This window comes from Hordeum vulgare, chromosome 7H (genome assembly GCF_904849725.1).
Source record: "Hordeum vulgare subsp. vulgare chromosome 7H, MorexV3_pseudomolecules_assembly, whole genome shotgun sequence".
Taxonomy (NCBI): Eukaryota; Viridiplantae; Streptophyta; class Magnoliopsida; order Poales; family Poaceae; genus Hordeum; species Hordeum vulgare.
This window is the reverse complement of record NC_058524.1, coordinates 496444671-496516759: the sequence shown is the minus strand read 5'-3', so window position 1 is coordinate 496516759 and position 72089 is coordinate 496444671. Positions and strand designations below refer to the sequence as shown.

Genomic DNA, 72089 nt, shown 5'->3' with positions numbered 1-72089 from the left:
TAAATTATTTTCATTGGAGTTACGGATTAATTTCTATGAATTTTTGAAGTTTTAAACATTTCTGGAATTAATTTTATACTGGAAAATACTTTTACTGCATCAGCATGACATCAGCAGGTCCATCTGGCCATTGAAAGTCAAACCTGACGTCCCACTGGTCAGTCTCTCTGGTCAGTTTTTAGATTAGGATTAATCTTATTTAGTTAATTAAACTCACTGGACCCACATGTCAGTGTCTTATTAATTTAACTCATTTATTTTTATTATCTCTAATCTTGCCAGAGGCTGGCCCCACCAGTCAGTGGCTTAGGCCAGCCGAGATCCACCGGCGGCGAGGTCGTCCTCGCCGGCGGGGAGCCTCCGGCGAGCACCAGAACGTCGGGGGGGCTCGGAAATGACGCACAGAGGGCCAAACGCACGGCTGAGACCATGGGAGGAACGGCCACTCGATGGCGCGCACGATGGGACAAGCCCCAGGGGCTGGGGTGGCCGGGATCAACGCCGGTGACGAGCTTGGCGGCGACCAAGTTCGGCCATCGTCGAAGCCATCGAATACAGGGGCAAAACGCGTGGGGTTGGGCACTGAACGCATCTACATGATGTCCTGAGGCTGTTGGTGGCCTCAGACTGACCAACCCGTCACCGGAGGGCTGCTGGCGACGAGCTGCAGCGGCGGTCCTCGTCGGGCTCCGATGGAACTAAGCCTAGAGGAGGGGATCGACGGGAAGAGCTTAGGGGAAATGACCGCATGCTCACGGGGAGTGCAGTGGTGGCGTTAGTTTGCTCGTGGACGGGCTGAGGGCGACGAATTGAGCAGAGCTCGCCGGCGGCCGAAGGTTGAAGACGACGGTGTCGTGGGCGTTGCAGGGCTCGGGGTGGCTTCGGCTTCTGCAGGGAGGACCAGATCGACGAGGCGGAGCTAACGGCGTGCTCAGCAAGAGGATCCTATGGCTAGGGGCACGGGCAGCTCGAGCTTTGCTCGGGCTCCAATGGCGGCAGAAGGAGGGAGGAGAGATCTGAGAGGAGGGGGGGATCTGGCGCTGGGAATGGATAGGGTCGGCCACGGGGAGCTTATCCCCGTGCTTGCTAGCGCGAAACTGCGGCCAGGCAGCCAGGGAGCTGCGTGGAGGCGCGCGGCAACGTGGCGGCCACCTCCTGCTCCTACTGGCGAGGAGGAAGACGACAGGGGCAGCTGGGCCGGGCCGGCTTGGCGACAGGTAACTTCTTTCCCATTTTCTTTCTGTTTTCTTTCTGTTTTAATTTCTGACATTGATTTACTATTTATTTCAATTCCCAAATAAATTGTAAAAACTATGTTAAGCACCCTAGAATATTTGTTGGAATATTTCCAACCATTCATAAAGTTTTCAACATTTTGAAAGTTTAAAGTTTCTGATTTCAAATTTAAAACTTGAAGCCAGTAGCTTTTTGCACTTATTTAAAATGCTTATAGTGTCAAGAAAAATGTTTTCTTCATTGCTCATTTACTTTCATGATTTATCAGAAAGTTTGAACATTTCTTGAGGCCATTTTTGATTCATTGATTTTAACTAGTTTGAGATTTCCTTTATTTAAAGTAGTGGCTAGGGTTTTGAGTTTTTCCTTTACCACTTTCTTGTTCTTGTTGGAAATTCTTAGATGCAATGCAAAGAAGACATGAGCACAAGACTAACTTGCTTAAGGTGTTAGGGATGTGACAACTCACCCCCACTCAAAGGAATCTCGTCCCGAGATTTAGAAGTCGTCGGGAATAACGCAGGATACTCAAGTCGGAGACGATCCTCTCTTTCCCAAGTTGCCTCCTTTTCAGAATGATTTGACCATTGAACTTTAAGAAACTTGAGGTTTCGACGTCGAGTGGTACGCTCAGCTTGATCAAGAATATGCACGGGGTATTCTCGGTATGAAAGGTTATCTTGGAGATCAAGCGTTTCGTGGTCCACTTCACAGATAGGATCCGAAAAGCAAAGCCTGAGTTGCGAGATGTGGAAGACATCATGAACCTTGGAAAGATGCGGAGGAAGTTCCAACTGGTAGGCAACTTCTCCTCATTTGGCAAGAATGCGAAAAGGACCAATGTAACGAGGAGCCAACTTGCCCTTGATACCGAATCGATGGGTACCCTTCAAAGGTGTAACCCGAAGGTAAGCCTTCTCGTCAACTTCAAAGGTCACAGCCTTATGATGACGATCATATTGGCTCTTTTGACAAGACTGGGCTGTTTTCAACTTTTCACGAATGATGCGAACCTGCTCTTCTGCATCCTGGATCATATCCGGGCCAAAGAGTTGCATCTCTCCAATTTCTGACCAATTAAGAGGTGTTCGACATCTTCGTCCATAGAGAACTTCAAAAGGGGATTTTCCCAAGCTTGATTGATAACTATTGTTATAAGCGAATTCGGCGAATGGAAGGCACTTCTCCCAATTCATACCGAATGAAATAACAAAAGCTCGGAGCATATCTTCTAAGATTTGATTCACTCTTTCTACTTGACCACTTGATTGGGGATGGAAAGCAGTGCTAAAAGATAAGTGAGTCCCCATGGCATTCTGAAAACCTTCCGAGAAGCGAGAAGTAAAGATACTCCCATGGTCCGAGTTAATCTCCAGGGTAACACCATGAAGAGACACTATTCGGGAGATATATAACTCTGCTAGCTGGCTAGCTGTTATACTCTCATGAACGGGAAGAAAATAAGCCACTTTGGGAAGACGGTCAATGACCACAAAGATAGCATTATTTCCTTTCTTGGTCTTGGGAAATCCGGTAATGAAATCCATGCTAACTTTATCCCATTTCCATTCAGGAATAGCTAGAGGTTGAAGGGTGCCAGCAGGCCTTTGATGTTCTGCCTTAACTCGACGACAAATGTCGCAGTTAGCGACGAACTCAACAATTTATCTCTTCATCCTAGTCCACCAGAACCTCTGGCGTAGGTCCTGATACATCTTAGTACTACCGGGATGAATGGTGAGAGGAGAATCATGAGCCTCCTTAAGGATTAACTGCCTTAGATGTGGGTTCTTAGGAACCACTAGACGATTCTGGAAGAACACAACACCTTGATCCTTCATGGAAAATTCTTTAGCGTTTCCGCTAAAAATATTCTCCTTGATCCGTGATATACCCTTGTCACGCTTTTGGCCAGCTATAATTTGATCCTGAAGAGTAGGCTTCGCCACCAGGGTAGAAAGGAATCCTTGAGGAACAATATGAAGATTCAACTTCCGGAAGTCCTCATGGAGATGTGGTTGACCTTGTTGTAGCATCAAATTGTTACAATAAGATTTACGACTTAGTGCATCGGCCATAACATTGGCCTTCCCCGGGGTGTAAGTTATCCCTAAGTCGTAATCCGAGATCAACTCAACCCACCGTCTTTGCCTGAGATTCAAATCCGGTTGGGTGAAGATGTATTTCAGACTTTGGTGATCAGTGAATATTTCGCAACGATTACCCAGAAGGTAATGTCGCCAGGTTTTTAGTGCATGGACCACAACTGCAAGCTCAAGGTCATGTGTGGGATAATTATCCTCATGTGGACGCAACTGTCGAGATGCGTATGCGATCACATGACGATCTTGCATGAGAATGCAACCTAATCCTTGTCGCGAGGCGTCGCAATAGATAACAAAGTCCTTAGAAAAATCTGGTGGTAGCAACACAGGTGCGGAAGTCAGGCGTCTTTTCAGTTCCTGAAAACTATGCTCACACTGTGGTGTCCACTCGAACTTTTTATCCTTCTTGAGGAGTTCAGTTAGAGGCTTTGCAACCTTGGAGAAATTCTCGACAAAGCGGCGACAATAGCTCGCTAGACCAAGAAAACTCCTAACTTGCTTAACCGATTCAGGTTGAGTCCAATCAAGGACAGCTTGAACTCTCTCGGGATTGACAGCAATACCCTTACCAGAGATTACGTGACCTAAATAGGTCAGTTCTGGTAACCAAAATTCACATTTTGAAAACTTGGCATAAAGGCGATGCTCTCGAAGTTTCATCAATACCAGCCTTAGATGCTCGGCATGTTCTTGTTCGTTCTTCGAGTAGATGAGAATATCATCGAGATATACCACGACGAATTTATCCAAATACTCCATGAAGATTGAATTCATCAGACGAGAGAAGGTGGCTGGGGCATTGGTTAAACCGAAGGACATGACGGTGTACTCGTATTGGCCATAACGAGTAACAAAAGCCGGTTTTTGGAATGTCCCCGTTCTTAATCTTGATTTGATGGTATCCCAACCTCAAATCCATTTTGGAGAAGACTGAGGATCCAGCGAGCTGATCGTACAGATCGTTGATCCTGGGGAGCGGATAATTGTTCTTTATGGTGACCAGATTAACTGGTCGGTAATCTACAACCATCCGATCCGTTCCGTCTTTCTTCTTGACGAAGAGGACGGGGCAAGCCCAAGGAGAAGAGCTAGGACGAATGAAACCTTTGTTCAAGGCCTCATCTAGTTGCTTCTTAAGTTCGGCTAGCTCCAGGGGTGCCATCTTATATGGTCTTCTGGCTATTGGGACAGTTCCCGGAACAAGATCTATCACAAACTCTACATCTCTGTCAGGTGGAATTCCTGGCAGTTCCTCTGGAAAAACATCCGGGAAGTCACGGACTACCGGAATGTCTTCAAGTTCTGGAAGAGGGTTGGCATTTGAGGAATAGAGTTGGCATTTTGTAACTCGAGTAGAGACATTTACTATCTCACCCGAAGGATGGGTAAGCTGGACATTTCTAGAATGAATATCAATCTTGGCATAGTGAGCTGACATCCAGTCCATGCCCAAGATGATATTAATATCCGAAGATTTCAATGCTATCAATGAGGCTAGAAAAACTAGCATGTCTACTAGAATTTCATTGTCATAGGTTATCCTAGAGGTTTGCCATTTACTACCAGGAGTTTGGACAACCAATGGAATTGGCATATCACAAAAAGACATGTTATGCAACTGTGCATAACTTTCTGAAATGAAGGAATGAGAAGACCGAGTGTCAAAGAGAACGGACGTTGGGTGATGATTAACAAGAAGCGTACCCAGCATGACGTCGGGATCCTCTGCAGCTTCTTCTGCTGACACATAGTTCACACGGCCACGTGCAGGAGTTGGCTTCACATAGTAAGCTTTGCCCGACTTGGCTTGCCCGACGGACTTTCCGGGTTGCTTGGCACCCACATTCTGAGGACACTCACGGGAATAGTGCCCGGGTTCTCCACACTTGTAGCATATCACCTGGTTGGCACGTGGTGCAGCATTGCTAGCTGGACCACCATAAGCTTTTGCTGGAAGGTTGGCCTGATTCGTCTGAGGCGCCACGTAGGATGGCCTCGGAGTGTATCTTGGCGGCACAGAACTGTTCGGAACCCATAGTCTGCGTTTGGGAAACGCGGAACCAGAAGAAGAGCCAAAGTCACGGGAGTGCTTCCTTGTGGCTTCGAAATCAGTATGACCAGTCTCGGCACTGATCGCCTTGTTGACCAGGGCTTGAAAGCTTGCACACTCATGGAGGCACAGATCACGATGGAGCTCAGGGCTCAGACCCTTACGGAATCTTGCTTGCTTCTTGGCGTCAGTAGACACCTCCTCTGTTGCATAGCGGGCGAGGTGACCGAACTCGCGGCTATAGGCATCCACAGACAACTTGCCCTGAGTGAAGGCACAGAACTCCTCTCTCTTTCTGTCCATCAGGCCCTCTGGAATATGGTGCAGACGAAAAGCTGCACTGAAGTCTGCCCATGTGGCTACTGGTTCAGCAGGACGCATAGCTTCAAAGTTCTCCCACCATAGATTGGCGGGTCCTTCCAGAAAATATGCCGCAAAGGTCACCTTCTCGGCCTCAGAGACATTCGCAGAGCGAATCTTGCGTGAGATGCTGCACAGCCAGTCATCAGCGTCGAGGGGATCGACGGAATGATGAGACTTTGGAGGATTAAACTTCACAAAGTCGTTGAGGGACACTGCAGCATTCCTAGGCTGACGAGCCGTATTCTGCTCAATACGCTCTAACAGTCGGTTGGTCTCCCTTTTATTTCTCTCTGCCTCAAGCATCACTTCCGCCAGAGAGGGCGGGTGAGGCAGTTCTTCCTACGACGCTTGACTACCCTCGCCTTGCTCATGACCAGGGGCACGGTTCAACCTGGTGAACACCATCCTGACAAACAAACTCACAGCTTAGACCAATATCATATCAATACTAGCTATGGATTAAGAATGTACTGAACACACGGAATGCAGAAATGAATATCCGAACAGCATGGTAACAAGAAACTGCTATATATACACCATGGTTCATACACACCCTTACATAGTTCAGTACAACCTTAACCGAAGGGCAAACTACTGAAATTATGAAACTACTCATCAGAGGCTTACAAGCTTCCTATACATTATTTATCTAGGCCTCCGGAATTCATTTCACATTACAGGCATACTTCACAAGTCACGCAGGACTGTGAACGTACGACTGCTACCATACTATCCTTCCGCTCACAGCTCAGGCATCCGCATAGAACATCTCATAGAGATTACCTCCATGACCTGGAAGCTCAACCTGCGGATCAGGAAACACTCTAGCCTGAGATCCCTAGGATCCATAAGGACACGGATGTGGCCTTGGTCCCCTGACTGGTGGTAAGAGGGGTCCCCGAAGAGGTGTGACTCCTCCTATAGCTGGCCAGTCAACGTGGGCCGGAAGATGGGTCCTAACAGGGTTCAGCATCTCCATATCTCCGTACCCTGTCTGGACTACCGGTGCCAGCTGCGTCAAAGCCATCCACAAACGGGCACGGGTAGCATAAAGCTCCATGCGGAGAGCACGAGCATCCCTGTCTCTGTTCTCTAGAATCTCAACAGTGGACTGCAGTAGTCGATCCTCCATAGAAGAATCAAAGTAGACTCCACTGAGGTATCCCTCTTCACCAGGCTGAGAGGCCGGAACATAGCAGAACTCTGAATTCTGCAGCAGTGCATGTCTCGCTCTCATAATGGTCAGCATTGAATAGGCAGCATCTTGTACTGCCATGTCAACAGTGACTTCCAACCCATAGGACCAATGGATTGGCTCCTCAGCTCCAGGGTAGTCTGGAAATACCCTAACAGTGCAGATGTACTGGCTCTGGTTGAAGTCTCGGTACTGTTCATCCACTGTGTACTCGGGGTACCAGCGGTAACCGCACACCGACATCACCCTGACCAGCATGGCCGTATGACCCGGCACATCAATGCACCTGGTCAGACGTACCACCTGACGAGAAGGACGGCCAGGCATCTGTAAATAGAGAGTAATGCAAAAGCATTAGAGCTCCGAATGAAAAGTTGGGCAGCATAACAGCTGTAAATGCTCAAAAACAAATTTTGAGACAACCCAAAAATGGAATAGCGTAACCACTCAACTATCAAGTTCCACTCCCTGATCATCAAACTTACTTCCTTTTTCCTAGGAATGAAAGAAACCCAATATCTCTTGACCCATAGTCCTATAATCTACCGATCAGAAACACGAGCCTAGAAAAAGATGAGTAACCTAGTCCTTAATTCCCGCAGAAATGACGAGGATGACCAGAATAGAATAACTTGAGAAGAGAACAAGAGTCTTACGTTCCCTCCCACAAACAATTCCCTTATATATAACTAAAGCAATTTTAGACTCAACTTCGACCATTTTGGCTTAGTAATCCTACAGTCAGTCAGGCTCTGATACCAACGCTGTCGGGACCCTGATCCTAAGCCATAGGAATCCAGCCTGTAACACATCGCATCCCTTTACGGTCTCACGCAAGGTTAACTCCACGGCTGCAGCCTTACCTTAGCCGGGACCGTTTACGTCTTTTGACTCACGTATGCAATAGTGTCGCTAGTATTCCAATGTCAAAGAACCCGGATCGACATGTCTAGTCATAAATCAAAGTGGCAGTAGCGCACAAGGACAGACATACATGACCCAACAAAGCAGGTGTCGGTCACCAGCGAGTGTAGACGAGTCGTAGCAAGCTACAAGGACTCCATTACATCGCGTGACATTTCCCCAAAGGGGACAGACACAGCAGCTAAGAAGGACACATGCCGGTCAACCAATGTGTCCGGAGCAGTAGCGAACTACCAAGGCTCATTGGATCACAAAGGGGCATTTCCTTGTAAGGAGTGCTACTAAAGTCCACGACTAGGTAATCGAACCCCATACATATCAAGTACGACACACGTACGCATGGCATACCGATATGTATAGATACATCGATGGCATCACAACATAACCATAAACATACAAGCTTTATTTAAGAGGCTCGGAAGAGCCACACACATAATATTACACATTAAGGGTCTCACGACCCATAATAGCAGTCATTCAGTTACAAGCCAGCGGAAGAGTTTAAACTGTCTGAGTACAGACAGGGCAATTAGAAGGCACATGGCCTGACTATACTACAGACCCAACCTAGGGCCAGATCGTAGCTGGGACACCAGCTACTCGTCGTCGTCGATGTCTACGAAGAACCCTCCATTAGGGTCATTAGCAACCTCTGCAATATTTATTAAGAAAACATGAGTACGAAGGTACTCAGCAAGACTTTAGGATATCTAACTACTCATGCGAAGTATCAATAACGTATTGTGGGGTTTCATGTGGAAAGCCAGCATTTGACTCGTGGCTAGACAACTTGCATTTTTAATAATTTTGACAACTTGATTTCTCGCACACGAGTCCACTAACACCACAACAATACACTATCGTGGAATCATTCCGTCTCCATATGGAATTCCCGTCCACGACACTCATGCTTATCTTGACAATTTTAGGAGTAGTCATTGAAGTTATCTATGAACAACATATGTCTCCAAGTAGTCCATATCCACGGACACGGCTATTCGAATAGATCATAACCCTGTAGGGGTGTACTTCGTCACACACGCTCTCGCCACTTATCGCCATGTGAACGTCATGCACCTCGGCAACCTTCAAGCGGAAGCCCAGCGAGGGAGTCGGCCACGACCGTTAACCACACTAGTACCTAGTCCAGGTTTATCGCCTATCTGAGAGTAACCCGTACGGAAGTCCGGCCGGGGTTTCCGCCACGGCCTCAAACGATGTGCGCAGGGTTCCCAAGCCCACCATCAGGGTGCCACTTGGTACACCGTGCCACTACCTACCGCATCACGGCCCACCTCTCAGGTCAGCACCATGCACGGCCTCCAGCATGACTATAAACACCAGAAACTACTTGCAACTCCTGGACCGAGTACTAAGCGATTAATAGGCCGAGCGGGGTCATATTTCAGGGCCCAGCATGTGGTAGTATCTAGTCTTGGATTACATACACGGAACTCAGTTCCTAAGGACGGTTCCAATGAAACAACCCGCCATGTACTCCTACACAGCCTTTCACCGGTACCTTTACCAAATCAAGTTCAACACACAACCTTTGCTTACCGATCACATTCGCACAATTCTGTTCATCTCCCAGATGACAGACCATACACAACTCTAAGCATAGCATGCATAGCAGGATAAGACACATCATGGCTCAAGCAACTACCAGGTATGCTAGGTTGCAAGGTTCGGCTATTTACTGTGACAAGAATAGGTCATGCAAAGGAAGTGGGTTCAACTAACGTGGCAAAAGCAGTTGAAGCATTTGATCCTAATGCAATAAACAAGTGCAGGAGCAAGAACATGGGATTTATCGGGATGATAAAAATGGTTGCTTGCCTTGTTGCTCAGAGGAGGGACATTATCCGTCAGACGGATATTCGGTGGAATCCGAGGGTGCGGAGCCTACCGAAATGAATGGCAACAATCAATAACAATCATATGCAAACAAGATGATGCATGAGCATGGCATGAGAATGCAAGGTGATAAACTAATATAATCAACATGTATTAGGTTTGAAATTGATTTGAATCACATTCAAATATCAATTCAAACGAGGTATTCTCGGATACCGATTTAATTGATTCGACCTGATGCTCAGATCAACTTGATGTTAACATGCATGAGATGTCATGTTAAGGTGTTGATTTGTAATTAGGACAGTGTGTGATCATGTCATTCATAATGAAATTTGAATATTTTCCAAATTCCATTTATAAAGTAATTATAAGAATTGACTTATTCATTAATCTACATGTTGGGGTTCTATAACTTTTTAAAACATGATTGAAAATAGCATATTCAGATTCCTTGAATTTTTCTGATACTTTTTCATATATAAATTATTTTCATTGGAGTTACAGATTAATTTCTATGAATTTTTGAAGTTTTACACATTTCTGGAATTATTTTTATACTGGAAAATACTTTTACTGCATCAGCATGACATCAGCAGGTCCATCTAGCCGTTGAAAGTCAAACCTGACCAGTGGGACCCACTAGTCAGTCTCTCTGGTCAGTTTTTAGATTAGGATTAATCTTATTTAGTTAATTAAACTCACTGGACCCACATGTCAATGTCTTATTAATTTAACTCATTTATTTTTATTATCTCTAATCTTGCCAGAGGCTGGCCCCACCAGTCAGTGGCTCAGGCCAGCCGAGATCCACCGGCGGCGAGGTCATCCTCGCCGGCGGGGAGCCTCCGGCGAGCACCAGAACGTCGGGGGGGGCTCGGAAATGACGCACAGAGGGCCAAACGCACGGCTGAGACCATGGGAGGAACGACCACTCGATGGCGCGCACGATGGGACAAGCCCGAGGGGCTGGGGTGGCCGGGATCAACGCCGGTGACGAGCTTGGCGGCGACCAAGTTCGGCCATCGTCGAAGCCATCGAATACAGGGGCAAAACGCGCGGGGCTGGGCACTGAACGCATCTACATGATGTCCTGAGGCTGTTGGTGGCCTCAGACTGACCAACCCGTCACCGGAGGGCTGCCGGCGACGAGCTGCAGCGGCGGTCCTCGTCGGGCTCCGATGGAACTAAGCCTAGAGGAGGGGATCGACGGGGAGAGCTTAGGGGAAATGACCGCATGCTCACGGGGAGTGCAGTGGTGGCGTTAGTTTGCTCGGGGACGGGCTGAGGGCGACGAATCGAGCAGAGCTCGCCGGCGGCCGAAGGTTGAAGACGACGGTGCCGTGGGCGTTGTAGGGCTCGGGGTGGCTTCGGCTTCTGCAAGGAGGACCAGATCGACGAGGCGGAGCTAACGGCGTGCTCAGCAAGAGGATCCTATGGCTAGGGGCACGGGCAGCTCGAGCTTTGCTCGGGCTCCAATGGCGGCAGAAGGAGGGAGGAGAGATCCGAGAGGAGGGGGGGATCTGGCGCTGGGAATGGATAGGGTCGGCCACGGGGAGCTTATCCCCGTGCTTGCCAGCACGAAAAGGCGGCCAGGCAGCCACGGAGCTGCGTGGAGGCGCGCGGCGACGCGGCGGCCACCTCCTGCTCCTACTGGCGAGGAGGAAGACGACACGGGCAGCTGGCCGGGCCGGCTAGGCGATAGGTAACTTCTTTCCCATTTTCTTTCTGTTTTATTTCTGTTTTAATTTCTGACATTGATTTACTATTTATTTCAGTTCCCAAATAAATTGTAAAAACTATGTTAAGCACCCTAGAATATTTGTTGGAATATTTCCAACCATTCATAAAGTTTTCAACATTTTTGAAAGTTTAAAGTTTCTGATTTCAAATTTAAAACTTGAAGCCAGTAGCTTTTTGCACTTATTTAAAATTCTTATAGTGTCAAGAAAAATGTTTTCTTCATTGCTCATTTACTTTCATGATTTATCAGAAAGTTTGAACTTTTCTTGAGGCCATTTTGGATTCATTGATTTTAACTAGTTTGAGATTTCCTTTATTTAAAGTAGTGGCTAGGGTTTTGAGTTTTTCCTTTACCACTTTCTTGTCCTTGTTGGAAATTCTTAGATGCAATGCAAAGAAGACATGAGCACAAGACTAACTTGCTTAAGGTGTCAGGGATGTGACATATGAGTTGTCGAATTGTAATTTGTTTACCCACCGTGTGCAATTTCCATTAGAGATGCCATTAGAGAAGCGATGGTCCCCGGGTCTATTCACAACATATTGCTAAAACCTCCAATACCTTGCTGCCATTTAGTTAATTTTATATTATTTTTCATTTTACAATTATCTACACACCTCATTCGCTTGCAAATAACGAGACCAAGGGGATTGACAACCCTCTTGCCCGCGTTAGGTGCAAGATGTTTGTTCTTTTGTGTGCAGCCACTGAAGACGTTTGTGGGTATTCCTATTGGTTCTATAAACCTTGGATTCATAACTGAGGCAAATACTTACCCCCTTTGTGCTGCGAAAACCCGTTCCTCTTCATGGAAACCCAACGCAGATCACGAGTATTAGGAATGATTTATCCCCCGTTGTCGGGGAATATCATCACTAACTATCAAGTAACACCACACAAAAATTCATTCACTTGTTCCTATATTTATTTTCTGTTATATTTAGTTTGTCTCCTATAAAAAATAAAAATAGAAAAATATTTATCTTTGCTTGATTATCTTGTCACTAGATTGCATCTTCGCTCTATAGTTTGCTTGTTACACTTGTTACTTTGCTCTCGTAGTCACAATGTCTCAAGATACTACTAAGTTGCATGACTTTTCAAATATTAATACTAATTCTTTTATTAGTACTCATATACCACCCTCTAGTAGTGCGGATGCTTTTGATATTAATGCTTCATTGCTAAATCCTGTCATGAAAGATCAAATTTCGGGAAGTCCTAATGAGGATCCCGCTTCACATCTGAATACTTCTGGGGAACTTTGTGATATGCAAAATAAAAATGGCCTGGAGAATGATATTGGGAAATTAATTTTTTTTCCTTTTTTGCTTAGAGATAAATCAAAAGCTTGGTTGTCACCTTTGGCATGTAATAGTATTGGAATATGGGATAAGTGTTATCATTGCCAGGTATTGTACTCGTGCTAAGATCATCTCCCTAAGGAATCAAATAATAAATTTTAAACAACAAGAACATGAACATGTTGCACAAGCTTGGGAGAGAATGAAGTTAATGATAAGAAATTTTCCTACTCATGGTTTAAACTTATGGATGATTATTCAAAATTTCTATGCGGGACTAAACTTTTCATCTAGAAATCTTCTAGATTCTTCCGCAGGTGGTACCTTCATGGAGGTGACCCTAGGAGAGGCTACCAAACTTCTGGACAACATCATGGTAAACTATTCTCAATTGCATACCAAACGAGCTCCAACACGTAAGAAGATAAATTATGTTGAGGAAATTACTACCTTGAGTGAAGAAGTGGATGCTCTTATGAACTTGGTTGCCAATAAAAATGTTGATGTTGATCCCAATGATATGCCTTTGTCTACCTTGACTGAACAAAATAATTATGTTATTGATGTTAACTTTGTCTCTCGAAATAATTTTAACAACAATGCTTATAGAGGTAATTTCTATCCTAGGTCGTATCCCGATAATTCTTCCAACAACTATGTAAATTCTGATGGTAATTCCTATGTAAATTCTTCTACAAATTCTAATAGGATACCCTCTGATCTTGAGAACACAATTAAGGAATTCACTAATTCCCAAAAGGTTTTCAACACTATGGTATAGGAAAAATTGCATATTGTCGATTCTTTGGCTAAAAATGTGGATAGAATTGCTCTTGCTGTAGAAGCTCTTAAAAGTAAACTTTTGCCTCCTAAGCATGATTTTGATGAGACTATTAAGTCTATATCCATGAGAGTAAGGAGAGGACCGCTAAATTGAAAGCTAAGCGAGAATTCCTAGAAAAGGCTCTTCCCCTTGGTTTTTACTGTAATCATGATGAAGACCTTAAAATGATTAGTACTTCACCTATGGAATATTTGCTTACTTCTCTGAATTCTAATGATAAAGGGACTAGAGATGAGTCAACTTCAATTAAGGAGCATCCTGTTTGCTTGGATGGTGATGATCCTAATGATAAAATTGAAAAAAGTTGGTTTCGAGAGGTCAAAACTTTAACTAGTGATGTGCCCACTATCTTGGGTTGCAAGGACTTTAATTACGATAATTTGTCTTTAGTAGAATGTATTTCCATTCTGCAATCCATTATTAGCTCACCCAATGCTTGTGAATAAAATAAACCTTTTACTCAACATATAGTAGAAGCTATGGTAAAAGCTTATGATGAGGAACTTGAGCTTGAAGTTTCCATTCTTAGAAAGTTGTATGATGAGAAGGGAACCTACTATCAAAATTAATGTAAATAAATATGAATGCAGTGCTTTGGCAACCTTGGTGCTAGTGTTTCAACTATACCTAGCTAAAGCTTTATGTGATGTGCCCGGTCTCACTAATATTGAAGAATGTTCCCTTAACTTGCATCTTGCGGATTCTACCATTAAGAAACCCTTAGGTAGAATTAATGATGTTATTATCATTGCAAAAAAATGTGATTGTATATTTTATTGTGCTTGATATTGATTCCAATCCTACTTGCCTCATTATACTTGGAAGACCTTTCTTACTAACCATAGGTGCAATCATTGATATGAAAGAGGGCAACATAAGGTTCCAATCCCCATTAAAGAAAGGGATGGAAAACTTCCCTAGAAAGAGAATCAAACCATCCTATTAATCTATCATTAGGGACACTTATGGATTAAATGTCAAAGATGACAACACGTGAAATTATGTCATATGCCTACCTAGGGGAGTAAAACAATAGCTCTTCTTGGGAGGCAACCCAATAGTTATCTTAAATATTTCCTTCAATTTATGTTAGTGTGTGATAACATGATTATTTTTGCTGTAATGGTCATGTTTTTATGTTTTAGTTAGTGTTTGTGCCAAGTAAAGCCTTTGGGATGATTTGCATGACGAATAGAATTGATACAGTGCAAAATCAAAAACTTTAACGGTCAATGCAGAATTTCTATGATTTTACTGATTCGTATTTTTAAGGTGAAGTTTTTTACACAGTATAGAAATACAAATTTACCAGGTATTACTAAGTTTTCACAATTTTTGGAGTTACATAAGTAAGGAAATTAAATATATTAATACAAATTGTTCTATTTTAAACAGATTCTCTTTCTTGCATGCATAATTTGCTTGTCTTGATTATGCTATGGATTATATCGGGGGGTATAAGCCATGCAGAAGTTATAATACAGTACCTTATGATAAAATAAAAGAATAATAAATTTATTACAATACATAAAAGTGTTTATTGTATTGCCTATACTAATAGATCTCACGAAGTTTTGTTGAGTTTTGTGTGATTGAAGTTTTCAAGTTTTGAGTATTACCTCGATCAACAAAGGAATGAGAAGTGGCAAGAGCCTAAGATTTGGGATTCCAAAGACACCCCAAAGTAATATTATAGGAAGACTCAAGCATTTAAGCTTGGGGATGCCCCGGGAAGGCATCCCCTCTTTCGTCTCAATACATCGGTATGTTACTTGGAGATACATTTTTATTCATCACATGATATGGGTTTTGCTTGGACCGTCGTTTTCTTTTGTTTACTTTGATTTTAAATTTGCCACAATAATTGTTTGCTGGACACCTCTATTTGAGAGAGAGACACCATCATCATGATTTGTTAGAATACTCTATGTGATTCACTTATATCTTTTGAGCTTAGCAGTTGCTCTAGTATTTCACTTATATCTTTTTTAGCACGGTGGCATATAGATTTTATAGAAATAATATGCTCTCATTTTTCACTTATATTTGTTTGGGACTTAGTAAATTGTGACAGTAATTTGCATGGGTCATAAGACCATATCAAAAATAGTAAGTGTTCAATAAGTGATAATTAAAACCATCATGTAGCACATATGCAGAAATTATGGTTTAATGATATTGATGTGGCGATATGAAAAGGTGTGAGTACATAATAATTAATTCAGAGAGGTGTTGATATTAAGAGATGTTAAAACTTCTTAAACATCTTAAAAAATAAAAGGTCATGGTAATGATGTGTGAGCATTTCTATTCCTTGTTGAAAACCTAGTGTTGTTTTGAGTTCGAGTCGCGCGATGATTAATTCCTACAAACCCTCTCCCTCGGGGTCTGCGTGTAGTACTTTGACTCGTGATAAGACTAATAAAATTTTCAATAAGTATATGAGTTCTTTATGACTAATGTGACACCATGGACATAAGCAACCTCACCTCCTCATATTTGTTAGCCTCTCTAGTGCCACGCATAGCCCATTCTCACCTCGAGGATTGGTGCAACTTTCGCCGATGCATCCAAACCCCGTGACATGATATGCTCTGTTTCACATAAGACTTATTATATCCTCCTCAAAATATCTACCATACCTACCTATTATGGCATTTCCATAGCCATTCCAAGATATATTTCCATGCAAATTCCATCGTCACTTCACATGACTAGTTCGTTCATCATCATATTGCTTTGCATGATCATATAGAGCTAGCATAGTATTTGTCGCAAAGCCACCATTCATAATAGCATTTGTGGCAAACCCACCAAATTCCATATGCTGAATACACATGTCATGCTAGATCATTGCACATCCTGGTACACTACCACAGACATTCATATTGGAGTCATGTTGCTTCATTCATCATATCGAGTTATCCATGAGTTGTAAGTAAATGAAAGTGTGACGATCATCATTATTAGAGCATTATCCTGGTGAGGAAATAAACACGGGAGAGGCCAAATTAGCCCACCATAAAAGAATGAGATAAAGAGAGAGAGAGGGGACTTTCCTACTATCCTTTACCACACTTGTGCCTCAAAGTGGCGCCATGTTCACCGTGTAGAGAGTCTCATGTTATATCATTCATATGCTAGTGGGAATAAAAAAACACTAGAACAAATATGTCAACTAACGACCTTCTGTCAGTGACACTCGCAGAATTGGTCGTAAATCTATGACCATTTGAGACCAATTGGTTGTAAGCTGTCCGGAGGGGTCCTAACCCCAAAAACTAACGACCTTTTTCATCAGAAAGGTCATAACTTCCTTACTGGAAAAGGTCGTAAAGCAGATAGCCCTATTTTGGTGCCTAATTTGTAGCTAATTACGACCAATATAGATGGTCATAGTTAGGACTAGGTGCCACATCATCAGTTTTTCCTAGATGTCATGTTCATGTGTTATTTTTTGCCTAGTTTGTGAAGCAACCTACTATTCTGTCATTCCAAAAATTCTCAAAAAATTCTCATAAATACTTTGGATCATATATTCCTCAAATATGTGAAAACCCTTCCTTCCATAGTTATAAAATAATTCAGCAATATTCATTTTCCCATTTTGTTCAGAATTGCAATTTGTGAAGGAAGTGTTATTTCTATTTATTTGATGACCCTCAAATTTTTTGGGCACTCTTTCCTATCCAAATCATTGCCTCATGAAAAATTTCGTAACCATTTGCCTAGTAAATATTTCTCAGCAAATTTCCAAAGTTTGTCTTCAGCTAACAGCTTTGTAAAGGAAGTACTAGATAGGAATATCCTCATGAGTTGAGTTTTTTCCACATCTTCTATGTGCCCAAAACATAGCTCTCCACAAAATTTTAGCCCCATCTAACAATCCATGTGAGCTCATCATCAAATCTTTGTTTCTGGTAATATTTTTAGTTTGTGAAGGAAGTGTCACTTTGGCATGTCCAAATGGTATAAATTTTTACAGTGCCTTCATATGCCCTAATTAACATCATACACCAAATTTCATTTCAATCCATTGATTCATTTGATCCCAGCTTCAACATCCATATTTCTGCACAGTGTGGTACTTTGCAAAGCAAGTGTCACCTAGGTTCATCCATTTGAGCAACAATTTTGGCAAGAGAGTCTCCTTAGTAGATGATCATCCTCAGCCAAAATTTAGGCCAATTGTCTATGTGCATTACCCGCACCGCTAATCAAACACTTGGTTGCTAATTCATGTTTGAGCTTAGTTCGGTCTCCTCGTGAGATTCTTATATTGTATACTTCTTCCTGACACCTACCGAGGGAGTGTCTAACCCACCAGACATGCCTATTCCACCCAGAATGCGTGGCAATGCAACGGTAACGCGGTGACCATGCGGCTCGCATGCAAGTTCACGCGCTCTCGAGTTGGGGCCTCGACCACCATCCAAACCTCGGCGTCAAGCCACCACACCATGTAATGCTTATTAAATAGATACTTATGTATCTATAAATGATTTTCGGGAAAAATAAAGAGCAAATTATAATGCAGCTGCAGTTCAAATTTGACCCACTTCCTCCTGAATTGGCGACAATTTGTCTTTTTCACTAGAGATGGATTAAAACTTTTAACACCCAACCATTTTGTCAATTGTACATTAAATATGGCCTAGTATTTTAGAAAAATGATTTGGTACAATTTTAAAACAAATATATGATAGGTCCTTCACAAAAAACTCATTTCGGGCACTTGAAAAATGGAAAATGAATTTTAAATACAAGGAAAATGAAAACTTCCTTAATAAACATTGTTTGCCATTCCAATATGCACCCTTGTGCATAATATTAGATCGTTTCAACAAACTATGCCATGAATGTGGCCACAAGATTGATCATTTGGCTTGAAAACCATGAATCTTCAAACACGATAGCCCATTTCTAAGAACATTTTTTTAAAATAATCACCATATTACAAGTTTATTATTTTTCCTGGTAACTTGGTCAAATATTATGACACAACGCGAAGGTTTTGCATTTTTTTGATTTTTTTTAATTTGTTATGCCCGTTTCAAAATGCGGTCAAAATGACCGGCATGACCGTTCATAGCTAGGGGTTGAATCTTGCCAAACTTTTGTTGGATCTCTGATTAAATAGATACTTCTTTACCTAAAAATGATTTTAGGAAAAAATCATGAGAAAACTATGAAGCACCTCTAGTTCAAATTTGACCCGCTTCCGGATGAATCGGCGGCAATTTGTCTTTTTCACTAGAGGTGGATAAAAACTTTTAACACCCAATAATTTTGTCAATTGTACATTAAATACCGCCTAGTATTTTATAAAAATTATTTGGTACAATTTTAAAACAAATATATGGTAGATCCTTCACAAAAAAAACTCATTTCGGGCACTTGAAAAATGGAAAATGAATTTTAAATACAAGGAAAATGAAAACTTCCTTAATAAACATTGTTTGCCATTCCAATATGCACCCTTGTGCATAATATTAGATCATTTCAACAAACTATGCCATGAATGTGGCCATAAGATTAATCATTTGGCTTGAAAGCCATGAATCTTCACACAGGATAGCCCATTTCTAAGAACACTTTTTTAAAATAATCACCGTATTACAAGTTTATTATTTTTCCTGATAACTTGGTCACATATTATGACACAACGCGAAGGTTTTGCATTTTTTCATTTTTGTTGATTTTTTCATGGCCATTTCAAAATGCAGTCAAAACGGTCGGTATGACCGTTCCTACCTAGTGGTTGAATCTTGGAAATATTTTGGTGTTTCTCTGATTAAATAGATACTTTTGTACCCATAAATGATTTTTGGGAAAAATAAAGAGCAAACTATGAGGGAGCTGCAGTTCAAATTTGACCCGCTTCGAGCTGAATCGGCAGAAATTTATCTTTTTCACGAGAAGCGTATAAAAGCTTTTAACACCCAACTATTTTGTCAATTGTACATTGAATCTGGTATAGTATTTTAGAAAATTGATTTGATCCAATTTTGCAACAAATGTATGGCAGGTCCTTCACAAAAAAACTCATTTTGGGCACTCGAGAAATGGAAAATGATTTTTTAGTCAACTTTGACCAATTTTTTAGTTAGCTACGACCAATTAGATGGTCATGAGATCGTACGCGTGTACTGAATTTTGATTGGTCCGTGGGCGTTTCACGCGGATCGTGGATGGAACACCGTCGGATGCTCGGAGATCCAACGACAGTCCTCACCCCAATCCCACGCGAAACCCTAGTTGTCCTGGATATTTTCCATCCACCCCCCCCCTGCCTCCTTTCTTTCTCCCCTCGCTCTCTTATCCTTCCTTTCTGCCTCTCCCTTCCTCCTGAGTCAGTGGCGACTTGGACCTCGCTGGCCACCGATGCAAGCCATTCCCCTGGTGGCGGCGCGGACGACGACGGAGGAGGTGGTGTACGAGGTGGTGCTGCGGTAGGTGGCGCTAGTGGAGGACCTACAGCAGGCGGCTGCCGAGAAGAAGAATAAGAAGAAGGGGAAAGGGGATGACCGCCGCCACGAAGCGGGTGCTGCTCGCCTGCAACGGTGGCACCGACGCCGTCTCGCGGGGGGTCGCTGTAGGCCTCGCCAAGCACGGCTGCAGGTACTCCCTCTCACCTCGCCGCCGCCCCCCTTCTTCTTCCTGCTGTTCGGTTCTGAATCTACGCGCACAGGCTGGTCCTGGTGGGCAACGAGGGCGCCCTGGCCGCGACGGAGGAGGAGGCGTGGCGCTGCGCGCCTGGAGGGATGGCGACCGTTGCCATGGTCGGGCTGGACCTTGCAGCCTGTGATGAGGCGGTCGTCGGTGCCGCGATGGCCGCGGCCTGGCATTACTTCGGGGACGGCGGGCTCGACGCCCTCGTCAACTACTCGTCCTACGAGGGTATGCACATACACACATACTACTACTGACAGACACCGTGTTACACATGCCCAATGTTATTTCTGACAGAATCACAAATGCACAAGCCCGACCCATCATCATCCTAATCGATTCTTCAGAACTTCAGATCTTCTCTCCATCTTTCAGTCAGCTTACCATTGACGTCAGCTGTGCTTCTCTGGCAAGGGCTCCAGAAAAGTGTTGATCCTACAATCTCTAGTGTTAGCTAGACGAATGCTTATAACAACTATCCTTCTCCTGCAACGGCACCAGAAGAATGCTGATTGCACTCCCCGGCAATGAAACTGGAAGAATGTTGTTGATGCCCACCAGCGCGTGGGTTCGCAGCAGATTTCTAGGGTAGAGTACTCGACCCAATTTGTAGGTACGCCAGTCAGGAGGTGAGAGTATACTCTCAAGTATTAGCAGCTGAATTTGTCAGATTCAACCACACCTGAAAGATTAGTATCTGCAAGCACAATAGTAACATCAAAGTATTAACAGCGAAGTAGAGGGTATCGGCAGTGTAACAAGCAATAGCAGTGGCGAGGAACAGCAGTAGCAAGTAGCTGTTGGAATTATGCCCTAGAGGCAATAATAAATATAGTTATTATTATAATTCCTGTATCAAGATAATCGTTTATTATCCATGCTATAATTGTATTGAATGAAGACTTATATACATGTGTGGATACATAGACAAAACTCTGTCCCGAGCAAGCTTCTAGTTGGCTAGCCAGTTGATCAAAGATAGTCAGTGTCTTCTGATTATGAACAAGGTGTTGTTGCTTGATAACTGGATCACGTCATTAGGAGAATCACGTGATGGACTAGACCCAAACTAATAGACGTAGCATGTTGATCGTGTCATTTTGTTGCTACTGTTTTCTACGTGTCAAGTATTTGTTCCTATGACCATGAGATCATATAACTCACTGACACCGGAGGAATACTTTGTGTGTATCAAACGTCGCAACGTAACAGGGTGACTATAAAGATGATCTACAGGTATCTCCGAAGGTGTTTGTTGAGTTAGTATGGATCGAGACTGGGATTTGTCACTCCGTGTGACGGAGAGGTATCTCGGGGCCCACTCGGTAATACAACATCACACACAAGCCTTGCAAGCAATGTGACTTAGTGTAAGTTGCGGGATCTTGTATTACAGAACGAGTAAAGAGACTTGCCGGTAAACGAGATTGAAATAGGTATGCGGATAAAGACGATCGAATCTCGGGCAAGTAACATACTGAAGGACAAAGGGAATGACATACGGGATTATATGAATCCTTGGCACTAAGGTTCAAACGATAAGATCTTCGTAGAATATATAGGATCCAATATGGGCATCCAGGTCCCACTATTAGATATTGACCGAGGAGTCTCTCGGGTCATGTCTACATAGTTCTCGAACCCGCAGGGTCTGCACACTTAAGGTTCGACTTTGTTTTATGCGTATTTGAGTTATATGGTTGGTTACCGAATGCTGTTCAGAGTCCCGGATGAGATCAACGACGTCACGAGGGTTTCCGGAATGCTCCGGAAACGAAGATTGATATATAGGATGACCTCATTTGATTACCGGAAGGTTTTTGGAGTTACCGGGAATGTACCGGGAATGACGAATGGGTTCCGGGTGTTCACCGGGGGGGCAACCCACCCCGGGGAAGCCCATAGGCCTTGGGGGTGGCGCACCAGCCCTTAGTGGGCTTTTGGGACAGCCCAAGAAGGCCCTATGCGCCATGGGAAGAAAATCAAAGAGAAAAGAAAAAAAAGAGGAGGTGGGAAAAGGGGGAATGACTCCTCCTTCCAAACCTAGTTGGACTCGGTTTGGAAGGGGAGGGTTGCCCCCCTTGGCTCGGCCGACCCCCTTGGGAGTCCTTGGACCCCAAGGAAAGGCTCCCCCTCCTCCCCCTATATATATGGAGGTTTTAGGGCTGATTTGAGACAACTTTGCTACGGCAGCCCGACCACATATCTCCACGGTTTTACCTCTAGATCGCGTTTCTGCGGAGCTCGGGCGGAGCCCTGCTAAGATAAGATCATCACCAACCTCCGGAGCACCGTCATGCTGCCGGAGAACTCTTCTACCTCTCTGTCTCTCTTGCTGGATCAAGAAGGCCCAGATCATTGTCGAGCTGTACGTGTGCTGAACGCGGAGGTGCCGTCCGTTCGGCACTAGATCGTGGGGCTGATCGCGGGACGGTTCGCGGGGCGGATCGAAGGACGTGAGGACGTTCCACTACATCAACCGCGTTCACTAGTGCTTCTGTTGTGCGGTCTACAAGGGTACGTAGATCGAACATTCCCTCTCGTAGATGGACATCTCCATGATAGGTCTTCGTGCGCGTAGGAAAATTTTTGTTTCCCATGCGACGTTCCCCAACAGTGGCATCATGAGCTAGGTTCATGCGTAGATGTCTTCTCGAGTAGAACACAAAAGTTTTTGTGGGCGTTGATGTGCATTTTGCTGCCCTCCTTAGTCTTTTCTTGATTCCGCGGTATTGTTGGATTGAAGCGGCTTGAACCGACATTACTTGTACGCTTACGAGAGACTGGTTTCATCGCTACGAGTAACCCCGTTGCTCAAAGATGACTGGCAAGTGTTAGTTTCTCCAACTTTAGTTGAATCGGAATTGACCGAGGAGGTCCTTGGATGAGGTTAAATAGCAACTCATATATCTCCATTGTGGTGTTTGCGTAAGTAAGATGCGATCCTACTAGATACCCATGGTCACCACGTAAAACATGCAACAACAAAATTAGAGGACGTCTAACTTGTTTTTGCAGGGTATGCTTGTGATGTGATATGGCCAACAATGTGATGTGATATATTGGATGTATGATATGATCATGTTGTAATAGATAATATCGACTTGCACGTCGATGGTACGGCAACCGGCAGGAGCCATAGGGTTGTCTTTAAACTAACGTTTGTGCTTGCAGATGCGTTTATTATTTTGCTAGGATGTAGCTTTAGTAGTAATAGCATGAGTAGCACGACAACCCCGATGGCAACACGTTGATGGAGATCATGGTGTGGCACCGGTGACAAGAAGATCGTGCCGGTGCTTTGGTGATGGAGATCAAGGAGCACGTGATGATGGCCATATCATGTCACTTATGAATTGCATGTGATGTTAATCCTTTTATGCACCTTATTTTGCTTAGAACGACGGTCGCATTATGAGGTGATCTCTCACTAAAATTTCAAGATGAAATTGTGTTCTCCCCGACTGTGCACCGTTGCTACAGTTCGTCGTTTCGAGACACCACGTGATGATCGGGTGTGATAGACTCAACGTTCACATACAACGGGTGCAAAACAGTTGCACACGCGGAACACTCGGGTTAAGCTTGACGAGCCTAGCATGTGCAGACATGGCCTTGGAACACATAGACCGAAAGGTCGATCATGAATCATATAGATGATATGATTAGCATAGGGATGCTTACCACTGAAACTATACTCAACTCACATGATGATCGGACTTGAGCTAGTGTAAGTGGATCATGAACCACTCAAATGACTAGAGAGATGTACTTTTTGAGTGGGAGTTTAGCGAGTAATTTGATTAAGTTAAACTCTAATTATCTTGAACATAGTCTAAGTCCATTGAATATATTTGTGTTGTAGATCATGGCTCATGCGACAGTCACCCTGAATTTTAATACGTTCCTAGAGAAAGCTAAGTTGAAAGATGATGGAAGCAACTTTGTAGACTGGGCTCGTAACCTTAAGCTAATCTTACAAGTTGGGAAGAAGGATTATGTCCTTAATGCTGCGCTAGGAGATGAACCACCCGCTACGGCTGACCAGGATGTTAAGAACGCTTGGTTAGCACGTAAGGAGGACTACTCAGTAGTTCAATGTGCAGTCTTGTATGGCTTAGAACCGGGAATTCAACGTCGCTTTGAGCGTCATGGAGCATTTGAGATGTTCCAGGAGTTGAAGTTCATCTTTCAGAAGAACGCCCGGATCGAGAGGTATGAGACCTCCGATAAATTCTATGCTTGCAAGATGGAGGAAAACTCGTCTGTCAGTGAACATGTGCTCAAAATGTCTGGGTGCTCAAACCGTCTAGCTGAGCTGGGGATTGAACTCTCGCAAGAGGCTATCACTGATAGAATCCTTCAATCACTGCCGCCAAGCTATAAAGGCTTTGTGTTGAACTACAACATGCAAGGGATGAACAAGTCACCCGGCGAGTTGTTTGCGATGCTGAAAGTCACAGAGTCTGAACTCCATAAAGAGCATCAAGTGTTGATGGTGAATAAGACCACTAGTTTCAAGAGAAACGGCAAAGGCAAGAAGGGTAATTCAAAGAAGAGCGGCAAGCCTGTTGCCAATCCGACGAAGAAACCCAAAGCTGGACCTAAGCCTGAAACAGAGTGTTACTATTGCAAGGGTATGGGTCACTGGAAGCGCAATTGCCCCAAGTATCTGGCTGATAAGAAGGCGGCCAAAGAAAAATCAGGTATATTTGATATACATGTTATTGATGTGTACTTAACCGGCTCTCGTAGTAGTGCCTGGGTATTCGATACCGGTTCTGTTGCTCATATTTGCAACTCGAAACAGGAACTGCGGAATAGAAGAAGGCTGGCGAAAGATGAAGTGACGTTGCGCGTAGGAAATGGTTCCAAGGTTGATGCAATCGCCGTCGGCACAGTTTCACTTCAGTTACCATCAGGATTAGTTATGAACTTGAATCATTGTTATTTAGTGCCTGCGTTGAGCATGAACATTATATCTGGATCTTGTTTATTGCGAGACGGTTACTCTTTTAAGTGAGAGAATAATGGTTGTTCTATTTCTATGAGTAACATCTTTTATGGTCATGCACCCAGTGTGAGAGGATTGTTCATATTGAATCTTGATAGTGATACACACATACATAACATTGAGACCAAAAGAGTTAGAGTTAACAATGATAGCGCCATATTTTTGTGGCACTGCCGCTTAGGTCATATTGTTGTAAGGCGCATGAAGAAACTCCATGCTGATGGACTTTTGGAGTCACTTGACTTTGATTCACTTGACACGTGCGAACCATGCCTCATGGGCAAGATGACTAAAACTCCGTTCTCCGGAACAATGGAGCGTGCAAGTGACTTGTTGGAAATCATACATACCGATGTGTGTGGTCCGATGAGCGTGGAGGCACGCGGCGGATATCGTTATTTTCTCACCTTCACTGACAATTTGAGTAGATATGGTTATGTCTACTTAATGAAGCACAAGTCTGAAACATTTGAAAAGTTCAAGCAATTTCAGAGTGAAGTTCAAAATCATCGTAACAAGAAGATCAAGTTCCTACGGTCTGATCGTGGGGGAGAATATCTGAGTTTTGAGTTTGGTGCTCACTTAAGACAATGTGGAATTGTTTCACAGTTGACACCGCCTGGAACACCACAGCGTAATGGTGTGTCCGAACGTCGTAATCGTACTTTATTAGAGATGGTGCGATCTATGATGTCTCTTACCGATTTGCCGTTATCGTTTTGGGGTTATGCATTAGAAACAGCTGCATTCACTTTAAATAGGGCACCATCAAAATCCATTGAGACGACACCATACGAACTGTGGTATGGCAAAAGGCCAAAGTTGTCGTTTCTTAAAGTTTGGGGATGTGATGCTTATGTCAAAAAGCTTCAGCCTGAAAAGCTGGAACCCAAAGCGGAAAAGTGCATCTTCATAGGTTACCCAAAAGAGACAGTTGGGTACACCTTCTATCTCAAATCTGAGGGCAAAGTGTTTGTTGCTAAAAACGGAGCTTTTCTCGAGAAGGAGTTTCTCTCGAGAGAATTGAGTGGGAGGAAGATAGAACTTGATGAGGTTGTCGAACCTCTCATCCCTCTAGATGGTGGCGCAGGGCAAGGGGAAACCGTTGTCGTTGAGACGCCGGTTGAGGAGGAAGTTAATGATGATGATCATGAAACTCCGGTTCAAGTTTCTGTCGAACCACGCAGGTCGACGAGACCACGTGCTCCTCCAGAGTGGTACAGTAATCCCGTCTTGTCAATCATGTTGTTAGACAACAATGAACCTGCAAATTATGAAGAAGCAATGGTGGGCCCAGATTCCAACAAATGGCTAGAAGCCATGAAGTCCGAGATAGGATCCATGTATGAGAACAAAGTGTGGACTTTGGAAGTACTACCTGAGGGCCGCAAGGCTATTCAGAACAAATGGATCTTTAAGAGGAAGACGGACGCTGACGGCAATGTGACCGTTTATAAAGCTCGACTTGTGGCAAAGGGTTTTTCACAAGTTCAAGGAGTTGACTACGATGAGACATTCTCACCCGTAGCGATGCTTAAGTCCGTCAGAATCATGTTAGCAATAGCTGCATTTTTCGATTATGAAATCTGGCAGATGGATGTCAAAACGGCGTTCTTTAACGGTTTCCTTAAGGAAGAATTGTATATGATACAACCCGAAGGTTTTGTCGATCCTAAGAATGCTAAGAAGGTGTGCAAGCTCTAGCGATCCATTTATGGACTGGTGCAAGCATCTCGGAGTTGGAACAAACGCTTTGATGAGGTGATCAAAGCATTTGGGTTTATACAAGTGGTTGGAGAATCTTGTATTTACAAGAAAGTGAGTGGGAGCTCTGTGGCGTTTCTAATATTATATGTGGATGACATATTGCTGATTGGAAACAACTAGAGTTTTTGGAGAGCATAAAGGATTACTTGAATAAAAGTTTCTCTATGAAGGACCTAGGAGAAGCTGCTTACATTCTAGGCATTAAGATCTACAGGGATGGATCAAAACGCCTGATAGAACTTTCACAAAGCACATACCTTGATAAAGTTTTGAAGAGGTTCAAAATGGAACAGTCCAAGAAAGGGTTCTTGCCAGTTTTAAAAGGTACGAGATTGAGTAAGACTCAGTGCCCAGCAACTGATGAGGATAGGGAGCATATGAGCACCGTCCCCTATGCTTCAGCCATAGGTTCTATCATGTATGCAATGTTGTGCACTAGACCGGACATTAGCCTCGCCATAAGTATGGCAGGCAGGTTCCAGAGTAATCCAGGAGTGGATCACTGGACGGCGGTCAAGAATATCCTGAAGTACCTGAAAAGGACTAAGGAGATGTTTCTCGTGTATGGAGGTGACGAAGAGCTCGCCGTAAAAGGTTACGTCGATGCAAGCTTTGACACAGATCCGGACGACTCTAAGTCGCAAACTGGATACGTATTTATTCTTAATGGGGGTGCGGTAAGCTGGTGCAGTTCCAAGCAGAGCATCGTAGCAGATTCTACATGTGAAGCGGAGTACATGGCTGCATCGGAGGCAGATGAGGAGGGTGTCTGGATGAAGCAGTTCATGATGGATCTTGGAGTGGTGCCAAGCGCACTGAATCCAATAACCTTGTTCTGTGACAACACGGGTGCCATTGCCCTAGCAAAGGAACCACGGTTTCACAAGAAGTCCAGACACATCAAACGACGTTTCAACCTCATCCGCGACTACGTCGAAGGGGAGGACGTAAATATATGCAAAGTGCACACGGATCTGAATGTAGCAGACCCGCTGACTAAACCTCTTCCACGGGCAAAGCATGATCAACACCAGAACTGTATGGGTGTTGGATTTATTACAATGTAATTCACATGATGATGTGAGGGCTAGATTATTGACTCTAGTGCAAGTGGGAGACTGTTGGAATTATGCCCTAGAGGCAATAATAAACATAGTTATTATTATAATTCCTGTATCAAGATAATCGTTTATTATCCATGCTATAATTGTATTGAATGAAGACTTATATACATGTGTGGATACATAGACAAAACTCTGTCCCTAGCAAGCCTCTAGTTGGCTAGCCAGTTGATCAAAGATAGTCAGTGTCTTCTGATTATGAACAAGGTGTTGTTGCTTGATAACTGGATCACGTCATTAGGAGAATCACGTGATGGACTAGACCCAAACTAATAGACGTAGCATGTTGATCGTGTCATTTTGTTGCTATTGTTTTCTACGTGTCAAGTATTTGTTCCTATGACCATGAGATCATATAACTCACTAACACCGGAGGAATACTTTGTGTGTATCAAACGTCGCAACGTAACTGGGTGACTATAAAGATGCGCTACAGGTATCTCCGAAGGTGTTCGTTGAGTTAGTATGGATCGAGACAGGGATTTGTCACTCCGTGTGACGGAGAGGTATCTCGGGGCCCACTCGGTAATACAACATCACACACAAGCCTTGCAAGCAATGTGACTTAGTGTAAGTTGCGGGATCGTGTATTACGGAACGAGTAAAGAGACTTGCCGGTAAACGAGATTGAAATAGGTATGCGGATACTGACGATCGAATCTCGGGCAAGTAACATACCGAAGGACAAAGGGAATGACATACGGGATTATATGAATCCTTGGCACTGAGGTTCAAACGATAAGATCTTCGTAGAATATGTAGGGTACAATATGGGCATCCAGGTCCCTCTATTGGATATTGACCGAGGAGTCTCTCGGGTCATGTCTACATAGTTCTCGAACCCGTAGGGTCTGCACACTTAAGGTTCGACGTTGTTTTATGCGTATTTGAGTTATATGGTTGGTTACCGAATGCTGTTCGGAGTCCCGGATGAGATCATCGACGTCACGAGGGTTTCCGGAATGCTCCGGAAACGAAGATTGATATATAGGATGACCTCATTTGATTACCGGAAGGTTTTTGGAGTTACCGGGAATGTACCGGGAATGACGAATGGGTTCCGGGTGTTCACCGGGGGGGCAACCCACCCCGGGGAAGCCCATAGGCCTTGGGGGTGGCGCACCAGCCCTTAGTGGGCTGTTGGGACAGCCCAAGAAGGCCCTATGCGTCATGGGAAGAAAATCAAAGAGAAAATAAAAAAAAAGAGGAGGTGGGAAAAGGGGGAAGGACTCCTCCTTCCAAACCTAGTTGGACTCGGTTTGGAAGGGGAGGGTTGCCCCCCTTGGCTCGGCCGACCCCCTTGGGAGTCCTTGGACCCCAAGGAAAGGCTCCCCCTCCTCCCCCTATATATATGGAGGTTTTAGGGCTGATTTGAGACAACTTTGCCACGGCAGCCCGACCACATATCTCCACGGTTTTACCTCTAGATCGCGTTTCTGCGGAGCTCGGGCGGAGCCCTGCTGAGATAAGATCATCACCAACCTCCGGAGCGCCGTCACGCTGCCGGAGAACTCTTCTACCTCTCCGTCTCTCTTGCTGGATCAAGAAGGCCGAGATCATCGTCGAGCTGTACGTGTGCTGAACGCGGAGGTGCCGTCCGTTCGGCACTAGATCGTGGGACTGATCGCGGGACGGTTCGCGGTGCGGATCGAGGGACGTGAGGACGTTCCACTACATCAACCGCGTTCACTAATGCTTCTATTGTGCGGTCTACAAGGGTACGTAGATCGAACATCCCCTCTCGTAGATGGACATCTCCATGATAGGTCTTCGTGCGCGTAGGAAAATTTTTGTTTCCCATGCGACGTTCCCCAACAGTAGCAACAGTAGCAAGCGACAGTAGTACCAACAATAGCAGCAGAGCAAAGCAAGTAACAGCAGTAGCAACAGTAGTAGAAGCAGCAGAGCAAGACAAGTAACATCAGTAGCAACAGTAGTAGCAGCAGCAGATCAAGACAAGTAACAGCAGTAGCAACAGTAGTAGCAGCAGAGCAAGACAAGTAACGACAGTAGCAAGAGTAGTAGCAGCAGAGCAAGACAAGTAACGGCAGTAGCAACAGTAGGACAAACTCGTAGGCATTGGGTCGATGATTTTTTTGGATGATATTCATCATGCAACAGCTATAACACGAAGAGATATGTGGCTAGCTCCCGTTCGTCAATGTGATGTAGGCATGCATACCGTTTGTCGTCATACGTGCTTAGGGAAAAGAACTTGCATGACATCTATTGTCCATCCCTACCGTGGCAGCGGGGTCCAAAAGGAAACTACACGATATTAAGGTTCTCCTTTTAATAAAGAACCGGCCCAACGCATTAGCATTTGGTCAACACATGAACTCCTCAAACTATGGTCATCACCGGGAGTGGTTCCGGTTATTGTCACTCCGGGGTTGCCGGATCATAACACATAGTAGGTAACTACAACTTCCAAGATCGGATCTAAAACACACATATATTGGTGACAACATAATAATTTCAGATCTGAAATCATGGCACTCGGGCCCTAGTGACAAGCATTAAGCATGGCAAAGTAGTAGCAACATCAAATCTCAGAACATAGTGGATACTAGGGATCAATCCCCATCAAAACTAACTCAATTACATGATAGATCTCATCCTACTCATCACCGTCCAGCGAGCCTACGAATAGATTACTCACGAACGATGAAGAGCTTCATGAAATTGGATAGGGAAGAAGGTTGATGATGACGATGGCGACGATTTCCCCTCTCCGGAGCCCAAGACGGACTCCAGATCTGCCCTCCAGATGAAGAACAGGTGGTGGTGGCGCCTCCGTATCGAAAACGCGACAAAAACTTCTCTTTTTAATTTTTATGGGACGAAAGACAACTTATAGAGCTGGAATTGGGGGCGGCAGGTGCCTGTGGGCCCCACAAGCCTGTCCACCGCCACCAGGGGGTGGCGGAGCAGGGGCTTGTGGCCCACTGGACCACCCCCTCAGATGGATCCTAGCGCAGGTATTTTTGATATTTTCCAAAACTGCTCCCCGTAAATTTTCAGGACGTTTGGAGAACTTTGATTTCTGCACAAAAATAACACCAAGGCAATTCTGCTGAAAACAGCATCAATCCAGGTTAGTTCCATTCAAATCATGCAAAATATAGTCCAAAACAAGGGCAAAAGAGTTTGGAAAAGTAGATACGTTGGAGACGTATCAACTCCCCCAAGCTTAAAACCTTGCTTGTCCTCAAGCAACTTAGTTGACAAACTGAGAGAGAAAGAAAAACTTTGACAAACTCTGTTTGATCTTGTTGTTGCAAGTATGTCTAACTCATAACCAGAATTTCAGCAAGTTCACAAGTTAACCACATAAGCAAATGACACAAAGGTCTCACGGTAAACTAATATCAATGGCATAATCAGCTAACGAGCAAATAATAATGAGTTTCAAATACCAACACTTCCATCAAAACAAGCATGAAGCAATATGAATAGGTGGTATCTCGCTAGCTCTTTCTGAGACCGCAAAACATAAATATAGAGCACTTTCAAAGATCAAGGGCTGACTAAACATTGTAATTCATAGCAACGAAGATCCAGTCATAGCCATACTCAATATCAATCAAAAGCAAAGCATAAAAATGACAGAGGTGCTCTCTAATTGGTGCATATGTAAGAGGGGGATGACTCGACAGGAAAATAAATAGACAGGCCCTTCGCAGAGGGAAGCATTGATTTGCAGAGGTGCCAGAGCTCAAGCTTTGAAAACAGAGATAATAATTTTGGGTGGCATGCTTTCATTGTCAACGCAATGACCAAGAGTTCTCAATATCTTCCATGCTACTCATGCTATAGGCGGTTCCCAAACAGAAAAGTAAAGTTTTAACTCCCCCACCATCAATCAATCACACTCCACGGCTAGCCGAATCCTCGAGTACCGTCCATACTAACATCAATCCAGGGGGAGTCTTGTTTTACAGTTATGTTTTCGATTTAAGCGTGGAACTGGGCATCCCAAATACCGGCCCCTTTCTCGTGAATGACTGTGAATAAACACATGTCGAGGATAACACTCCTAGCATGGAAGATACCAATAGCCCTCTGTCACCACTTGAGCGGTTCGGGCATGGAAAACAGATTTATTTCTTGAAGGTTTAGAGAATGGCACATGCAAATTTACTTGGAACGACAGGTAGATACCACAAAATAGGTAGGTATGGTGGACTCTCATGGAAAAACTTTTGGGTTTATGGAGGTGGATGCACAAGCAATATTGCCGCTTAGTACAAGTGAAGGCTAGCAGAAGACTGGGAAGCGACCAACTAGAGAACGACAAGAGTCATCAAGATGCAATGAGTTTGACTAACATTGAATGAAAGCATGAACAGGATATAAATCACCATGAACACGAACATCATAGAGGCTATGTTGATTTTGTTTCAACTACATGCATGAACATGCGCCAAGTCAAGCCACTTGAAACATTCAAAGGAGAATACCATCCTATCATACTACATCATAGTCATCTCAAAATCTATGTTGGCAATCAAGACAAACCATTATAAGCTCTCAGCTAAATAAGCATGGCATCAGAAACTATGATCTCTAAGTTGTCATTGCAAATATGGTTCTATCACAACAAAGCTAAATCTGGGTTGACAAGCTAGTCATATTTACAAAAACAAAATAGATAGAGTTCATACCAGCTTTTCAGTCTGAGTCACTTCATCATATGCCATCATTGTTGCCTTTCATTTGCACGATCAAACGATGAAAACAATAATAAGCACATTGGACTAAGCTGAATCTGCAGGCAAACACAAAGGAGAAGACAAAATAATATGGCTCTTTGAAATCTAAACAGGTCAGCATGTAAGAACCACTAAGCATTGTAACCAATATCTTCTACCTTGACACAAATAAAAAGAAAACTAGTTACACACGAAAGCTCCCAACAAGCAAAAGAAGAAAGAAAAATATTTTTGGGTTTTCTCAAAAGGACACAAAACAAGAAAACAAGAAAACGAAAAGAAACTAGCATGGATAATACAGTGGCAAAGTGTAAACACGGGCTAACAAAGTGAAAGCATAAGCATGAATGTAAAGTCGGTGAGAACACGTACTCCCCCAAGCTTAGGCTTTTGGCCTAGCTTGGTCTACTCCCAAGGTGGGAAAGAACCAGCTCTGGGATACTCCGGAGCAGACTGTGGATGCCACTACTGTGTGAGCTCCTCTGGCTCCCACTGATAAACTGGCGTATGGTACTCGACTGGCGGCTCGGGCACGGGCGCCTGTGGTTGGGCCAAGCCCCAATGTGCATAGATGTCCGTGGGCATAATAGTGTACCTACCTGCATGAAAAATTAAACAAAGAAGGAGCAGGCAAAGTAATAGTCTCTCGAGTACCCTGACTAAATACCAGGTTATAAATCATCCGTCTACTAGCATCTCTATCCAGAAAATCATGGCGAACCATGCTGTCAAAATCCAGATATCTCTCAGGGAGAAGCATCTCTCCTTCCTCTCCCAGTCTAATGGGTATCTCAAAGTGTCTGGCGAGACGGGTAGCATAGATACCTCCATAGACGACACCCTTGGAACGGCTCAGGTTCAACCGTTGAGCTACTATAGCGCCCAAGCTATAAGTCTTATCGTTATAAAGGCCTTCGCGCAAAAAAGCAAGGTCTGGAGAACTAAGTGATCCAACCTCCCCACGGCCAATCAAACATTTTCCCACAAATAGTGAGAAGTACCGAAGCACAGGAAAATGTATGCTAGCAATTCTAGCTAGAGACACTCCTCTCTCCTCTCCAACAGCAATAGAACCAATGAAATCCTCCAAAGTCCCGTGGACGAGGGTCACGGATATCCCCAACATAAGGTAATTTGCATACATTGCAAAAATCCTGCAGCATCAAGCACTGGGGGACATCGTATATCATGAACTCAACCGTGGGAGGATTCTTCCTCGGATAAAAGTTGAAGCTTTGAACGCAGTAAGACCTGCGTTCTCCACCAAGTAATAAAAGTCGTCATAAAGTCCGGCGGCGCGCAAAAATTCATCACTTGGCCACTCGCACGCTCGAACTTCTGTGACTCAAGGGACTACGTACTTGGGGTGGTTCTTCTCATCCTCCTTGGGGTTACGGCTTGAAGAGCCTCTCAAGAACCTCCTCATCTTTTCCTTTTTCTAGCTCTGAAAAATTCTGAAATTTTTAGAGAGTTCGAGAGAAAAGTGAATAAGGATTAACCCAACTTGTAGCAACTACTCCTACTAGTGCCTCGAGACTGTATCACGCGCTAAAACTACTTGAGACCAACTAAAATCAACTTTTATAGCTCAAGAACAGGTTCACCAAGGTAGCAAGAATTCGTGAAGGATAAAGCACTAGAGCAAAAACTAATTGGACCAATGGAGGAGTCACTTACCAAGGAGTAATTTCCCCAAAACAGTTCGGAGAATGGTGCTTTGAGCAAGGAGATCGAAAATCACAGCCAAATGAGCAAGAACACGGGTTTGAGCTGCGAAACAATTTTTTCTGGAGGTGGAAGAAGAGGCTGAGAGCTGGAATGAGTGGAGGGGATGCCTGTGGGCCCCACAAGCTTGCACCCCGCCACCAGGGGGTAGGTGGCGGTGGGGGGGCTTGTGGCCCACTGGTCACGCACCCTGACCAGCTCTCAGGCTCAGAAATTTTCAAAAATTGCAGAAAAAATCATACTAAATTTTCAGGACCATCGGAGAACTTTTATTTTCGAGGTATTTTTCTCCGGGACGCTAAAACACAAAATAGAAAAAGCTAAACTAATTCTATCATTTTTCTTCTAAGCAAAAGAAAAAGAAAACTCAAAACAGAGGTATGTGACTCTTTGATTCATCTGTTTCATGGTCATCAAAAGAAATCTGTCAATGGGATTGATCAAGTCCTTATGACAAAACTTTCTCGAATCGAAAGAGAGAACGGAGAATTTTTGAATAGCCACTAAGTCACCTCAATGGGGATATGTATCTCCCCAACAAGCAAATCATACTTCTTCTTGACACGAGGAATAGGGCATTCAAAGCTCCCAATGAGAATCGATGAAGTCTTTTCGATAGCATTGATGCAATGTACTCGATATCATTTCTTCGGAAAGTGCACTGTGTGCTCATTACCGTTGACATGGAAAGTGGCATTGCCTTTGTTGCAATCTATAATAGCCCTTGCAGTGTTTAAAAGGGGTCTTCCGAGGATGATAGCCATGGCATCGTCCTCGGGAATATCCAAGATAACAAAGTCTGTTAAGATAGTGGTATTAGCAACCACAACAGGCACATCCTCGCAAACGCCGATAGGGAAAGCAGTTGATTTTTCGGCCATTTGCAGAGAAATTTTAGTGGGTGTCAACTTATCCAACTCAAGTCTATGATATAGAGAGAGCGGCATAACACTAACACCGGCTCCAAGGTCACATAAGGCAGTTCTTATGTAGTTTCCTTTAATGAAGCAAGGTATAGTGGGCACTCCGGGATCACCAAGTTTCTTAGGAGTTCCACCTTTGAAAGTGTAATTGGCAAGCATGGTGGAGATCTCAAGATTTGGTATCTTCCGTTTATTAGTCACGATATCTTTCATGTACTTGGCATACGGAGACATCTTGAGCATATCAGTTAACCGCATCTGCAGAAAGACGGGTCTTATCATCTCAACGAAGCGCTCAAAATCCTCATAATCCTTTTTCTTGGATGGCTTAGGAGGAAAGGGCATAGTTCTCTGAACCCATGGCTCTCTTTCTTTACCATGCTTCCTAGCAGTAAAGTCATTCTTGTCGTACGTCTTAGGTTGTGGATTATCAGGATTAACCGTAGGTTCAATCTCCACATCCTCATCATGGCTAGGTTGAGCATTATTATGAACATCACTGTCCACATTGTCACCAGGTTCATGTTCATCACCTGATTGTGTTTCTGCATCAGACGCAGAAATATCATTAGGTTCTTCAGGTGTGATAGTATTTGGTGAACTAGCGTGCAGGTTTCTATCATCCTTCTTCTTCTCCTTAGGATGACTAGGTGTATCAGCATTGATTCCTTGAGAATCTTGATCAATTCTCTTAGGATGACCTTCAGGATACAAAGGTTCCTGAGTCATTTTGCCTCCTCTAGTAATGACTCTGACAGAGTTGTCATTTAATTCATTGAGCAGGTCATTCTGAGCTTTAAGTACTTGTTCTACCTGAGTAGTAATCATAGAGGCATGTTTACTCAGAAGCTTTAGAGCATTGACATTTCTGTCTACACAAGCACTTAAATGGCTAAGCATACGAGCACTTTGTTCCAAATGTCTGCTAACATAATCATTGAAACTCTGTTGTTTGGCAACAAAGTTGTCAAATTCATCAAAGCATAGGCTAGCAGGTTTATCAAAAGGAATATCACTCTCATCAAACCTACGCAGAGAATTCACTTCTACTACCTGTATCGGGTTGTCGAGACCATGGATCTCTTCGATAGGTGGTAGATTTTTGACATCTTCAGATCTAATGCCTTTCTCTTGCATAGATTTCTTGGCTTCTTGCATATCTTTGGGACTGAGGAATAGAATACCTCTTTTCTTAGGAGTTGGCTTAGGAGGTGGTTCGGGAATAGTCCAAGCATTATCATTGATCAAGAGGTTATTCAGTAGGGTCTCAGCTTGTTCTACAGTTCGTTCCCTAAAAACACAACCAGCACAACTATCTAGGTGGTCTCTAGAGGCATCAGTAAGTCCGTTATAGAGGGTATCAAGTATCTCGTTCTTCTTGAGAGGGTGATCAGGCAAAGCATTCTGTAGCTAGACGAGCATCCCCCCAAGCTTGTGGAAGACTCTCTTCTTGGAGTTGGGCAAAGTTGTATATTTCCTGCAAGGCAGCTTGTTTCTTATGGGCAGGGAAATATTTCTCACAGAAGTAATAGACCATCTCCTGGGGACTATGCACACATCCAGGAGCAAGAGAGGTGAACCAGGCTTTAGCGTCATCCTTTAGAGAGAAAGGAAACAACTTAAGGATATAGTAGTGGCGGATCTTCTCCTCATTATTGAAAAGGTTGGCTATTTCCGATAGTTTGGCAAGATGGGCTATGACCGTCTCAGACTCATAACCGTGAAAAGGATCAGATTTAACTAAATAGATTATCTCAGGGTCGACAGAGAATTCATAATCCTTATCGGTGACAAAGATAGGCGAAGTGGCAAACTTCGGATCATTTTTCATCCTAACTTCCCGAGATTTTTCCTTCCACTTGAGAACTAATTTATCAGCGTCATAGGCATCCTTACACGCAAGAAAATCCTCAGCTATCTCTCCCTCCATAACGTAACCCTCAGGTATAACAGGCAATTCATATCTAGGAGAGCTAGATCTAGCAGGAGCAAAAGCAGGTTCTATCTCAATAGCATCGGCAGTATCAGAAGCATCATGAGCATTGGCAGTAACTCTAGCAATATGAGCATGAAGGAACACTCCTAGTGGAACAGGCAAAGGAGCATCTCTAGTAGTATCAAGCATAGCATCATCAGGCAAAATAGCATCTCTAGCATCATCAGGCAAAGCAGTATCAAGCATAGCATCTCTAGGAGTATCAAGCATAGCATCTCTAGCAGTATCAAGCATAGCATCTCTAGCAGTATCAAGCATAGTATCAAGCATAGCATCATCAGGCATAGTATCAAGCATAGTATCATCAGGCATAGTATCAAGCATAGCATCTCTAGCAGTAGTATCACAAGCATCATCAAGCACAGGCGACATATCAAGATTTCTAGCGGGAGGTGATGTCGCAAACTTACTCATAACTGAAGGTGAATCATGTGCAGAGCTAGATGGCAATTCCTTACCTCCCCTCGTAGTTGAGGGCAAGACTTTGGTCTTCGGATCCTTCAGATTCTTCATAATGATCAGCAGATATAAATCCCAAGTAACTCAGAGAATATAGCAATACCTCCCCGGCAACGGCGCCAGAAAAATGCTGACGTCAGCTGTGCTTCTCTGGCAATGGCTCCAGAAAAGTGTTGATCCTACAATCTCTAGTGTTAGCTAGACAAATGCTTATAACAACTAACCTTCTCCTGCAACGGCACCAGAAGAATGCTGATAGCACTCCCCGGCAATGAAACTGGAAGAATGTTGTTGATGGCCCACCAGCGCGTTGGTTCACAGCAGTTTTCGAGGGTAGAGTATTCGACCCAATTTGTAGGTACGCCAGTCAGGAGGTGTGAGTATACTCTCAAGTATTAGCAGCTGAATTTGTCAGATTCAACCACACCTGAAAGATTAGTATCTGCAAGCACAATAGTAACAGCGAAGTAGCGGGTATCGGCACTGTAACGAGCAATAGCAGTGGCAAGCAACAGCAGTAGTGACAGCAGTAGCAAGTAGCAACAGTAGCAAGCGACAGTAGTACCAACAGTAGAAGCAGAGCAAAGCAAGTAATAGCAGTAGTAGCAGCGGCAGAGCAAGACAAGTAACATCAGTAGTAACAGTAGTAGCAGCAGCAGATCAAGACAAGTAACAGCAGTAGCAACAATAGTAGCAGCAGAGCAAGACAAGTAACGACAGTAGCAACAGTAGTAGCAGTAGAGCAAGACAAGTAACGGCAGTAGCAACAGTAGGACAAACTCGTAGGCATTGGGTCGACGATTTGTTTGGATGATATTCATCATGCAACAGCTATAACACGGAGAGATATGTGGCTAGCTCCCGTTCGTCAATGTGATGTAGGCATACATTCTGTGTGTCGTCATACGTGCTTAGGGAAAAGAACTTGCATGACATCTATTGTCCATCCCTCCCGTGGCAGCGGGGTCCAAAAGGAAACTACGGGATATTAAGGTTCTCCTTTTAATAAAGAACCGGACCAACGCATTAGCACTTGGTGAACACATGAACTCCTCAAACTATGGTCATCACCGGGAGTGGTTCCGGTTACTGTCACTCCAGGGTTGCCGGATCATAACACATAGTAGGTAACTACAACTTCCAAGATCGGATCTAAAACACACATATATTGGTGACAACATAATAATTTCAGATCTGAAATCATGGCACTCGGGCCCTAGTGACAAGCATTAAGCATGGCAAAGTAGTAGCAACATAAAATCTCATAACATAGTGGATACTAGGGATCAATCCCCATCAAAACTAACTCGCTTACATGATAGATCTCATCCTACTCATCACCGTCCAGCGAGCCTACGAATAGATTACTCACGAACGACGAAGAGCTTCATGGAATTGGAGAGGGAAGAAGGTTGATGATGACGATGGCGACGATTTCCCCTCTCCGGAGCCCAAGACGGACTCCAGATCTGCCCTCCAGATGAAGAACAGGTGGTGGCGGCGCCTCCGTATCGAAAACGCGACAAAAACTTCTCTTTTTATTTTTTCTGGGACGAAAGACAACTTATAGAGCTGGAATTGGGGGCGGCAGGTGCCTGTGGGCCCCACAAGCCTGCCCACCGCCACCAGGGGTGTGATAGCCTGGCTTATTAGGGATGATAGACTACTCATATCACTAAGGAATTCCTTCTTTTCCAGGAGCCCATTCCAACAGAACTCTCAGGTTAAGCATGCTCAGCTTGGAGTAGTTCTAGGATGGGTGACCGACCAGGAAGTTCATCCCGGATGCGCATGAGTGAGAACAAAGTGCGCAGAAAAGACTAGCATTGATATGTGGGGCCAGTCTAGATCCCGCCAGGAGTAACGACCGTCGGCGGGTGAGTCCGGGGCGTTACAAGTTTGGTATCAGAGCTGACCCTCGTGGTTACATGGGTGTTTGCGGACAGGTGCGCAGTCATGTTGTTCATGACGTTTGTGACCCGTGTGGCACACGGCATGGCACATGTACTGGACTCGAAGCACAGACGTTTGTGCCAAGAGGGAACGTCCCTGTGGCCCGACGAGGACGTCGGCTCCTGTGAGTGGTGGTGTATGTGATAGCATGGCTTATTAGGGATGATAGACTACTCATATCACTACGGAATTCCTTCCTTTTCGGGAGCCATTCGAACAGAACTCTTAGGTTAGGCGTGCTCAGCTTGGAGTAGTTCTAGGATGGATGACCGACCGGGAAGTTCATCCCGGGTGCGCATGAGTGGGGACAAAGTGCGTAGAAAAGACTAGCATTGATATGTGGGGCCAGTCTAGATCCCGCCAGGAGTAACGACCGTCGGCGGGTGAGTACGGGGCGTTACAAGTTAATTTGTAGTGCCCCAGATGTAGACCTTGCCATATTTGGAACCTATTGCATGTGGGTCCACCTTGTCAGTGATGTGATGTATCCAATTGTGCCATGACCTCATGTGGTTTCCCTTGTTTATTTTTCCTTCCTTCCCATGCATGCATGCATAGCATATCATTGCATGCCCTTGTCTTGTGTTGTTGCCATATGATCTTAGCTTTTCATGTGTTGGTGGTGATCTTGTGGTTGGACCTTGTGATGCTTTGTGATGATGAGCATGTGATGTATAGTTTAAGTGGGGTGTGCATGTGATAGTATAAGCTTGGGTTTCAAAACCATCTCCACCCCTCCTCTCTATTTTCTCCTATGTCAAGATTCTCTTCTCCCTTCCCTCTTTTAAAAATGCCCATGATTTAGTGTATTTTGTGGAGCATGCCAAGATGTGTTTGTTGTTTTGTTTCTTATTTTTAAAGGGTGCCAATAAATCCAAAAACAGTAAATAAATTGCTGTTTTGTATTTAAACAAATTGCTCCAAATATTTCTTTTCTATTTATTTCAAATAGGTCATAATTCCTTATGGCCAGGGGCATTTTTGTTTTGATTTTAACCCAACAGTATTGCCACTTGTTTTAAAACCTTTTCTGTGTTTATTTAAAAGAATAAAAACCCCTCACGGCCCCCTCCTCTATCTGTCGCCAGTGGCAAGCCTTAAGCGTGGCCCAGCCCATCTCCTCGCTAGCTCACGCGCGCGATGCGTCGTCCTCCTCCCTTTCCAGCGAGGCAGGCGGCCCCACATGTCATCCTCTCTTTCCCTCCCCTCTGCTCCACCGAGAGGAGCGGCAACACATGGCCGACGGCACGCTCTCGCCTCCTCCTCTTGGGCTTTATAACCCCTTGGCGTTCGTGCAGACCCGCTAGGGTTCCTCCCCGCGGCCGCAACATCCAGATCCCGATCCCCCTCTCTCTCTCGTCTCAGCAAGGTGAGGAGCGCTCGGGTCCGCCATGACCGACGGGTAGGAGTTCGTCGCTGCCGTCCATCTACTTCCCCTACCTCCTCTACGACGACACCAGCATCTCGAGGACGCCTCCAGGAGCCCGTTCCCGGCGCAAGATCGACCTCCCCCGCGATGTGTCCACTGCTTCCCGGCGGCGCAGCCCCTTCGACGAGAAGCTTCGCCGACGACCTTCTTCCACTACTTCCTCTACGAGCCGTTCCTCTCCTCGACTCGTACGCGAGGTAGTGCTCCTCCTCCCTCCTCCCTGTCCCAGATCGGGTGCAGTAGCAGTAGGATCGAAGCGCGCTTGCTCTCTGTCGCCGGAGCCGCCGCTCGCCGTCGCCGCGCCGTAGTAGAGCCCCTCGGGGGTAGTTAGCACATGAAATGAGCCCGTGCGTGTGTGGGCTTACTCCCCTCCACGAGCCGTTGCTCGATTTGTACCATGTCGCCGGCAAGGGCCTTCCCCTGTTCCGGTCTGCCGCCGGTAGTAGATCAACAAAGGAACCTCCTTCAGTTGTTTCGTTGTGTGTGTTAGATCAGACGTCGTAGCGTAGCCCAGTTGTATGGGTTCTGTTGTGCCTGTTGAGAGGTGCTGGGTTTGATCCCCCCCTCTCGGCACCTTTTTGTATTTGATTTTCTCGGCACAGTGACCTGCAGAGAGGCTTACCTTGCCTGAACCCTCTGTTCTGTCGATAAGTTGACAGTAGCAGAGTGGTAAGGGTGGATTTGTTGCACCAGTAGGTTCTGGGTTCGAATCCCAGGGAGCCCTCCTTTTGTTTTTCTCTTTTTGCTGCAATTTTACTTCCTCTTTGTTGTTGCTGATCCTGTTACAACCATAGGTGGCCATTGCATTATGTCTCTATTTTTCCTTTGTTGTTATAATTATACTAGGTGATGTAGTGTGTGTGGATGTGCTTGTGAGAGGTGCATGTGTGTGTGAGGACATACATATGGGATTAGTAGCACTAGATTGTGTGTATGGTGGTGCTTCCTAGTAGTTGATCCTAAGATATTATAGCAAGTGTAATGGTAGCATGTGTAGGTATTTCTTTGTTGTAGGTGCTAGCCCTTGATGTTGCACTAGGTTGTGTGTGTATAAATATAGTTGACCTTGTTCTAGTTGGTTGCTATGATAACATGTGAAAGTGTGAGGAGTTGATCTTGAGCATGATGTGCTTGTGAGTGATGTGGACTAGGTGTGTGTGAGAGTAGCATCCCACCTTGGCAAGCAAGCTTTGCACCTTCCCATGTCCATATGTGAGAGGGCATGGCATGATATTTGTGTGGGAAGCTTAATAGTAGGGGTTGTGAAGTTGATGTGCATGAAACAAAAATGGGGTCAAACCCCCATGTCACTTTGTCATTGTGCACATGAGCTCAACCTTTGTAGTTGCTGTTACAGTGGAACTACATGAAATGATGCCCATTCAGTAGGCATGATTTGGAGTAGTTTCCTCTCCCTTAATTTGTGGTCACTTGTTCCAAGTAAGTGCCCACATATTATATATGATTTTGGGGTAGAATCTCCCAAGGAATCCAGTGGTGAAGATAGTTTTCCCATTGGGATACTTTATGGAGTTGACATATTCAGATTTGTTGCAAGTTTGCTCTTTGTTTCCATGGAATAGGTGGAGCCCAAGGGCATGAGCTTTTGTGTGACAGTAGTAGGGGTTTTGCTCTACACCATAGTGGTGTCATTTATCACTTGGTTTTATTTGTGTGCAAACTATGCCTAGACAAAGTGGGCATGTGGCTGAAAAAGTCCAGCTTAGTGAAATCTGGAATTTCACTAAGTCTGAGAATCTGGAAACATTTTCTTCTCCTATAGATGACGCTGTTCTGGTCATTGTGTTGTGAACTAGCCTTAGTTCAGTGCTAGGAATTTGGACCTCATATGTTTTTGAAGCTCCCTACAAAATTTCATATCATTTGGAGTCCAGTAGGTTGTGTTTTGATTGCTGTCAAAAAGCTTCAGACCAAAGACAGAAAGTCAGGTGCAGGAATTTTCACCAAGTCCCTAAGATCTGATGGTTTTGTGAAAGTTTGTGGGCTTGTATCTTCTAGAGTTTAATTCCTTTTGCTGTGATTCTTGCTGGTGCTTGTAGTGTTCTTGGTTGGCTACAGACACATATATTATTTGTCATATTTGGAGGCCTGTAGCTATGTTGCATGTAGCTCACAAAGAGCTAAGATGCAGATTATGGCAGATTGAGTAGTATAGTCATTTTGATCATTGTGTGTGCTTAGTTGATGTTGTGGTGTTCTTCCTTGCTCCAATCCATTCGTGTTGGGTTGTTATATGTCTTCGCAACCTGGGAATACCAGATTTGTGCCAATTGTGGGTGTGGTGTTGATTCTTCCACGTAGAGCTTCATATCTTGTTTCGTTGATTCCCGTTGATCCGTAGCTCCGTTTGCAATGTTCTTTATATGGTTTTGCATCATTTTCACGAGCCGCATCTGTTCATGCCATCCTCATGCATGTCAAAATATCTTAGTGTACAGTTCTGTCCAGAAACTTGTAGTAGTTTTCTTTTGCTTGTGTTAGTGATAGAAATAGCGATGCATGCTAATTTTACATCTCATGCATCATGTGATTGTTGCATCTTGTGGTGCTTCTGTTCATTGGTTGCTATTCTTATGTTGGGTAGCACCGGGATCGAAGAACGAATACGTGGAGTCAGGAGAGTACGTGCAGGACGAACCAGAACCATTCCAAGCTGAGGACATCACAGGCAAGATGATATGACCTTGATTCCATCTCTAGACTTGTTATGCTAGTTTCGTTTCCCTGTCATATTGCTCGCTGCCTACCACTGAATTAAATTTCCTCTTGTTATGCCATGAACCCAGACACTGTTCCCCTTCCTAGCAAGACTTGAGTGGCTAAGTAGGCTTTGCTCAGCTACTAATGTTAGCGTTGCTAGATGCAGGTGCTTTGACTCATGTGACAACATGAGCTTGATATCATTATCTTCAATTCTGTTATTTTAATTAATGCACCTATACACTTGGTAAATGACGGAAGGCCTAGCCTTTTGCCGGGTGCTTTGTTCTGTTATTGCCGCCTTAGTTACCGCTTACCGGTGTTTGATTCCATAATGATCGCTCCTAACACGTTCGGCATTGTTATGGGGACCCCCTCGATAAATCGCGTAGTGCTAAGGCTTGTCCGGCAGGACCCAACATTGGTGTTAATTTGCTAATCACTTAATAATAATCTGCATAGGGAGTAGCTACCCCGAGGACTTTAATCAACAACCCGGTCCTATGCTCCTCATGAGTGTTGGTCCAACCCAGAGCAGCTTATTACGCTCCCTGGGGCAACTCGGTGTTTTGGCGTGGTAACCATCGCTCATCCGGCGTGTCGTGAGACTGAGATACGCGGCTCTTATCAGGGTCGTCGACACGTCGGGACGTCCTGCTAGCCTTGCCTTACCTTAGCGGTATATCTTGCGTATAGGAATCCCAATGAAGCTTTGGTTTCCCCCAGAGTTGAGGTTTTCCTATAAGGAATCCGACGAGATCACAAGATTCATGATAGAGGATGCCTTTGCGGCATGTGTTCGTTTGTGATGGACTAGTTGGAGCACCCCTGCGGGGTTTAATCTTTCGGAAAGCCGTGTCCGCGGTTATGTGGCAACTTGGAATATTTTGTTAACATCTGGTATTAGAGAACTTAAACATAAGCTAATAAAATTTCCAATTGTGTGCGTAATCATGACTGTCCCCCCTCAAAGATTTCTCTTCGATCGGGAACACGGTGGGGTTATGAATGCCGTAGGTAGGTGTTCAAGATCATTTAGTGATCAAGTAATCACGACCGCTAGTGTAGACCACCTTCACAATTGCTTTGCGTAAGTTAGCCACTAAATCAAGCTTAGGATGCTGCAGCCTTATACACTTCACCCTTATCCTACCTAATAACATGACTAGTTCTGGCACCAAGGTCTTAGATTGCTGAGTCCCCGTGGCTCACGGATTCCTCCGAAACTCCCACCAGGTACAGGTACCCCAGAGACAGATGATCCCGACGGCACCCAGCTGGCGTGGCAGTACGACGAGGAGACAGACCGCCTCTACGTGAACTATCCAGAGGACTGAGGCGTGGTCGTGATCGTGGGCCTGCAGGCAGGGTAGCATAGCATTTCCATGTTTTGTAGTCCGTAGCGGAACTACCTTGATTGTATCTGTGATGTACTCTGAGTTATTAATGCGAAGACAGTTGAATCCCGAATTGTCTACTTTTATTATTATTTGTGCTATGTTACTTGCTTGCGAAACGCTTAGATGCGCTTCTTTCCTATTCGGGGGTCTCGACCCCCAGATCGGAAAGGACAGCATCTTGGTCGTTACAAGTTGGTATCAGAGCCTTACGACCATAGGAGCCTTTGTGTGATCGTATTTGGCCGAGTCGAGTCTAGAAAATGTGTTGAGTCTTAGTTATATCGGAGAGTAGGATTCTTTTTTCTCCTATTCTTTGCTCTGGTGAGGTTCCCGTCTTGGGAAATCTTTAACTCTACTCCTTTTCTCGTTCAAAATATTTTTAGGATCGCGCGGGTATTTGTGAAATCTATATGATTTCGATGTGACGGAATCCTATCCTGGTGCCTCCTATCTGCTCTAAGTATCAGGGGAGTTGAGCTCTAGGGATTATTGCGCACATCGCCATCATTCAGATTTCTGAGTATCTAAGAACGGAGGGTGTTCGTTATTGCTTCAGTACTGGTAGAGGTGAGATAAACCAATGTCCCCAGTACTGGTGTAGATTGTTCGGGGGTACTACCACACTTGGTATCGTTGTGATCACGAGGATCTATTGTAGATGAAGGTCCGAGATGATGGTCGTGTGTTGAAGTATGTGATACAGGTGACGGGTTAGTTTAGGAGTTGTGTGAAATACTCCTTGTATCCGTGTACTTATTGCACGACCAGTTATTTCGGGAATTCATAGGTGGGATATCTAGTAGTATCTTATAGGACTATCTTCCTACAGACGCTTGATTGAGGTTTGGGAAATCTCGGTCATATGTTTGTTCCGAGCAGTTCTAGCTCACACTTGTTTACAGTGGTCCTTATCGGAATTTTGTCGTCTGTTACTTTGAGGATGCACTCTTGCTATGTTGTTCGAGTGCAATGCTAAATTCTGTTCAGATATTCTGTCTTTTGATTCAGCAATATCTTCAATTATTCTGTGGACTAATATGTTGTCCGTCTTCAGGATGGCTCCACCGACTCGTCAGACCCCAGGGCGTGAGGATATGCCGCCTCCACCTCCTCCTCCTCCTCCTCCGCCGCCGCCTCCTCCTACAAAGGCCTCGCAGGCGATGATGGCAGCTACTAATGCAAACACTCAGATGTTGTTGCAGTTGATCCAGGAGAGAGCCAATCATCAGCACGGCAATTTCCAGCAGGGTGGCAATCACTTCGCCAACCTGAGTCAGTTCCTGTCAAACCAGCCTAAGACGTTCACTTCTTGCGACCAGCCGTTTGATGCGGAAGATTGGATCTGTGATATGAACAAGCATTTCGAGTGTAGCAATGTGCGTCCGGAGGACTATGTCAAGTTTTCAACGTTTCAGTTGAAGGGACAGGCTTCTATATGGTGGCAGCAACTCAAGGATTCCAGAGGCGACAAGGTGATGTCTTGGGACGAGTTTTGTCGTGACTTCAGGTCCCACTACATCCCTTCCAGTTTTGTGGAATAGATGCGTGAGAAGTTCAGACGTTTGAAGCGGGGCAGCAATTCTGTGTACAAGTACAATGTCGAGTTCCACGAGCTGGCCCGTTACGCGTTGCAGGATGTCCCGGATCACAAGAACAAGATCTACCAGTTCAAGGGTGGCTTGAAGGAAGACTTGCAGTTGGCTCTTGCATTGCACGATCCTCAGGAGTTTGACAAGTTCTACAACTTAGCTCTCAGAGCAGAGGCATCCTTGCTAAGGGTGGAAAACTCCAAGAAGCACTTCAGAGATTCCAGCTCTTCCTCGACTCAGATGGTTCAGAAGCAACAGAGGTTTTGGGTTTCTCCTCCTCCTCCTCGGCACTCACAGCAGCTGAAGCACTCAGGTGGACGTGGTTCTTCCCACCCACCCAACCCTGGCTTCTAGAAGAGATACCAGCATCAGAAGCAAGGACCTCCTCAGACTCAGTTCCGGCAGCCAGCAGATGTCACTTGTCACAAATGTGGGCAGAAGGGTCACTATGCCAACAAATGTACTTCTCAGCTCTGTCTTCCACCTCCTCCTCCTCCTGGCAAACCTCCAAGCAACGTTGTTGTCAAATTCAACCCCAGATCAGCTCGAGTCAACATGGTGAATGCAGCTGAAGCAGACAACTCCTCTGATGTGATCATGGGTAACCTTCTCGTCAATGATATTCCTGCTAAAGTGTTATTTGATTCTGGTGCTTCGCATTGCTTCATCTCCAAGCCTTTCATAGCTAAGCATGATATTCCTGCAATTCATTTGGATAGTCCCTTTCGTGTGGTTTCTTCGGGCATGCGCATGAGTTCGTACATGAGGGTTCCGGATGCTTCTGTCAAGATAGGCAGTTACTCTTTTCTGGCGTCTCCTATTGTCTTGGGCAATTCCGACATCGACTTGATTCTTGGTATGGACTGGTTGGCCATGAACAAGGCATCAATTGATTGTGAGGCTAAAGAAGTGAAGCTTACCCACTCTTCGGAGGATGTGATTATATTCGCGGCGCGCGATGATACAATTCGTCTGTTCTCCTTGAATGAAAAGGGTGAGATCAATCCTATTTAGCAAGTTCCAGTGGTCTGCGAATATCAAGATGTGTTTCCTGAAGAGCTGACAGGCATGCCTCCGCATAGTGAAGTTGAGTTTGTCATTGAGCTTGAGCCAGGCACAGAGCCAGTGTGCAAACGGCCATACAAGCTGGGTCCAGAAGAATTGAAGGAACTCAAGAGGCAACTCGATGAGCAGGGGCGTTTGGGTTTGATCAGACCAAGCTCGTCTCCGTGGGGATGTGGTGTTCTATTTGTCAAGAAGAAGGATGGATCGGACCGGCTGTGTGTCGATTACCGCCCATTGAACAAGAAGACAATCAAGAACAAATATCCACTTCCGAACATAACTGAGTTGTTCGAACAGTTGAAAGGTGCTAAAGTATTCTCCAAGCTTGATCTCAGAATGGGCTATCATCAGATTCGCATTCGCGAGGAAGACATTCCGAAGACGGCATTCAGGACAGTTTTGGCTCGTATGAGTATACGGTCATGTCTTTTGGTCTGGCTAATGCTCCTCCGACATTTTGTCGATTGATGAACTATATTTTCTCCCCATACAAGAATGAATTTGTCTTGCTCTATCTCGATGACATTCTGGTCTTTTCTGAGACTGAGGAAGACCATGAGAAACATCTCAGGTTGGTGCTTGATAAACTGAGAGAGTACAAGCTGTATGCCAAGTTTTCCAAGTGCGAGTTCTAGCTGAAAGAAGTGGTTTATCTTGGGCATATTATCTCAGCCGAGGACATTAAGGTTGACCCGTCCAAGGTTCAAGCCATTGTTGAATGGGAGCCTCCGCGGAATGTGAAGCAGCTTCGAAGCTTTCTCGGGCTTGCTGGATATTGCAGAAGGTTCGTTGAGAACTTCTCCAAAATCGCCAAGCCGCTCTCTAGTCTTCTTCAGAAGGGTGTTAAGTATGTTTGGTCTCCAGAGTGTCAACTGGCTTTCGATACACTCAAAGAGAAGCTTATCTCCACTCCGGTCTTGGCCCCTCTGGATGATTCCAAGCCGTACCAGGTCTTTTGCGATGCTTGTCTCCAGGGTCTTGGTGCAGTATTGATGCAAGATAGGAAGGTGGTTGCTTATACCTCCAGGCAGTTGAAACCTGCGGAGAATAACTATCATGTGCACGATCTCGAGCTACCAGTTGTTTTGATGACTTGGAGACATCTCTTGTTGGAACGTAAGGTTGAAGTTTTCACCGATCACAAGAGTCTCAAGTATATCTTCACTCAGCCTAACTTGAATCTTCGGCAAACACGTTGGGTGTAAATGCTCCAGGATTTTAATCCGAGTGTTGAGTACACTCCAGGCAAGGCAAATGTTGTGGCAGATGCATTGAGCAGGAAGGCATATTGCAATAGTCTGATTCTGCAACCTCTCCAGCCGGATCTTTCTGAGTCTTTCAGGAAGCTTAATCTTCAGCTAGTACCTCACGGCTTTCTTGCGAACCTTTAGATCTCTCCTACCTTGGAAGATCAGGTCAGAGCAGCCCAGCTTCTTGATGCTATGGTGAAGAAGGTCAAGATTGGCATGGGAAAGAGTATCCCCAAGTATAAGTGCTTCACTGTTGATGCCAGGGACACGTTGTTTTTTGAGGATCGCCTTGTCGTCCCGAAAGGTGATCTCAGGAAGGTGATCATGGAAGAAGCTCATAACTCTCTGCTCTCTATTCATCCTGGAAGTTCCAAAATGTACCATGACTTGAAGCAGACTTTCTGGAGAACTCGTATGAAACGTGAAATTGCTCAGTTCGTAAACGAGTGTGATGTATGTCGAAGGGTGAAAGAAGAACATCAACGACCAGCAGGCCTCTTGCAGCCTTTGTCGATTCCTGAGTGGAAGCTTGATCACATTGAGATGGATTTCATCACCGGGTTTCCGAAGTCCAAGAAGGGCAATGATGCTATCTTCGTCGTCATCGACAAATTGAGTAAAGTGGCTCATTTCCTTCCAGTCAAGGAGTCCATTTCAGCAGCTCAGCTGGCAGAGTTGTACACCTCCAGGATTGTCTCTTTGCACGGCGTGCCGATGATGATCTCTTCAGATCGCGGAAGTATCTTCACTTTCAAGTTCTGGGACTCCTTTCAGTCTGCTATGGGCACGAAGATCCGCTTCAGCACGGCGTTCCACCCTCAGACTAGTGGTCAAGTGGAGAGAGTGAATCAAGTTCTTGAGGATATGCTGAGAACCTGTGTTGTCCCTTTTGGCATGAAGTGGGAAGATTGTCTGCCTTTCGCGGAGTTCTCATATAACAACAATTATCAAGCTAGTTCTGGCAAGGCTCCGTTTGAAATTCTCTATGGCAGGAAGTGTCGTACTCCGCTCAACTGGTCCGAGACCGGCGAGCGTCAGATCCTTGGCAATGATATGATAGAAGAAGCTGAGGAGATGTGTCGGATCATTCGCGACAACCTCAGAGCAGCTCAGTCCCGTCAGAAGAGCTATTATGATAGCAAGAACCATGACATGTCTTATGAGCTTGATGACTTTGTCTATCTCAAGGTGTCGCCCATGAAGGGTATGCAGCGCTTTGGCATCAAAGGCAAGCTTGCGCCTCGTTTCGTTGGTCCGTTCAGAGTGGTTGGCAAGAGGGGCGACCTTGCGTACCAGCTCGAGCTTCCGTCAACCTTCGCAAATGTCCATGATGTGTTCCATGTTTCTCAGCTTCGGAGGTGTTTCAAGAACCCCGAGTGCACTATCCATCTTCAAGATATCGACCTTCAGCCTCACCTTTCTTATCGTGAGCATCCAGTTGCGGTTCTCGAGGCGACTGAGCGCAAGACCCGTAACAAGACTGTCAAGTTTCTCAAAGTGCACTGGTCTCACCATTCTGATAAAGAGGCTACGTGGGAACGCGAGGATCACCTCCGTTCCGAATTTGCCGATTTCTTTCAGTCTTAGATCTCGAGGGCGAGATCTTCTTTGTAGTGTGGGAGAGTTTGTAGTGCCCCAGATGTAGACCTTGCCATATTTGGAACCTATTGCATGTGGGTCCACCTTGTCAGTGATGTGATGTATCCAATTGTGTCATGACCTCATGTGGTGTCCCTTGTTTATTTTTCCTTCCTTCCCATGCATGCATGCATAGCATATCATTGCATGCCCTTGTCTTGTGTTGTTGCCATATGATCTTAGCTTTTCATGTGGTGGTGGTGATCTTGTGGTTGAACCTTGTGATGCTTTGTGATGATGAGCATGTGATGTATAGTTTAAGTGGGGTGTGCATGTGATAGTATAAGCTTGGGTTTCAAAACCATCTCCACCCCTCCTCTCTAATTTCTCCTATGTCAAGATTCTCTTCTCCCTTCCCTCTTTTAAAAATGCCCATGATTTAGTGTATTTTGTGGAGGATGCCAAGATGTGTTTTGCTGTTTCGTTTCTTATTTTTAAAGGGTGCCAATAAATCCAAAAACAGTAAATAAATTGCTGTTTTGTATTTAAACAAATTGCTCCAAATATTTCTTTTCTATTTATTTCAAATAGGTCATAATTCCTTATGGCCAGGGGCATTTTTGTTTTGATTTTTACCCCAACAGTATTGCCACTTGTTTTAAAACCTTTTCTGTGTTTATTTAAAAGAATAAAAAACCCCTCACGGCCCCCTCCTCTATCTGTCGCCAGTGGCAAGCCTTAAGCGTGGCCCAGCCCATCTCCTCGCTAGCTCACGCGCGCGATGCGTCGTCCTCCTCCCTTTCCAGCGAGGCAGGCGGCCCCACATGTCATCCTCTCTTTCCCTCCCCTCTGCTCCACCGAGAGGAGCGGCAACACATGGCCGACGGCACGCTCTCGCCTCCTCCTCTTGGGCTTTATAACCCCTTGGCGTCCGTGCAGACCCGCTAGGGTTCCTCCCCGCCGCTGCAACGCCCAGATCCCGATCCCCCTCTCTCTCTCTCGTCGCAGCAAGGTAAGGAGCGCTTGGGTCCGCCATGACCGACGGGTAGGAGTTCGTCGCCGCCGTCGATCTACTTCCCCTACCTCCTCTACGACGATACAAGCAGCTCGAGGACGCCTCCAGGAGCCCGTTCCCGGCGAAAGATCGACCTCCCCCGCGCTGCGTCCACTGCTTCCCGGCGGCGCATCCCCTCCGACCAGTAGCTTCGTCGACGGCCTTCTTCCACTACTTACTCTACGAGCCGTTCCTCTCCTCGACTCGTACACGAGGTAGTGCTCCTCCTCCCTCCTCCCTGTCCCAGATCGGGTGCAGTAGCAGTAGGATCGAAGCGCAATGCTCTCTGTCGCCGGAGCCGCCGCTCGCCGTCGCCGCGCCGTAGTAGAGCCCCTCGGGGGTAGTTAGCACATGAAATGAGCCCGTGCATGTGTGGGCTTACTCCCCTCCACGAGCCATTGCTCAATTTGTACCATGTCGCCGGCAAGGGCCTTCCCCTGTTCCGGTCTGCCGCTTGTAGTAGATCAGCAGAGGAACCTCCTTTAGTTGTTTCGTTGCGTGTGTTAGATCAGACGTCATAGCATAGCCCAGTGGTATGGGTTCTGTTGTGCCTGTTGAGAGGTGCTGGGTTTGATCCCCCCTCGGCACCTTTTTGTATTTGATTTTCTCGGCACAGTGACCTGCAGAGAGGCTTACCTTGCCTGAACCCTCTGTTCTGTCGATAAGTTGATAGTAGCAGAGTGGTAAGGGTGGATTTGTTGCACCAGTAGGTTCTGGGTTCGAATCCCAGGGAGCCCTCCTTTTGTTTTTCTCTTTTTGCTGCAATTTTACTTCGTCTTTGTTGTTGCTGATCCTGTTACAACCATAGGTGGCCATGGCATTATGTTTCAATTTTTCCTTTGTTGTTATAATTATGCTAGGTGATGTAGTGTGTGTGGATGTGCTTGTGAGAGGTGCATGTGTGTGTGAGGACATACATATGGGATTAGTGGCACTAGATTGTGTGTATGGTGGTGCTTCCTAGTAGTTGATCCTAAGATATGATAGCAAGTGTAGTGGTAGCATGTGTAGGTATTTCTTTGTTGTAGGTGCTAGCCCTTGATGCTGCACTAGGTTGTGTGTGTATAAATATAGTTGACCTTGTTCTAGTTGGTTGCTATGATAACATGTGAAAGTGTGAGGAGTTGATCTTGAGCATGATGTGCTCGTGAGTGATGTGGACTAGGTGTGTGTGAGAGTAGCATCCCACCTTGGCAAGCAAGCTTTGCACCTTCACATGTCCATATGTGAGAGGGCATGGCATGATATTTGTGTGGGAAGCTTAATAGTAGGGGTTGTGAAGTTGATGTGCATGACACAAACATGGGGTTCAAACCCCCATGTCACTTTGTCATTGTGCACATGAGCTCAACCTTTGTAGTTGTTGTTATAGTGGAACTACATGAAATGATGCCCATTCACTAGGCATGATTTGGAGTAGTTTCCTCTCCCTTAATTTGTGGTCACTTGTTCAAAGTAAGTGCCCACATATTATATATGATTTTGGGGTAGAATCTCCCAAGTAATCCAGTGGTGAAGATAGTTTTCCCATTGGGATACTTTATGGAGTTGACATATTCAGATTTGTTGCAAGTTTGCTCTTTGTTTCCATGGAATAGGTGGAGCCCAAGGGCATGAGCTTTTGTGTGATAGTAGTAGGGGTTTTTCTCTACACCATAGTGGTGTCATTTATCACTTGGTGTTATTTGTGTGCAAACTATGCATAGACAAAGTGGGCATGTGGCTGAAAAAGTCCAGCTTAGTGAAATCTGGAATTTCACTAAGTCTGAGAATCTGGAAACATTTTCTTCTCCTATAGATGACGCTGTTCTGGTCATTGTGTTGTGAACTAGCCTTAGTTCAGTGCTAGGAATTTGGACCTCATATGTTTTTGAAGCTCCCTACAAAATTTCATCTCATTTGGAGTCCAGTAGGTTGTGTTTTGATTGCTGTCAAAAAGCTTCAGAACAAAGACAGAAAGTCAGGTGCAGGAATTTTCACCAAGTCCGTGAGATCTGATGGTTTTGTGAAAGTTTGTGGGCTTGTATCTTCTAGAGTTTAATTCCTTTTGCTGTGATTCTTGCTGGTGCTTGTAGTGTTCTTGGTTGGCTACAGACACATATATTATTTGTCATATTTGGAGGCATGTAGCTATGTTGCATGTAGCTCACAAAGAGCTAAGATGCAGATTATGGCAGATTGAGTAGTATAGTCATTTTGATCATTGTGTGTGCTTAGTTGATGTTGTGGTGTTCTTACTTGCTCCAATCCATTCGTGTTGGGTTGTTATATGTCTTGGCAACCTGGGAATACCAGATTTGTGCCAATTGTGGGTGTGGTGTTGATTCTTCCACGTAGAGCTTCATATCTTGTTTCGTTGATTCCCGTTGATCCGTAGCTCCGTTTGCAATGTTCTTTATATGGTTTTGCATCATTTTCACGAGCCTCATCTGTTCATGCCATCCCCATGCATGTCAAAATAGCTTAGTGTACAGTTCTGTCCAGAAACTTGTAGTAGTTTTCTTTTGCTTGTGCTAGTGATAGAAATAGCAATGCATGCTAATTTTACATCTCATGCATCATGTGATTGTTGCATCTTGTGGTGCTTCTGTTCATTGGTTGCTATTCTTATGTTGGGTAGCACCGGGATCGAAGAACGAATACGTGGAGTCAGGAGAGTACGTGCAGGACGAACCAGAACCATTCCAAGCTGAGGACATCACAGGCAAGATGATATGACCTTGATTCCATCTCTAGACTTGTTATGCTAGTTTCGTTTCCCTGTCATATTGCTCGCTGCCTACCACTAAATTAAATTGCCTCTTTTTATGCCATGAACCCAAACACTGTTCCTCTTCCTAGCAAGACTTGAATGGCTAAGTAGGCTTTGCTCAGCTACTAATGTTAGCGTTGCTAGACGCAGGTGCTTTGACTCATGTGACAACATGAGCTTGATATCATTATCTTAAATTCTGTTATTTTAATTAGTGCACCTATACACTTGGTAAATGACGGAAGGCCTAGCCTTTTGCCGGGTGCTTTGTTCCGTTATTGTCGCCTTAGTTACCGGTTACTGGTGTTTGATTCCATAATGATCGCTCCTAACACGTTCGGGGTTGTTATGTTGACCCCCTCGATAAATCGCGTAGTGCTAAGGCTTGTCCGGCAGGACCCAACATTGGTGTTAATTTGCTAATCACTTAATAATAATCTGCATAGGGAGTAGCTACCCCGAGGACTTTAATCAACAACCCGGGCCAGTGCTCCTCATGAGTGTTGATCCAACCCAGAGAAGTTTATTACGCTCCCCGGGGCAACTCGGTGTTTTGGCATGGTAACCATCGCTCATCCGGCGTGTCCTGAGGCTGAGATACGCGGCTCTTATCACGGTCGTCGACACGTCGGGAGGTCCTGCTAGCCTTGCCTTACCTTAGCGGTATATCTTGCGTATAGGAATCCCAGTGAAGCTTTGGTTTCCCCCAGAGTTGAGGTTTTCCTCTAAGGACTCCGACGAGATCACGAGATTCGTGATAGAGGATGCCTTTGCAGCCTGTGTTCGTTTGTGATGGACTAGTTGGAGCACCCATGCAGGGTTTAATCTTTCGGAAAGCCGTGCCCGCGGTTATGTGGCAACTTGGAATATTTTGTTAACATCCGGTATTAGAGAACTTAAACATAAGCTAATAAAATTGCCAACGATGTGCGTAACCATGACTGTCCCCCCTCGAAGATCTCTCTTTGATCGGGAACACGGTGGGGTTATGAATGTCGTAGGTAGGTGTTCAGGATCACTTAGTGATCAAGTAATCACGACCGCTAGTGTAGACCACCTTCACAATTGCTTTGCGTAAGTTAGCCACTAAATCAAGCTTAGGATGCTGCAGCCTTATCCTACCTAATAACATGACTAGTTCTGGCACCAAGGTCTTAGATTGCTAAGTCCCCGTGGCTCACGGATTCCTCCGAAACTCCCAACAGGTACAGGTACCCCAGAGACAGATGATCCCGACGGCACCCAGCTGGCATGGCAGTACGACGAGGAGACAGACCGCCTCTACGTGAACTATCCAGAGGAACGAGGCGTGGTCGTGATCGTGGGCCTGCAGGCAGGGTAGCATAGCATTTCCATGTTTTGTAGTCCGTAGCGGAACTACCTTGATTGTATCTGTGATGTACTCTGAGTTATTAATGAGAAGACAGTTGAATCCCGAATTGTCTACTTTTATTATTATTTGTGTTATGTTACTTGCTTGTGAAACGCTTAGATGCGCTTCTTTCCAATTCGGGGGCCTCGACCCCTAGATCGGAAAGGACCGCATCTTGGTCGTTACAAGGGGGGTGGTGGCGGAGCAGGGGCTTGTGGCCCACTGGCCCACCCCCTCAGGTGGATCCTGGCGCAGGTATTTTTGATATTTTCCAAAACTGCTCCCCGTAAATTTTCAGGACGTTTGGAGAACTTTGATTTCTGCACAAAATAACACCAAGGCAATTCTGCTAAAAACAACGTCAGTCCAGGTTAGTTCCATTCAAATCATGCAAAATATAGTCCAAAACAAGGGCAAAAGAGTTTGGAAAAGTAGATACGTTGGAGACGTATCAACCATCCACCAATTCCATCCATGAACATCTTTGAACCGTCAATGTTTTGCTTGGCTACTGTATATGAGCAGGGGAAGTGCAAGACTGCCTCAGGGTGACTGAAGATGAGTACAACAAGACCATGAAAGTCAATGTAATCAGACATTGGCTCCTGATAACGGCGATGGCGAAGCGGTTCCGGGACGCGCAGTCCGCGGTTCCGTGGTGTGCTTGACCCAGATCATCGGCGCCGGGAGAGGATTGTATCCGAGGGCTGCGGCATACGAAACGAGTTTAGGCGCCGTTCATCAGCTCGTGAGAGTAAGCCTTCTTCCGTGTAATACCAGCATGAATGCCGACATGAATCCTGAATATCTGCACAAGTAACATAACCACAATGCTCTCCGTTGTTCCTTCAGCTGTCGGCGATGGAGCTCGGCAAGCACAAGATCAGGGTGAACACCGTCTGCCGCGGCCTGCACCTCACGAACAAGTTCCCTGTCTCTGTTGGGGAGGAGAAGGCTGAGAAGACGATATTTTTTGTTTCAGGTTATTTAGTCTCTAATAGAGTTTTTGGTAAACACAAGAAGTTGTTGCGGGACAGAATAGGCAAAGTTTTTAAAATTTGAGATGTGTGAGTCAAAATAGAATAAAAATCATTTAGAGGGACCATCTATCTACTTGACCAAACATCCATCCTTTTAATTGTGAGTTAGTAAGACGATTAAGTACACCTAAAAAATTCAAGGGGGTGATTAGAATCTGAAAATAAGGAACATATGTGAAGTCTTTAAAATTTTAAATAAATGGGATCGACCATCTATGGTGAAATATATAGATTACTTCAGCCTTACTATGGAAAAGCAAATCTGGACATTGCCATCGTTGTATGAAGACAGCCATCTTACTTTGATCTGGGATGATAAATGTGTTTGCATTCTAGGTATAGCTATGTATCGCCATCTGCCTTGATAGGAAAGCTGAGAGTTGATGTGTGATGTATGCCATGCTTTCAATGGGAACGTTAAATGTTGATGTGTGATCTGTATGTCATGGTTTGATTTACCATCCTTTGTTTTCAGATATATTCTTTAGCAAAAAATACTAATCTGGTAGCTTGGTTGCATTCTATAGCTAATTTAGTCAGCATAGTACTAGGAACTTTTCCCCTGAGACACAATTTTAAGAAATTCCACATGCCATTTCACATGATAAGCACTAGATTCCATTTATTTATGGCCCTTCGGCCCTTGATATGAATAATTTTATTCATAGCTACACGTGAAGTCTTAAGTTTTCATGTATAGTATAAGAACTACACGATCAAAACTTAGTCTTCTTGCTCCTGAAGAGGAAGGCAATCAACCTATGTAAATACCAATGGTCCTTCCGATATGTGACATCTTGGATGTGTTACTTTTTTATCATTCCAGAAATTGATGGTTCTGTTGTCAATAAGTTCAGGCTTCTCTGTTTTACTACACTGAACTGAAGTTACATGCTTTTACACTAATGTGCTATCTGTCTGACTGAATTTTCAGTCGTTGATGATCGCGACGATTCCCAACATCATCGGTTGGCTCGCCATCTCCTTCGTGAATGTATGACATGACACACCCACATGTTTCCCAAGCTTATTTTCCACAACCTTTTTCCTTCATTCTTGTTGATCGATGTTTCATGTACAGGACTCGTCGTTTCTCTACATGGGTCGGTTACTTGAAGGATTTGGTGTTGGTGTCATATCCTACACGGTTCGTATAAAGTATCTTCGATGCGTGCTTATTATTTTCCTAGGATGTTCATGGCCTTATGCTTTCAGAGTTTGAGTACTTATCAGTTGGTTAAAAAATGTTCAGAAAACACACAGCAACTGATATGCCAATATATTGGATGCAGAATGGGAAATAGTATGTATAAATTTATTAGCCCCTGCTCCTTGATGATGTCTATCTATCTCCAAAATATCCTAGCGTGTCAAACGCTTAATATTGCACTGATCCTTATTGTTCTGTTGGCTTTAGTTACCTTTTTTGTTGCATAATAAAATCGTGATTTTATTATACACTTTTGAGGTCAATTAATGGTTGCACTGGTTTGGAAATCCTCCATGTCATCTTACTTAACCAAAAGCTTGTTCAACATTTTTAACAATTGGTGATTGACAGTCCCTGGGAGGTACAACCAAACATCACCGATTAGAGATACACAAGAGAAATTATTTGACCCCTTTCATGTCACCAAAAGGCACTTCAGCTTTAATAGATACTTAGGCGTATTGTCGTTTGTTTGATGGATGATATATGAATATGGTGCACCTGGTACTGGATCAGTTTTTAACTACCACAAGATCATTGCTAGTGCGCGTTGCTGCACCCATCATTTTGGCACTATAATATTCACTATGGTGATGTAACAGCCAAAAAGCTAGACAGAACCGATGATCAAAATCACTTAGTGACTCATAAGGCTGGAAAGTGGTTCAATGGCCCGTGTTGCCACGTCCATCTAACATAAATGCAAGCATAGCTAGATCTCAAAGAATTAGGTGCATGTACTTCTGAGTTGAAGTTTTTTCTCTAATACGCAGAGAGGATGATACGGATGTGTGCATAATATGATGCACATGCCTTGGTCACCCTCCTTTCGGAAACAATGTAGAGGGAGGTGGTGTAAGGCATATAGCAAAGTGATTAATCCAAGTGTATCAATTAGCCACCAGTCCATCAGAGCCAACTTGCACTAATAAGTGTGCTACATGAGTGTTTTCAACTTACTTTGAACTTCACAGACCACTGGGTGTACCTATAGATGCACAATCAGAGTATAAAATTGTAAGTTCATAAATCCAATAACATAATGATTATTGTACTAATGCTCTCTATTTGGTTGTTAAACATTCAACATGTAAAGCACCAAAAGCAATCAACTAACACCAAATTACACGAGCTGAGTATACGATGTAGATACATGAAAATAAGGAGCATGTCGTATAGGCAGGAAACCTCAGAAGCCATGGATGGATCAAATTACAGGGTAATACCTATGATTGGACTAATCTTGGAGCCATCGATGACTCTCGGTCAGGCCCGCTGCAACACATGTGAATGGTGACCTCCAAAATTCCGGCATGAAAAGTCAACCCATTCAAGTCCCTCCTTTCACTGACGACTCTCTCTCTTTTCCATCGAATGGATACAAGACTTGTATTGCGTATTTGAAAGCTTTCCAAAGCAGGGAGAACATCATAACCATGCCCTCCAATCATAATTACCATGCAAGTTGCATTACCAGGTGGCTCAAGATCAACAAGGTGAAATTTACTTTTTTCACTTTTTACCTTTCTCAATGCTTAAGTAAAATAATGGCTTTGTGCAAAGTGCAGTTGATGATATGTGATTAACTGCTTGTGAAATAGAGTTGTCCAGTTTGCAAATGTGAATTGTTTGGGCTCTCCTAGCATGTATAAGCAACCAGTCGAAGCACACAAGGCAGCAACACATCATCATACCACTCGCTTGCTGCACCTACTCATTAAGTACAAAAGAAGATAAAAAAAAGCAGATATTTAGTTGTATCTCAGTGTCAGGAGGAAGAAAAAAACAGTTTTTTAGTTTAGGTTGGAAAGCAGATATTTAGCTTGATTTCACTGTCAACATTTTCCTGTCCATGTCATGCCTATACCTGCTATTGTAGTAGTGCGATGCTAAACCTATGTTGGGTATAATACTACTCTTTATGATGAGAGGCAAATCAAGTCAAACATGATAACAAATATATCTGAAGGTTTCATTAGTCTTTGTTCACCAAAGACTATTGTTCCAGGCACCGAAACAAGCGATTAGAAAAAGAAGAACAAGAAAATTATAATAAACTACACCAATTTTCCATCAAACACAACTTTCTGAGAAGTTAAACTTAAGCTGGCGTGGATGCGGTCTGTCACATGTACCACGGGTAGCCGCTATCTTCAAGCTGCCCCTGGAACGTGTTTGTGGGTGATGAGATGGTCAAGAGTATCATGAGCAGTATCATGAGCATGAGCTTTGGTCCAATTTTGTTTTTCAGACCTTCTGCAGATGAAAAGGCAAAATATCAAACATTTAAATTATATCACGTGTTACATCTTTAGAACCACAAAAGAGAACAGTCCAGAGATGGGCACACTTGACGGCAAGCGACTTCATAAGGAAATCTTACTTACCAATAAACAAACTCAAAACTAACCCATATCAAGAACATATCACAAAAGAAGAAAATGAGCTGTTTACACCATGGATTCAGGAGGGGTCTGGGCAGCCCGAACGATTTATTTGAACTCCCAAGATCTGCGGTAACGCCCGGTACACCCACCAGGCCAATTGAAATCAGTATTGTGGTGACCATGATGAAAGATGTTGTGCTGCAGGAGCAGAGAGGATGGGAGAAGAATGTCAGGGGACGAATAATATATATACGTACCATTCGGCAGCGGAAAGGATTGTCAAATCAATCGCCATGAATGCGTGCTTAGAAACTGAAGTATGAGTGCGAGCAGTTTCAAGAAGATGAGGCGCCGGCCCTTGATTCATCCGAATCTTGCAAGTCCGCTTGATCCTCTCGTCGACGGTATCGGCTGAAGCTCGCCGTGTCGGATCCCCTCGCCAGCTCGTCTCGACAGGCGCTCGATCCCCTTCTTCTCCTTCTCCTTTTTTTCCGAGCTCGACTCCCCCTCCCCTCGTATGGGCAAATGGACGCGGTCGCTCCTTCGATGGACCCCTCAAAGCCCAACAGGTAGAATGGGCTGGCCAACGGTCCAGTTTAGCGGAGGCCATCGTTTCGGCCTACGGAGTAGCAGGCAATAGGATAGCTGGGCCAATTTCAGGAGAGTTGGTGTACACAGGATATCAAACGGCCAGAAACGACCAGATCATAAAAATGGACGGCCAAAAATGCAAATCGCTGTGAGACTTCGGATTAGGTGTGGTGATACTGTCCTTAACTAGAACATTGATGGCGCGCGTTGCAGCGCCCATGCATTTTTTCAGTTGGATGATAGAAAAAATTTGTAATGCATGGGCTTGTGAAAATAAAGTTAAGTTTGTGTAGATAAAGAATATATGTTTGACAGTAAACGAAACAGTCGATAATCTACATCAATATTGTCTTAGAAAACATGTTGACACATCAACTATTTGCCAACACGGAAGAAGAATTATAAACGACCATAGCTAAAAGTTGCAACCTGCATGAAATACAAAACCTCCAATGGGTGATATTTCACTGCAGAAAGGATGGAGTACTATCATAGGGTTCCCCCAGAAGATGATCACCAACCTGGCTGAGCAAGTCTAATTAGAGCAGAGACGGAAAAGCATTATCTGCAGGGGAAAGGCTCCGTGAGAAATATGCATATGATGGATTATTTTGATGGAAAGCAAAGAGAAGAGAAAACTTAAGGTTTTTGTTATATAACAAAAGAGCCCGATTACGAAAAAAAGCAAAGCAATATAGTACATACGACATCACTCAGCAAAACCGTTTAATAAGTTGTAAGTAATCTTTGGTTCTGTTTGTACAACTCCTACAATATTAACACTTCTACATTAACTTATAGAACAATTACCATTTTTTCAATTCTGCAACAGAAACAAAATGTTACACCTCAAAGTTAAAAAAATTGCTTGCTTCCAGGTAGAGGTCAATGTGATCTATAGTTATGTATCTAGAAGCAAAGGTCAATACAATTCGACTATGCACTACTATTGTACAACTAAATTGAACATGAAGGTTTAGTCAGCATCCGAAAAATACTGAACTATCATATCAAGGAGTGAGTTGGGTCATACATACAGGAGCAGAGCAAAAGGGTTGACACCAGGTTTACCCATTGACAGGAGATGTAGAGCCCCAATAGATGATGCAGCAGAGAAGGGAGGCCTCTCCCAATATCTTATGTAAGAAGATTGAATGCGAAAGTATGTAGTCCCATTAGATTCAAGTCCTAATAGTTAATCCAATGATTAAATCATGACCAAGGCATGTTCCTCCAAACCAATGAGAACAATTCCACAACCATGAACCCATACTGTTTTGTAACTGTAGGTGCCCACACATATCCATAATCAGATCCATGATAACACATCAAGAAAAAATAGGGGAAAAGGAATTGGTTGAACAAAACGGAACATTGTATATGGAAGCAAAATGATGACCAAGAGTCCAGCTCCGAAAAAGAGCAGATTGCTGGTATGTGGTATTGATGTCGTCGATGGAGAAAAAAATCAATGGAAGGGGAACAAAAGTCCGCCATCATCTCCCTCACCTACAAGCCGCACCCTCGGGTGACATCCCATAGAAGTCCACTTGGATGCCGCTGCAGGGGCAGAGCAAACAATATGTTGTCGCTATCAGGTTCATGTTGTAGAGACTTATTTGTAACACAATCCACTACAAATAAAATATATAAATACGAAGTTTAGTTTGCATTGTTGAGGCTCACGCTGAACTATCTATGTATACCTACAAATATAATAAACCTAGTCAACATGTCTCATCACAAAAAGGAAAATATTAGCAAATAATTTTTTTAAGAAAGTAGAATCAGAAAAAAATAAGTGAAAATCTAGATAAGAGCAGACTTTGAGAAAAATATTAGAGTAAGGATATGGTGCATCTTGAATCTTAATACAACAGATAGGGCATAAGTGGCACTAGCAAGAAGCAGCTAATTTTTGGCGGCATACTTAAATGTTCATTGAGTTATGTGCAGAGTAGTTACAACAAGTAGCAGACAGAGAATCAGCGAGGGAAGCTCATATTTACCTCTGTAATAGCGGATAAGGATCCTTCAGAAGTTTAAGTTTCCCATCGATCCAAAGTGAATACCATAAATTAGGAAAGAGTAGATGAAGTCATCGTTTTGGAACCTGTTTGAGGAAAATATCAAAATGGATTCAGTTAAAAAATCATGACAAGGGAAATAAACAATTACAAAATAAATAAATCACTGATGCTGATTCACATTAAGCACAACATCCTCCTCTCGCCTTTCTACTTTACAATAAAAAAATCCTTGTGGAGACAATAAACAAATATGGATATTGTGCAATCCAAATTTTTACATACTCACACAATGCAGATTATAATGAAACCATGTCTGTCTCAGATGGAACAGTAATCTAGATAAGAATGCATGTTGTTTTTAGCAGATTGTGTATAATTATCTTTGCATGTAACTTTTAGTTTATATTTCCCGCTAAGCTGAACTTTAACTTGTGCACGATCTCCATGCCAGAAGTAACTAACACTAATTAGAGATGGAATAGGAAGAAAATATACTGATTGATTGGCCTTCAGGCAGAACATATGCAAAGATTGCTATCCTGGAACATGAATAAACTCAGTAAAAGAATATATGCAAAGATTTGTAGCATAGATCAACATTCAACAAAAAGTAAGGACTTCATGGTAGAAAGCAGTAAAAAAAGAAAAGTTCAGTGATGAGCATCCATCCATAGATTAACATGGATAATTTTGAGTAAAAGGGCACTGACGGTGGCCACTTCCTGATTATCGTGGGATACTACTCGGCATGTGGAAAGTAGACAAATCTGAAGATTAGAACATCCAAGATAAAGAGAAGTGATATTTGCATAGACATGGGGATATAGGTCCGGACCCTTTTCCCTTGCCAAGATGGCCTCTGCAGCAAAGTTCCTCCCTGTTGTACCGATCTGAGAGAAAACCCTTTGTCGCCAGCGATTTGAGAGTGAAGCCCATACCTGCTGCCTGCACCTTCAGAGCAAAGATTGTAGAAGGACAGCACAGCTGGCCACCGTCTCGCATGCCCGCTGGATCCCCTCGTCTGCTGGATCCATTTCCCTCAAGTGCATCGGCTGAAGCGTGTCCCGCTGGATCCCCTCGATTGCCTACCCTCGCGCCGGTTTTTGCTCCCCATGCGCTGGATCGGCTTGCTTCTCTCACGCTCGATACCCTCGCAGGTGTGGCTGCGGCTCCAAGGGGATCCGATGCTCAGTGGCATGCCCAATGGCGTCCCCACCAGGGAAGGCTCCGAGGCCATTTCCCTCAAGTGCATCGGCTGAAGCGTGTCCCGCTGGATCCCCTCGATCGCCTACCCTCGCGCCGGTTTTTGCTCCCCATGCGCTGGATCGGCTTGCTTCTCTCGCGCTCGATACCCTCGCAGGTGTGGCTGCGGCTCCAAGGGGATCCGATGCTCAGTGGCATGCCCAATGGCGTCCCCACCATGGAAGGCTCCGAGGAGCTTGGGAAGTTGCTGCGCCGCCATCGCTCAGATGGAGACGAGTGAGACAAGGCAAGTCGCGAGGAGGTGGGATGGGGTTAGGCCAGCCATAAGCGTATCACGACCGTTCGTTCGTGATCGGACGTTAACTCGTATAGGCGAATGAGAGGGCTTCAAACTGGCTTCGGGAGTAGCAGCCCCCAGGACAAGCGGCCCGTTAGTAGCCCACGCGTGAGCAGAGGCGCATCAGACAGCCCAGTTCGCGACCTGAACATTGATTTGACGGTGATCTACATCCCACACGCGAAATCAACGGCTCACGAGCAAGGATGCGTGAGAGAGCTCGGAATAGGTCCCAGTTCGCGACCTGAACATTGATTTGACGGTGATCTACATCCCACACGCGAAATTAACGTCTCACGAGAAAGGATGCGTGAGAGAGCTTGGAATAGGTCCGGTTTTATTGTCCTTAATTTCTATACACTTGTATCTGTGTGTTTGCGCCAGTAGTTGACCAAACATCTGATGGACCAATTATGCAGCTCTGTGTAATGCTAACAAAATTCAATCACTCCCTCCGTTCATGAATATATGATGTTTTAACCTTTTTCTGAATCGGATGTATATAGAGTATAGATACGTGTTAGTGTGTTTGTTCACCCATTTCAGTCTGTATGTAGTCCATATTGAAATATCCGAAACATATTATATTTGTGAATGGATGGAATAGATTTTATCAGGAACTGACATGCAGTATGCAAATAATTGTTTTTATAACTTTTTGCATAGTCATCTTATTTAGAAGTTTAGAAGTTTAGAAGTTTTCTACCTTTAGGATAAGCCTTGTATATATGCTGGATTTTATTATTAAATGCAGTGTTAATTAGTTGGCTAACACTAAGTTCTAAAAGCATCCCCCTTCCAGAGCTGAAATCGACATCTATAATTTTCCTTAATATTGTGTCATTCACAGTGTACATATGCAAGTTACGATTTATTATGTTTGTGTAATAACCATGTACACCTGTTGACAATAACTGTAGATAGCAGAGGATTACTTACATTGTGAGTTTTTACTACGACTCCCTGGATGCTGCCCTAGTATGTCACACTCTGTGAGTGATGATATTTCCAAAGATTCTAAATATTGACTATCTGATAACAAAAGCATTGTACTATCTGAATTTTTGTTATCATTCTAAAGAACTTAACTTTTTTAAATGGTCTCTGCATAATATATTGGCTCCGGTTTTCTGATTCTTCTCTGTTGATTCATGTAAACAGGCGACTGTGGAAGGCATGTTGTCGTTCTGTTAGCGCAGTCATGCAGGTCATTATTGGTGTAGTTGTGGTGGTTGTCAGAGGTGTTGCCGCTGCACCTCGCGGAGCTGGTGTTGTTGCCGCTTTTTATGTTATTGAACTTGTAATGCTAAATTTGTTGAGAATTTTTATGTACTGGTGTTGTTTAGTTGAAATGCATTCCTGGATTGAAAGTGATCGAAAAAAGTATATGTTGTATTGAATTTTTATTGGTTGTCTATTTTTATTCTACAATACAAGAGGCATGGTCCAAATGGGAAAGGTGTAAATGTCTATTGGACCAAATTTATTTGGGCTTTCAAAAGAGGCCCAACATATATTGGCAGGAATTAAGGCTAAAAATTAAATAGAAATGTGTAAAAATGGCCGAGGCCCAAAGAGAAATTTATAGTAAAAGGTCATGGTCTAAAAAATGAAAATGCAAAAATGTTGGGCTTGGCCCATGTAGTTGAACAAATTTGACAGGAAAAACAAGATAAATGGGCTGAATTAATGGGCTCGGCCCATCTAAAACACCGAACTAGACCGGGTTGATTCTAATCTACGACTAATTCATTTGGTCAAACTTTTGCCACGTCAGCTTGCCACGTTGGATCTGATGTGGCTTGGGCAAACAACCAACGACCAAAATAATTGCAGTGCTTTTGTTTGGTCGTAAAATCCTACGACCAATCCAGAAAAAAGGTCGTTATAGTTCATTAGAGACCCTCAGCTTTTGACCGTCTGTTTTTTATCGTAAAAAGGTCGCAAATGGAAATCAATGACCATTCGATGACCAATATTGAAGGTCGTTAATTGACATATTTCTTGTAGTGAAAATATAAACTTGGCTTGTATATTCCGATGACGGGCGTCCTCAAATGCCTGAGGTCTTCATGAGCAAGCAAGTTGGATGCACATCCCACGTAGTTTCAATGGAGCTTTCATACACTTATAGCTCTAGTGCATCATTTGCATGGAAATCCCTACTCCTTGTATCAATATCTATCAATGGGTATCTCCATAACCTGTTGGTATGCCTAGTTGATACGAGACTATCATCTCCACTTTTCAACCCCTTTGAAACCTACCACCTTACTCTATACCACTTATTTGCTATGTCCAGTGGTTCACGCTCATGTATTTCATGAAGAATAAAAAGTTGATGCATATTGGAAAAGTATGGTCCAACTGTGTGACTTGGGCACCGTGGTGCTTGACATTTGTAGTTATGTGGCAAAGATGGAGCTATGTCTTGCTAATATAATAAAGATCGAAAGGGTTGAAACAATCTTTGAGGATCGTACACTTTGAAAGATTAATTGTTTTGGTGCTTATACTTATAAAATTGTGACGCCCTGGATTTGTGCTAAAGTAAACTCTGTAATCAAGCTACATTATTCTAAGGTTTATGCTAATCCATTTTGCTAAGCCATGTGTGATCACTCTAGGAATCAAACTCTTGTTCGAATCCCTATGCAATTCAAAATTATTTGGAATGTGAAATTAAAAGTTTTGCAAACTTCAAATTAAAAATCATGGTTAGGTTACAATTATTCCCTAAGCTATTCAAAAAATTGAACCAACATTTTATCAATTGGTTTAGTGCCTCTAAGACATTTATAACAATGGCAAAACAATTATTAAATGTCCATTTGGATGTGTGTAAGTTTCAATTATTTTCAGAAGGCCCCTAAACTTTTTATGTTTCTGTCTAATATTGCCATTGTAATATTGGGCATGTACTCTACTTTTTATAAATGATTTTGTTACTAAAATAATTAAAAAAACAGAAACTAACAAGAACAAAAAAATAGAAGAACTGCACTGTGCACTTGTAGCCCATCGCTACAGTGCACAGCCCAGCGCACCCCAGGCCTTCTCCTTTCTCAGTACAGAGAAAAAGGCAGGCCATGGCGCCGGCAGTGCACGCATGCCATTCACATCGCCGATTGTCGCCGTGTCGAACATCCACGATGCCCTGACGTTGGATAAGATCGCCCCGAACCCCAGGGACAACCCTAACCCTCTCTGTTCTTCCTCCCTGCGCTGCTTTCTTCCCCGAAAAGCACTGCCGAGCAGCCGTCGCCACATCCTCGTCGTCGTCGCGGCCACCAGCCACCCCACGCCGCATGGAGATGTCCAGGGGGACCGTCGTCGTCATCTATGTCGGCTCCGTCCATCGGTTCGAGTAGGAGAGCTCCCTGGTGTCGCCATCGAGCTCCTCTTCGCCCATGGCCTCGGCATCAGCACCGTCGATCTCCACCACCGGCGCCTCCCCGACCTCCCGAGCATGTCGTTGAGAACTACTGTGAGGCCCTCGTTCAATTCCCCTTCTTTCCCCCTCGAATCCGTACACATTGTCGTCGTTCCCATCGCGGCCGAAGCTCACCGTCCGCGTCTACTCCGGCCGTGTGCCTGGTCGGGCCTGCCCGTGTGTGCTACTACTGCTTGTGCGCTACTGCCGCTCGCACGCACCCGTCCTCGCGCGCGCTCACCCGCATGTCGCCGCGCGCCTGCGCTCCGCTACAGTTTGAAGCCAGATCTGCTGCGGCGTGCCTGACTGCTACTGCTTTCCGCTGCAGCTCCCTCCTTGATCCGATTGCTCTCGTGTTGCTGTTGCTCGTGCTGCTGTCGCCGTTGCATACAATAGCTGCTGGCCATGGCCGGATGTGCGTGTGAGCGGTTGTGTGTGCATCGTGTAGTGTTTGAGTGTGCATGAGTGTGTGTAGCTTGCGTGCTATGGTGTGTGTAGTGTGTGTGTGGCCGGCTGCTTCTCTAGATGAGGCCCCGGCGTTGTTAGTTTAGCTTAAGTGAGGCCAATTAATGATTAGGTATAGCCTAATGGCATGTGGACTCAATTGATTAGGTTAGTTTTATTTATCTGTTTAGGTGTAGCCTATGTCATGTGAGCTTCTTGTTTACTTTTAACCCTCATATAAAATATGTTAAATGACATGTGGGGCCACCCCCTGAAAACAAAAAACAAACATATGGATAAAAATAGATATGTAAAATAATCATATTAATTAATTAATTAATTAGTGAGTAATTAAATAACTATTAATTAGTTGATTTAATCAATCAATAATTAATTTGTTTAAATTAATTAGGTAATTATATCTGATATGTATAATATTTTATGTTAGTTAATTTGTGTGGTTGACACGTGGGGCTCACTGATCATGCTGATGTCATTAACACTTATTGAATTAAATTAATTTTGTTTATTTTCAAAATATAACTAAAACTTTAAAAATTAATAGAAAATAATCTGTAATCCGAATGAAAATATTTTAAACATGAAAGTTGATACCCGGGTACGCTATCCGTTCGTCTGTCACGCGTCCCTAGCATAGCAAATGTGTATCTTTTCAATCGTTTTTCATCTGACCGGTAGTAGCCACAGACCCGGAAATATCATCTGATATTATCCCGATCCATCTGTGACGGATGTTACCGCGTTAGCTCATGCCTAGCCTACTTTTTGGCATGTCGTGCTTAATGTTGCACTGTTGCTGTTATTTATTGTTTCTTCCCCCTCTTCTTACCGGTAGACCCTGAGACCGATGATGATCCGGTGATCGACTATTTCCCCGGTCAAGGATCCGTTTTGTCTGCAGAGCAACAAGGCAAGCAAACCCCCTTGATCATTCCTATATCGTCTATGTCTTTCTTCCTACTGCTTGCATTAGTATTTTGCTACTGTTGTAGTTAGCTCATATATCTGATGCATAGCCTATTTTTGATGAACTGCTACTTTCAGTCCTGTACCTTTAATATGCTTAGTATAGGTGGAGCAGTCATCCCCTTAGACCCCGTAGTCCAGTTGCCCCGCTTGTTTTCATATCTCGATCCTTGATCGACGGCCAGACCCGACACAGCACATTCACCCCCTTTGTTGTACAACGCTACAGAGATACTATCGGGTACCGAGGGTGACACCTCGCTAAGTACTCCTGATGATATCTCTGTAGTATAGCTAGTCGGTCGTGGTTATCGAGGGTGATTCCTCTTTCACCATTCCCGATGACGCCTCTGTTGTGTAACCCCTCAAGTGTGGGACCCCCGAGGGTGATTCCTCTAAGCCCACCTTGACGGGTACATCATTCGGAATCCAACGGGGGTGATACCTCGGATTCCCCCCGATGTTACAACCACACAGTTACTCGACCATGTTACTGGGATCATTGGTGATTAGTTGTAAGACGGGTGGATTCCCGCGAGACTGTGTTGTTGGCCTAATTAAAATGTTAATGGATTTGGGTATTTGATCTGGGTTGGTCGGAGACCTTTTCGCACTAACCGGCTACGCGGGAAGAATTATGGGTACTCGGCGTCGCGGTATCAGCCGAAGCTTTTCAGATGCCAGCAATGTAGCGGCGCACGCCCGAGTGGTCCTGAGATGCATCGCTCTTGTGATTAAGGGATGCTAGGACTGGCGTCGGCCGCCACGCCACGTGCAGGAGCGCGAAGGGGAACTGGGCCCACGAACCCTTTGTGCTTAGGAGTTAGACCGGCGGGCTGGCCTCTCTGATTAGTCTTAGGTGGGGCTGCGACATGTCGATATTCCGAGGCCGGGCAGGACCCAGAAAAGTATGTCCGGCCAGAGTGTTATCGAGCGTGACGGGACATGTGGTGCACCCCTGCAGGGATGAAAATTAACTATTCGGATAGCCGTGCCCACTATTACAGGACGACTTGGAGTTGTGCCCCGATCTTATACAACTACAATTGTTACTTAACTGGAATTTAGTTTGCCTCGGGATTGCTTCCTCGTAGGGAGTCGAGGGAGGATCTTTAGGCGTGACCTCACTTTAATATTGCTGCAACAATATGACTATTAATGTTTTAACCCCCCCCCCCCCCCCCCCTGTTCTACTCTCGTCTATTGCTGCAAGACCCTGAAGATGCTAGTCTTCGATAGGACTAGGCTTTCTCTCTCTATTCTCGCATTGCTGCAGTCGGTCCACATATAACACCCTCCTTTGATACTGGTGCATATTTAGCATAGTTTTGATGTAAGTCTTGCGAGTACTTTGGATGAGTACTCACCGCTGCTTTGCTCCCCTCTTTGTCCCCTTGATCCGTTGCTGCGACCAAATGATGGAGCCCAGGAGTGGAGTTTCCTGCCGACGCCTGCCACCCCGATGGTGTCATCTTCGTGGAGGCCGCTGAAGCCGAGGAGTAGTTAGGAGGTTCCCAGGCAGGAGGCCTCGCCTCGTTCGATCATGTTTTCTTTTGTGCTAGCATTCTCTAAGGCACCCCATGTTTTATGTCTGTACTCAGATATTGTTGCTTCCGCTGACTCGTGTGTTTATCGAGCTTCCGTATTCTAGCCCTCGAGGCCCCTGGCTTGTAATATGAAGCTGATGTTATTTTATTTGTGTCTAGAGTTGTGTTGTGATATCTTCCCATGAGTCCTTGTGTTTGATCGTACGCATTTGCGTGTATGATTAGCGTACGATTAAACCGAGGGCGTCACAAAAATATTGTTGTGTTAATATGTGTTAATTCATCGTTTATCAATGAGCATGCATTCATAAGAATACTTCATGGATATCATGTCACATCAAAAATTATGTTTTTATCATTTACCTACTCGAGGACGAGCTCGAATTAAGCTTGGGGATTCTTGATACGTCTCCAAAGTATCGATAATTTTTATTGTTCCATTCTATTATATTATCATTTTAGAACAATTTTTATGAACTTATATACCAATTTATATTATTTTTTAGCACTAACCTATTGACCCAGTGCCCAGTGCCACTTATTGTTTTGTGCAAGTTTTCTCACTTTTCAGGTTCTAGTACAAAACGAAGCCCAGTTGACCTGAAACTTTTTTTGTATTTTTTCTTGACCAAAACAAGACCGTGGAGCATCAGAGGAAGGCCGGGAGGCGCACGAGGCCCCCACAAGCCATCAGGGCACGACC

At 44.3% G+C, this 72089-nt stretch overlaps 1 pseudogene; it reads left to right on the top strand.

The window, feature by feature from the left end:
- The first annotated feature begins 20006 nt into the window (after nt 1–20006).
- LOC123409157 lies at nt 20007–64491 on the top strand (annotated as a pseudogene).
- Nucleotides 64492–72089: the final 7598 nt, after the last annotated feature.